Source organism: Haemaphysalis longicornis, unplaced genomic scaffold (genome assembly GCF_048455015.1).
Source record: "Haemaphysalis longicornis isolate Haplotype H1 unplaced genomic scaffold, Haemaphysalis longicornis Haplotype H1 scaffold_2, whole genome shotgun sequence".
In the NCBI taxonomy this organism is placed as follows: domain Eukaryota; kingdom Metazoa; phylum Arthropoda; class Arachnida; order Ixodida; family Ixodidae; genus Haemaphysalis; species Haemaphysalis longicornis.
The window spans coordinates 270,123,090-270,176,633 of NW_027526295.1; the positions used below are offsets into that span (position 1 = coordinate 270,123,090).

The 53,544-nt window shown below is 49.4% G+C and overlaps 1 protein-coding gene across 1 annotated transcript; it reads left to right on the forward strand.

The window, feature by feature from the left end:
* The first annotated feature begins 4,338 nt into the window (after window positions 1–4,338).
* LOC144170700 (organic anion transporter 3-like) lies at window positions 4,339–51,874 on the forward strand. Its single transcript, XM_077700647.1, has 11 exons — window positions 4,339–4,477; window positions 8,546–8,922; window positions 13,222–13,325; window positions 14,409–14,563; window positions 15,191–15,359; window positions 16,018–16,165; window positions 29,913–29,998; window positions 45,204–45,418; window positions 46,860–47,041; window positions 47,948–48,087; window positions 48,939–51,874. Exons 2-11 carry the CDS (start codon window positions 8,560–8,562, stop codon window positions 49,000–49,002), a joined length of 1,626 nt encoding a protein of 541 aa, XP_077556773.1. The 5' UTR covers window positions 4,339–4,477; window positions 8,546–8,559; the 3' UTR covers window positions 49,003–51,874.
* Window positions 51,875–53,544: the final 1,670 nt, after the last annotated feature.

A 53,544-nucleotide genomic window follows, 5' to 3' on the forward strand; every position in this document is an offset into this window, starting at 1 on the left:
GGAGAACTCCACTACGGCATGCCTCATTGCGGAGGTGTAGCTTTGGAGCGTTAAACCGCATAATCTGAAATCTGTGCTATGGTCTGATTGTATGAAACGCGCAGATTTCATAACACAAGGCATCTTCAACTATAAAAAGGAAGTTCGAAAAGATCTCCAGACCGCCAAAGTAAGGACCACCTCGAGTTGGGAGAAGCGTACTTTATACCCTCTGACCAGGACAGTGTCTCAATGGTCTTTGGTCGCTCCGTAGAATTACACGATGTATGGGCGTGCTTCGTACACAATAATGTATGGACGTGCTTCACCGTTCCCGTTTTTTTCCTGTGTGACTAACAAAAAAAAAAAAAAAGCCAGATTAGCTGCAGCCCAAAGCGCACCGGTTGCATAATTTTTTTCATTAGTGAACACATGCGATCGGTACGTGTATGGAATATCGAATGCAAGTAAAACACGGATGCGAAAGCACTTCTCCTCTGGTTATCGGAGTGGAGCTGGCTGCCACCCCTAAACGCAGAATACAATTACAAGCACAGACTAAATACTTCAGAAAATGAAGGGGAATGCGGAATCGGATGCATTAATAATATAGCTGGTACTTTAAGCTGAATTTTCGTTGCGGCAATTATTACGGTGGCGGACGATACTCTACGGGCAAATTAACCAGAACGAAGGTTGCAGGGCGTCAGGTGGACATGAACCACTGGGGCCTGGCGGCAGCAGCGATCACGCGACGTTTTCTGGCTATCGTATAATGTAGGTCACTCAACCGTAGCTCAACTACAACAACTGAAGCTCAACAACCGTAGCTCAACTACAATACCGTACATTCACCTGGTATTTGTAACCGGGTTAACGAAGAAGGCAATGAAAAGCTTTCATGTACCAAGAAACACGCAAATAAATTTGAGTGCTGTATAAATGCTGTCTATGAAGTCCATTTTTCCTGTAAACGATGTTATGTAGGACAAACAGGGCGATGTATTTACGATTGCCTGCGGAAACAGGCGAACACGCTAAAAGGCATTCCTAACAGTCATCTGTCTGCTCACAGTAAAAAAAAAAAAAAAAAAAAAAAAAACGTGGATGCAAACCTTTGTTCAAGGAGTGTCAAATAATCAAAACATAAACGTACTCATGAGTTTTGCGAGGCGCACCCCATTTATGGACGCGGTGACAGGGGTGTGAGCGCTCCGTCATTGGTCCTACTATCAAAAGAAATAAGATATCTGTCCGATTCCCTCGCCTTGTAAACTATTCAAGCTTTTGTTTGTTTGTGTTACAACCCCCTTCCCACCCTTTCTTCATGCCTTTATAAACCATTCACGGAAATAAAGCATTTGGTTGTTAGTCACCGCTTCGTCCTGTTGTTCTTCCTTTTACCGTCCTTTGCGCTGTTTGGCTGCCTTTTAATGCACCAAGCAGCCCAAATTTTTATCTTGTTGAAGTATAAGAGGATCACACAGAGGTTGAGATACATTTTCTTGGTGTGGTTACACATTGAACATTGAAGAAGGCTTGTTCTTAATCGATCTTGCCGACATTTTGTAGTTCTACTAATATGGCAAAACAGAAAAACCTTCCTTTTTCATTCTGTCCACGTGTTGCTATAAGCTTTCCAATGATGACGTGCCTTAAGAAAAATCGTTGGAAGCAGCCGCTGGGGGTATTCCGTTTTAAAATATTTCGAGTGATGAGAGCTGTACAGTGAAAAAAAAAGGTAACAACAGAATGCACGACCAGCAAGAAAAGCTGCACCGCCGGGACTTCGAATAACAAAGGAGCCTGCATGCATTCTTGGCTCAAGGCACGTGAGTGTACGGCCTACCCTTATTTTGGATGCCTGTCAAAAAGAGCGACAATGTTTCTTCATTTTTTTCCTTTCACCTTAAGATGTTTCGGGAAGCTAAGTGTACTGCGCTTTCTGTGACGGCGGCTTGCACAGCGCAAGATAAACACTAATCATTGCTGACCGCTCTGTCGTTATCAAAAAGCGTCGCACAGAATTCTCGCTCGTGGACTGGCGTGCTTTCAAAACGGAAACGCCAAGTGTCTACCAGGCAACATCGTCTTTCTTTGCTTGCAAACACGCGAGAAGCGAAACAACAGCAAGGATATTGTTGCAAGGATAGCCGAAGCGGGAACTGTTACGAATCGGCTATTCTGTGCCGGCACTTCACCTGCGCGCGTTGGCTTAGCCGTGCGCCTCCCCAGAGCTGCGTCGCCAGTCTCGTCAACGGACTTCACTGCCGCGTGCAGTCCGCGCCTTTTGACCCAGTGTGGACGTGTACGGCGCCAACTGCATTCTTGGGACGGGTGCAGTATGGCCTTTGGAATACACCTGCAGCTAGCAAGCTAGCATGAGTCAGGACAGCTGGCACGTGCAAAACCGTCTGCATCGTGGTGCCGAGCGAAAAAAAAAAAAAAAACTCAGCTAGGACACGTATCTGACTTAGGCCTAAGTCAGGAATAGTTCGCGTGGCCAAGGTGGGCTGGACCTAGTTCTTGTGCACAAAAAAGACTTTAGAGAGGCGCGTATAACAATTGACGCGGCAAGTCCTTTCACAGTGAGAGTGTCCGTGGCTACGATCCAACAGATCGTCTCCGCCGACAGACTGAGCGTAGACCGACAATTTTTTGTCTACGAATAAAAATAATACAAAAAATTACCCCACCTTCCCGCGAGGGGAACCCTGTGGAGATGCGACGCATCTTGGGGGTTCACTTGGTGTTTCCGTTGGGTTGATTCTCTAATTGCGTGAAACGTGTGAGGAACGCGTATGATGTATTCTTTATTTAACACGCGGCGTAACGTTAACGATGACGGCCTAGTGGTCGCTGAAGTGTACGGGTAGTGGATGGTGAAGTAACGGGACCACCGTGCAATTTGCAGCGAAGATCAACTCTATGCACGTGCCCCGTTTCAACGAGCTCGCTTCAACCGTTTGCGTTCGGTATCACGTTTACGAAATACGGAATCGGCTGCTCGCTTCAATCGTTTGCGTTCAGCATCACGTTCACGCCGCTTCGCAGCCTTGTCTTCAGTGGTAGCATTCCTGTTATCACAGTGATCGGTGCTTGTTACGGTTGCGCGGGCGGTTGCAGAATTGTTAGGCTCCATTCAACGCATCGATGGAAATCGAAACGCCGGTGCTGGAACGACCGCGGCTATGACGCAACACAATTCAACACAATCCACTTTAATCCTATCCAATCCAATCCAATCCAATCCAATCCAAGCCAAGCCAAGCCAAGCCAAGCCAAGCCAAGCCAAGCCAAGCCAATCGAATCCAATCCAATGCCTCTCGCGAGAGAGTGTTCGCTATCGGAGAGGAGGGAGGGTGAGCGGCGGAGAGCGCAGCTCGCGCGGCGAGGAGAATGGGGGAGGGGTGTGGACGGACAACAACAACGCCGTATGGAGGGACAAGGCGAGTGAATGAGATGCAGTCGCATGTAATAAAAAATTGGGCCCATCTCCCCGCGAGGGGGACTCGAGTAAATGCGTCGCATACGGGGTGGGTGTATTGCGTTAACGTTTAGTGTTTGGGGAGTTGGTGGTAGTGAATGCGTTGTATCAGCAGCTTCTTGACGTAGTTTGAATGAGTCAAGGATATAAGGCGCGTTCGTAGCCTTTCATTCTGTGTCGGCTTTGCGGCGCAGTGGGTAGAGCACCATGTACATTGCGTTCCGCCCGCAGGGTCGAGGGATCGAAACCAGGCGCCAGATGGTATTTTGTTTATATAGTGTAGGGGGAGGGGTGCGGACTACGACTACGGACGTCAACGCGGGTGACATCGTGAGTTACTGAAATGCTCTGCATTTAAAAAAGGCTCCTAGGGCCTCCTTATTTTGATGTAAAGCGGTTAATAATGCCCCTGAGGAAAGGCCTTCCCTGAAACGAATCTGTGGTTAGAGATGAAGGCGACCTTAAGGATATCGGTGTAAACTTTGTCTCCTAAGCTGGCTTTCTCAGATTCAATGTTGCACAATGACGCATGGTCATCTACGGATGAAGTATGGTTACAGCCTCACTTCATACTCTTCTCCACTGCTGCCGCCTCTTTCCTGACTCGTGTATACTCCTTGACAAGCTCGGCGTCGCTGTCCCTCCTTTAGTATTTCAATAGTTTCAGTGTTTAAAATGAACAAGAACCTCTTCTTGAAGCTGGTCACCACGAAGGTTCAGGCATGGCATGACCACCAGCTCACTTACTGCGCATGTGCGTTTCAGCAATCCAGACTGACACTACTGTCTCCAGCTGAATGACGTTCAACGAGCACCTGCCTGGATTGGCCGTCTCCGGGCTGTCACTACATCGTTATCGGGAGATGGACACCACTGCGCCGGACTTGACCCGTTGACGGTCGCTGACGAAGGGCTTGTTGGCAGCGTCCATATTGACACTTCGTACGAGAGGTATGCCCCACTACTAGGGGACGATTCACGCACACGAGACCGGAATCCCGCTCACAGAAGGTGTGCAAATTGCAAGTTTTTTTCCGTCCTTTATTTACATAACATGTGCCTCGATGGACCCGTGCAATGTCCCATGAGTCAACGGGTAGCGACGCTGGGGAGAAAGGGACCCCTGAAAATGTTCTCGACAAGTATTTTCCACGGTAAAAAGCTTGGAAGCTCACTTGTTAGCAGCAAAATGTAGGAAATGGGCACTAGCATTACCCGGAAACATGCAACCCTAATGAAACCTGTCAGACCTATGGGTGACTGCTTCGATTCTTCCAAGAAATACCTCGATGAAACGGCGCAAAATTTTACAGGAGTTAAAAGTCTTCTTATGAATGAAAAGTGTGTCTTGCAAAAAAGAGTTGTTAGTCAGGCCGGAACTTGGAGAACTGCAGCAGTACCGCCAGCGGGCTAATCTATATCGCTAATAGGTGATAGGTGCGCCCAAAACCACTGTAAAACCAGAAACCAATATTTTCCGGCTGCCGACAAAAAACTGAAACAAGACTTGTGTGTCGCACTGTGTCCCAACAAAAGGCAAAAGCATAACATTATTGTTATGTTCCCCTAATGCTCCGCCGTTTACAAACTGCTTCCTTCTTCAAAGAGCCTCACTGCTTGGAACGATGCCGATTTACGCTAACGAGCCCTTTTGTCCTGAGCACAGTAACTACTTGTCAAAGCTGTTGCGGCAAAGAAGTGCCACAAATGCGTGTTACCAGAGGCGGCATTGTTATGGTGGAAGCTGAACACTCAAAAGCGATTTGGATAAGCACTTGAGCCGGTCCAGGTCATGTAGCATAAACCTTTCGTCGGCTCATTTACACTGCCCCACCTCATCCTTTTCGCTGTCTATCTCTCTCTTTTTATCATTTTCTCTTTTATTTACAATACACATCAGCGCTGTTAACGACATTGGCGGACTAAGCCAGCCTAAATGAATATTGCACTCTAATATACACAAAGTAATGCTAAGTGTTTTCAGACTGCTTGCACGGCACTGTTTTTCGTACGATATTGTTGTTGTAACAGAAACCTGGCTTGTACAAATTGGCAAAAATACGCATTTGTATTTTTACCCAGGATGCCCAATAGGCGAGGAGGTGGCGTCGGTTTATATATAAGAGCTCTCTAACTTTTGAGCGACGTCATAGGCTGAATGCCTCGCTATTTCTTGACTCTGAATTACTGTTTCTTTAGTTTGACGGCAGTCTTAAGGGTCGTTCCCAGAGGCGTCCCTGACTGAATGCGGATTTTTCTCCGCACACTTCAAAACTGTGCTGAGCACACGGAAACACTAAATGAGGTGTTACACGACGGGACACAAACATTGACCCTCTTGGCAGTTGTAATCAAGAATGTACAGACTTCCATGATTTGTACGGTTTTTGCAATTGTATTTCAGCGCAGACCCCAATAACAGAAGCAAGTGCTACGCGTAAATGATCACACTTTGTGTGTCGCTATATGTAGAACTAATTTTTCCTAAAGCCTCAATGATGCTTTCAATAGCAAATGAGTATTGCCGTGAGCTGACTGAAATCATTAAACCATACACTTGGGGAGCCATGAAAGCACGGTAAAGAAATATTATGCACATTCGATAGTCCCCTGGGCGATGGAGATTGTAGAATAAGTGATCAGAATTTGAGATCATTAGAAATCATAAAAAGAAACAAAACATCGAAGTGCTCCGTACTCTTCTCTGTGTAATAAACACAAAAATAAAGCAGTGGTCATCATGCAAAGACCGAAAGGCAGTTTTGCTGTAGAGTAGGTAACATTTCAGCGCCTTCGGCCCACCACAAAGTTTATTATTTGCCTTTTTTTCTTAGCCAGTCCTACCCATTCACAGTTGCTCAACAGATATCCACACCCTAAGTAAGAAATTATAACTACTACTAGTGCGCAGTCAGCACGAACTTCCTAGACAACATGCAAGTAATGAACGCGTTCACCTACCCCCATGGAATCAGTCAACATTTGCCTTTTCAGGCACAACGATTACGAAGAGGCCGTTACCGTACGACTACTAGACTTTGGAAAGGCTCTGGAACCGATAGAATCGCAGCAACTGTCCTTAAAAAACTGCATATTTTTTTTTGGCCCCGGCTTAATTTAGCCTCGCTGTCTTACCGTAACCACTTCCGTGGGAAAGCGAAACGCTTGACTAACGATAACTTCCCATGGACGTCCGAGGCATCCATCTTCGTTTCTCTGGAAGGCACTGGTTAAACTCTTTTGCTATTCAAAAACTGCTTGTCAGCGGCTGTGCACAGCACGTGACAAAATGTCAGATTCCCGGCAGAGGAGACAAAAACGATGTACCTGTGTTTGCTGAGGATATTACCGCTGAAAGCTGTGCGTAGCTTGGCTGTGACATCGTAGCAAAATTTCTCAGCGTTTGAGGAGGAGATTGTGGAGGTGTGCTGCTTTTGGACCTTATGAGCGGTTGTGTCCCGAAACGAGAAACTTTGAATTTTACTTGTTGGCAGCTGTATCTCTGAACTTGGCGACTCGAGAGCTACGGTAAGTGCTGATGCTTTCCCTGTTGTTGATAAAACTTGGTCGAAGCGCAGTAGTGAACCGAACAGCAAATCCAAAGACCAAAAAGCCACGCCGAAGAAATGGTTGTTGGCTTGTAGTTTATTCGTTGCTAGTCCTGATCGTGCCTTTAGCGGCTTCTACGTCGGGGAGCTGCACTCGATGAGCCCCAACTTCAGGAGACTGAAGTTTGTCCATGACTCTCACAAATTTTGGCGCACACCGTACAACTTCTGCTCTATTTCAGCTTCACCGTCAAGGTTGTTAAACTTTCGCAAAGCTGCCTCAAGCATGTCCCAAGTTTAGACGTTAGCGGCCTTCAGGAATGCCTCAGTCAGATAGTGTTTTGCCGGAAACTTCGAAACAATCAAAGGAATGGCTGAGCCGTTGACAACTACGAAGGTCTGAAACCAAAAAAAAAAACTCCCTCTCGTGGAGCCATGGTACATGCAAAGCAGACAGACAAATATACAGATCCCAATTTTTGCGTTCAGGTCGTCTGAGAAAGAATATCATCCTTAAAAGTGATTTATTGACTTCACCACCTATAGGTGTCCGATTTTTCTCGCAAAGGGTACCACTTAGGTTATTTGCGTGGAAAGACTGCATTATCTTGAAACGAAATTCGTTGCACGGATCTGAATGCGGCCTCCGACGATAAGTAGATGCCCGTTGTCACCAGAAAAAAGCCACCGGTACAGAGAGCAGGTCGGGATGGAGAGGAGGTCGACGTGCGGTCGGCGGAGGGAATCATAAGGTGGCATATGCAGTGGGAAAATGAGTAATGCATCTCTCGAATCGCGTCTTACCCCACATGTCGTGATGAAGCCATGCCACGTGGCCATGTCGAGGTGGCTGCGGCAGGACAGGGGACGGCGGTGAAGGTTGGGATGCCGAGGCACTTCCTCAAAGGGCCGCTCTATGGCGGGGTGATTGTGTAGCAAAGCTTCGCCATTCGGAAAAAGCTACACCTGATAAACGCAAGGCTATTCGTATTGCGAGGGCAGTGGATAGGAGGCGGTGGAACATCAGTCTAGAAAAAAAAAAAAACACTTGCGCCGTGCTCCTTCTAAATTGGAGGCTGCAGCAATGAGGATATCCGGGTACAGTGGAGTATGCCATTCCATCTCTATAATGGTCTCATCAAGATCCAGGGGTTGTTTGCTTCGAAAGAAGTCATTATCTATACCTAAATTCTGAATACCCCTAGTTGCTTAATGTGCGACCAAGGTTTATTTCCCGGTTTGGGGTGGTGAAAAATAACAAAAGAAAGAAAACATCCTGACTAAAGGTCATCAAAATTTACTTCAGGTTGAAAAACAGGTTCACGTCTAAGTTTGTTTCAGTCTGACGTTTCCTTTTTTAATGCATGGAAGTATTTGACTCATCGTAGTGCGCCTTCCCCGTACTTCCCAAAATTATTTGCGAGGAGCAGTGAGAATCAGGGTTGCTGGATCGTTCCACATAATTTATTGCCATAATTTTACATAATTTATGACCATGGCATGTTCTTCTTGGCATTTCTTTCTTTCACAGCTAGCTGCTAGGAGATGGCTCCGGCTACGGTGGATGTTGTGCTAGACAAGCTGTGTCGCAGCCACTTAATCCTTTTCGTGTTCGCCTTTACCCGTGGCTTGCCCGCGACATGGAACATGATGATGCCAGTGTTCATGGCTCCGTCGAACATCGGGTTCCACTGCACCGATGATGTGGAGGTGGCAGCCAACACAACTGCGGGAAGAGCCATTAACGCTTGGACGAATACCACCGCCATTATTGACCACAATGACACTGCAGTGTGCTACCGTTGGAATGGTGCCCGAGGTGCAGCCGAGGACGCCAGTGGGGATCTTGAACTATGCACATCCTGGGTCTACGATCGGAGCGTGTACGGCAAGACAGTCAACGAGGAGGTGAGTGACGTGTGCGTTGGTCGTCAGAGGCAAGAGAACGAATTTAGCTTGAGCATTCGTAGACTACGTCAGTTGGCACTCGATATAGCTGTTTAATGCAGGCTATTGTAATAGACAGGCGAATTTATAACTGAGGCTGTTAATGAAATAGTAAATTCAAATATTTTTTTACATATCAGGCCTGCTTCGGAAATGGGTATCTCAGGCGCTGATATTAAAATTACTAAGATTGAATATGACTCAATGAGGAAATGTATTTCATTATCATGAGCAGCAGCCTATTTAGGTCCACTGCAGGATGAAAGCCTCTCCCATTTACCTCCGCCCGCTTCTGTTCTGCGCTGGTCAAGCCCATTTGCCCTGTGTTTTCTTATTTGTTCTCTCCATCAAGTTAATGGCCTTCTCATTCTTCTAGTCCCATCTCTCGGCGTCCATTCCGTTGCTTTCTTGGTCCATCTGCTGTCAGTTCATCGTACTACATGGTCAGCCCAAGTGTGTTTCTTTTTTTTTAAGTGCGAATGCACTTCTTAAGCGAGCCTGAATCGTCCGCCGCCGTCGCCCGCATACCAACAGCTGCGGGTGCGCGCGCTCCTGGTCTTCCTCCTCGTCTTCCCTAGCAACGGGGGGAGATGGGCGCGCGCTACTCTCCTCCTCCTCTCTCCGCTCAGTGACTGCGGGTGTTGGGCGCCTCCTCTCCACTCCAAGATCACGATATCCACCGTAATCGCGCAATCAACAACCGTGCATTCGCACTTACACACTCTCCCCTTCGGGGAAGTGCGAGGGAATTTTTTTAATTTGAACAATGATGTCTTTTACTGGAGTTTGCTCCTTAATCCAGGTTGCTAGTTTCCTGTCCCTAAGCATTACCCCTATCATTATTCGGTCTATGGCAAGTTGAGCGGATTTAGATTTGCTTTCGAATTGTTTAGTAAGGCGCCAAGTTTCCGCTCCATATGTCATCACCAGTACGATGCATTGATTGAATACCGTTCTATTAGGTGCGGAGTACCTTAGGACTGGACAATGTCCGTCCGCGTCCGTGCGCATAGAATTTACAATCGGAAAAAATCACACTGACACCGGCAGGATTTGAGCCTATGTCTGGTAGACCAGACAGAGTTAGTGTCAGTCGTCTTACCGATTGGGCTGCGACCGTGAGTTAGTACCCGAGAGTCAAACGGCTTACTCCCTCGCCTGTAACGGTGCGGAATACCTTAGGACCTCCCAGGTCCATCCGCGTCCATCCATGCGCACACCACCGTCGAGCGAAAATCAAGCGAAATTCTGAGTCGCAGTCACAGATCAGCTCCTCTGATCAGCTGACCTGATTAGTTGCCACCCTGGACAGGTGCTCTACAGCAGCTGGGAACTGAGGGCCGAGATTTGGGTTGGTCAGTCATAAGAGGTGTGGGCATGGAGCTACTACAGCAGGGTTACCAGATCCTTCTCCGGTGAGGGAACGCTGTTTGTGTCCCTAAGGGCTTCCTGGAGTGAAATGTATTTACAGTTTTAAAATATTCGTAGTCCACTACCACCAGGGTGCCTAAAGTTTAAAGTGTTTTTACTGCAAAGCAGTATATGTCTTTGCATATACTGTCTTTAACCCCCCAAGTTTACATTCCGGTATCATCGATTTACTCGGCCTCTCCGGGGCTCCTCCTCGCCACCGCTGACACCTCTTTCACAACTATTTTCCCCCTCGCCTCCACCGATGCCCCTTTGGAGAGTTGCGCAGTGGTTTTATGGGTTATTTAGGTTTTTAGGTACGCAGACAATTTTTTGATCCTTTACGGGCGCCAAGATGGTGTGACTTCGGTGCAAGATGTTGACATCTGCGGCATTTCCGAGCTGACCTTGTGTGGCTTGGTTTTAACAAGAGAAATACCGATGAACTCCGAACTTCGATTGTTGGATTTGATGCTGCACTTTCACGCGCATCACGTCCCCCGTTCTCAGGAAAACCTGCTGCCATTTTCATTGGCTCACTCAAAAGTGGTTAAGCGAGGAATCGCCCAAGCGCCTTGCGGAATGCCCTACACCGAAGTTGCCACCAGCTTGTATCAGAGAGCTTCAAAGCACAAGACTCGCGACTCGAAGAGGTGGGCTTCCCCGATAAGTTGGTCAAAAGTCTTGCAGGAGTCTTTCAGCAGGAAATCCGGGAAGGAAGGCCTGAGAAAATGCGTAACAAAGGAAAAGAAAGAGTCACCGTTATCCCATACTTGCACCGGGTATCACACAAGCTTATGAAAAGGGGAAGGAAGGCTGGCGCCAGAGTGGTTTTTTCGGCCCCCAATAAGCTTTCCAAACTACAAAAAGGTCAACAATGATGACCGTAGCTTCGGACGCTGCAACATCAAGCATAAATGCCCCTACACGGAATGCAGTCTCTCTGTGGTGTACAATGTTCCACTGTCTTGCGGGAAGTCCTACGTAGGACAGACGGGGTGATGCGTCAACGATCGTCTACGTGAGCATGCTAATTCGCTCAAGACGTTCCAGGGGAGCAACCTCGCTACACATTGCGGAAAACATGGCTACTCGCCTAAGCTTGACCACGCCTCGATTGTGACCAGATACCCGGACCAACGCGCACGTGAATTTTCGGAGGCGTTTACTATCTATTAAATGCAGAACTCATGTGTAAGCATGCATGCCGTCAATCTCGCTGCACGCAAAAGAGTTAAGTTATGTGGGCGCGTGGCTACGGAGGGTGACCCCTCTGTTTAATAATGTTATTGTAACCTTTGTGACCCCTCTGTTTAATGATATTATTGTAACCTTTGTTTGCCTTTCTTGTTTTTCTTGTGGTCTTGCTTTTTCATATATATTTCGTTCTTTCTTTCAATAAAATTTTGTCGACAGTCAGCGCTCGTCCTTGTCAGCTTTTCTCGTCCGGTCTCTTGCGCTGTTTTAATCATGGATCCTTACCGACTCGCCCAGCTTCGCACTCCTGTTCAATATGGGCTCAAGCCCGAGTTCCAACTGGGGAACTTTCTCTTCTACTGGGAAGAATTCGCAGCTGCTTGGCGGAGTGAATTTGAGTGGAAACAGGGGCGGCAGGTTTCACTCGTTTTAGGGGGCAGCCCTTTGGAAGCCATTAACTGGGCTTCGGGGGAGTGGCGTCTGCTTATATCCGCGTAACCGAGTGTGCGAACGCGGACGAAAAACAGAAAATGGAGAGGAGCGTATAGCGAAGGGTGAAGTGGAGTACGACACGTGCGGCTACGGCGTCATCTCTCTTACTGCATTTCCCTCATTCATGTTTTATGTCTCCACCAACGACCGCCCTCCCCCTGACAATTTCACCACACGCTGTTCCCTTCTCCGCTAATCCAAACCACGTGACGTTTGCGAGGTAGGTTCAAACACGATATGGAACAACATGCTCGCTGCTTCCTTGTGCGCGGCTAATACGAACCACGTGATATTTGCGCGGGAAGTTCAAACACGATTTGTAACATGCCGACCGGTGGCGGCGGCGCACTGCGAGGTAGCAGCAGAGTAGCGCACGCCGCCGTACGTTCGCTGATCACGCGAACACTTCCTGAGCCACCGCAGATATGCGCTGTGACTGAGAAGACTGCAGCTCGCGCTGTGCACAAATTTCATATTAGGGAGTGTATTAATCGTCAGTGGAGTTTTTACGCCCATCCGTTTATCTGCAAGAACAAAGCTTGGATGCGGATCTAACCTCTGACGGCCGCGGCCGTCAGAGGTTCATTCAGCTAATTGGCTAGTAAATATGCTCCATCACAAATTACGATAAACTTGTTTTGTTTCGTGCACTCCGAGGGCTGCGTCAAGCTTTGCAGGTCACCCTTCTTCACAGAGTGGAAGAGCACTGATTTTTGTGAAAGGTAGTATGCGGGACAGTAATTGAAGGGGCTTGCCGGCGCTTCTCCAACGGGTGATAAAAGATAAAAGCCGTGGTGGGAACGAGGGTGCAGGAAAAAGGCTATCGAAGACTACTGGCTGGTGTTATTATGGCGAAAGCCTCAAACGCCCCATCGTGCCAAGAAACCGTCGCTGTTGCTGTTATTGCTGCTCGGTGCAGAACAGGACCACTGCTGTAAAGAGTAAACTGAAAATATGTTTCCGTTCACACAAGGCTTCTACGTCGGTCTCCACCTGTCTCGCATTTAGGTACTTTCCTGGTGTTTCTGTACAGAGAAGCTCCATTTGACACCTTTTGGGTGCTGAATTTGGCCAGTTTTGCTCCCAATATGTTTCAGTGTCTCTTTCCCGAATTTTCTTTAACGAACCTTTTGAATGAATTTCCCTCGCCGCCTCCCACAGTGGGACATGGTATGCGGCCACAGGTGGATGGTTTCCTTCGTCCAGAGTGTCTTCCTCGGCGGCATGGTCGTAGGAGCCGTGGTTACGTCACACATCGCCGACTGGTAAGACGTCGACGCTGTTTACGATTTCGTGTCACGCTCATGTCCAGCACCTTCGTGCCTTCATCACATTTATGATGCACTAGCTGGTGAATTTTAAACTGCACGCACACATAACCAAGTTGAATGAAAAGGTGAAATAGCACAAAAAGATTGTGCTATCAGGCGACAAGGCCCGTGTTAGGATAATTCAAATTTAAGCTGTACAAGTTTAAATACATAACATAAAACTGAAAAAGGGAGATACCTATATCTACAGAACTCTTAACTGAGGCAGAACTTTTTACCTAATGTGTTTTATCCGCTATTAGTCTGTAGGCATATGTGAAGAATTGCGTTTTTCCCGACCATAGACTATGCCAGTCTTCAAACTAAAGTCAGACTGGTACAGTATTTTCACAATTAAAAACAGCAATAATATTGAGGCTGGGAAACAAGCGTAGTCTTTTTTATTCGAATGGTAGACATGACATTAGAGGAAATGAAGTTTGTCCTACCGAATGAGTAGAAGTAAGCAACGTATACTTTTGATAACGACTGCTGTGGGGCTACTATACGAATTTAAGCAGTATTACAGGAATTCCTAATGCAAGCCGGCATCTTTTCACTGAAATGGTAAAACTACTGTTTTATTACTAGCTGCATGTTTGTGTTTAAAATAGTAATGTTCAGTGGGGTGTACGACTGCAGAAATTAGTCGGAGCAGGCTACTAAAAAAAGCAAAAGAAAACATTTCGAATCATCGCAATGTGCCCCCTCAGCATTCAACCTCCACGCTTTTGAGCAGGTATAAAGTTCTAAAAGTTGTGGGCGCAAATAAAAACTACCAGTAGGAGTAACGCGACTACGCCTATTCAAAATAAGCGTAGGAGCTAAATGCTTTATCGAGATGCCTCTTTGGATCGTGGTATGGGATAGCACAGTGTTCTTGTATGGTGGCAAAATTAAATTGATTGATTTATTATTTGACTGGCTGATCGACTGATTGATTGATGTAAGCACTTCAGGACTCTTTCAACGTGGGCGCTCCACAGGAATACCCGTGTTTAGATTCCCCCGCAAACGCCAGCGTTTCGATTTTTGCAGGTTTGGCCGCAAGAAAACCATACTGGGTGGACTGTTTCTCTCAGCTGGGGCGTGTTTCATGGCCGCCTTTTCCACTACACCCACCATGTACTACATCTCACGTTTTCTCACGGCAATCGGGGTCTCCGCGTACTCGGCAGTCACCTACACACTCAGTAAGACTTGCGATAATATTGATTGAAATTTAAATAAGACTCCTAGTGATATTAGTGCCCTGATTGCTCTGTTTACATCTACGTAGATATAAGGACAATAGCTAGTAAGGCAGGAAAATTTGGGAGAGGGTAAATGAGCGCTTTGTGTGCATCTGACATCAACACGCTACCTTCAGAATTTCTTGCGCCCATGACTGCTTTCTGGTTGCGCAGATAATCAATTAGTTACTCAGCAAACTGTGTCACGCGTTCAGGTGAACGCACAATTGAGCGGACAAGACATATTTAGGGAGTAACTAACATAACAAATCTTAGAACGCCTAAAAGAAATCAACATAAGAACGTAAAAACTTTGAACTGACTTAGAAACCTAACACCGGATGGTTCTTTTCTCCGCACGTTCTCCGCACTTAAGTCTGCTTTGCCTGCATGCGAGTACATGCAGGCCGTTGTTAAGGACACACACAAGGTCCCCTTAGCCAGAGTGACGAAGCTGTTGAAAGGTTGGATGTCTAGATGCATAAATGACACTAGAATTGCCGGTTTGCCTTAGTGCTTCAACGATTGCTTCGTTTTCCGTAAAAATGCTACGTTTGTGTTTCTTTATTATTTCACACGCACCTCAAGTCGTGGAGACTGTGTCACCGCGCTACCGCTACATGCCAGCGATGATGATGGGCAGCGGCTGGACGACCGGCATGGTGCTGGTGCCGTGGCTCGCGTACCTGGCCAAAGACTGGCGGCGCACGCAGCTCTACGCGGCGGTGCCGCTAGCACCGCTGCTGGTACTCTCCTGGTAAGAAAACATAAATAGTACCGGTGTTACCAGAGAGGGCTGTAGTGAGCCACGTCATGTAAGCAACTATAACCTCCTATTGTCACTTGGATATATCTGAGCAACGCGGCGATGTTTGCAATTGCCTACAGTTGTTGTTGTAGTGAGAAGAGAAGAACAACAATTAAAAGTTATAGGCACATATTTCTAGAATGAAATAAAATAGATATAAACTATTGTATAAAAGAAAAAAGCCGATTAAAAGAAACGCCGTATATTGTTCTGTTTTTTTAATGTGGTCTAAACAAGTAGGCGACTGGATGCGTACCTCATATGGTTCTTGGGGTTCATAAAGCGTCATCAGGGCTGTGAGTACAACTTGTGTTGGCATATATTGTGTTAGCAATTACTTTGACGCGTGAGGAAGATACAACGTTGCTTCCATAGCATGCTATATACCGTGCATTTGCCTCCATGCTTGCTTCCATGCTGTATTGCAATGACTTGTGTATGGGGGGATGGGGTGAGCAGGGGGCATGGCAGGTTCAGCTTGAACACAGAAGTATATTGAGGCAGATAACAATAATTGAAAGCAACAGGTCTCGGCCTTCACGACTAATGCATAACAGGTTTTCAGCTTCAACACAGCGGGAATGCTGTTGTAACACACTATTGCTAGTTTTTTGGCAGAATCTCCCAGATGGCTGATGGCCACGGGCCGGTTTCCAGCAGCCAAGAAAGTGGTTGCAGAGTTCGCTAAGCACGGAAGCATGCCCCCACACATGGTCGACGAAATTATTGGCGAGGCCAAGCGCAACAAGGCAGCCGTGAGTGATTCTTTTGGAAACGCTAAAATATTGCTACTAGGGGGTGGCTTTGTCAGTAGCGTGCAGGCTGAATTTGTGGCATTTTTGTGGCTGAATTTGTGGCTGAATTATGCGCTGACTAGTTGCATGTATGAAACCGGGTTGGAATTGAAATATGTGAGCAATGCGGGTAAATACAGCATCCGGGCTTTGTCGGTTGTAATTAATCGAAGCCCTTTTAATTCAGCGAAAATGGGTTTTCGCCACCAGGTGGCCGAGCCGTGTTGACGCGCTGTGCATGGGCTCCCGTTTTACACTCGCCAATCTTCGGTCAAATCCGCCATCCGGTGGATTACTTGGCACTGCGCGATTCCTCTCTACACGCGGCATCTAACAAGCCTACACTCAAGTCGGTGAGTGGACCACGAAGAATTTTACGACGACTTAAAATTCTGAAGCGAGGCCTCTCATGAAAGTATAGAACTCACGAGCGAGCATAGCAGCCACTTGCGCGTGCACCGGAGCCCGCCGTGGCCGAACGCCACGTGCACGTGCTCGGCCTCGGGTGGAATGTCGTCGACAGACCTTCCCGACATGGACACTACGCCGGCTCAAGACCCGCAGCCCGTTTTGGACCGCAGCTCGGGCCGGATGGCAATTTCCGTCCCCGGAACCTCGTTCGACGAGACTTCAGAGAGCGTCGCCGGCTGGGTGGTGGCTACCCAGCGCGGCAAGAAGCGTACGACCATCGCCGGCGCTCCGCAGCAAGCGCCGACGACCAAGCCCGGTAAGAAGGCAACCCAGCCAACTCGGGCACAAGTGATTAAGAAAGTTAACGCACAGTTTGCTCGGGCAGCGCGCATGCCGAGCGTGCCACGTGGCGAATGCACCGTTGTGGTTAGACCTCGCGGGGGTCTGATCGTGGGCAAAACGATGATGCCGGTAATGGCACAGGCGATCGCAAATGCGGCGGGAATCGGTCCCGAGGTGATGCACGAGGACACGATTTGCCCTAACGTGGCTCAGAATATTATCGTGATCAGCACCCCGAGCGGGGATCGGGTGAGTCGCTACGCGGCCATCCGCAGTCTCCGAATCGGAGATCAGGACTACGAAGTGTTCGCGTACGCCGCGGCACCCGAAAATACTGTGAAAGGAGTGATCGGCGGCATTCCGCTGAGAGAATCGCCGGAGATGATCCGGACGAAAATCGTCAACATATACAACGGCACGGCGCTCGAAGCGCACCGAATTGGGAATTCATTCTCGGTGATCGTACTGTTCAAGGGGGACAAAGTCCCGCCTTACGTGAAGTATTGCGGTGCAATGATCAAGTGCAGGATTTACCGCCAGCACAAAGAGGTCTGTAAAACGTGCGGTCAGTTGGGGCACCGGAAAGACGTATGCCCGAGACCGTACGTGGCGGTATGCTTTGCGTGCGGCAAGGCGAACCCGGGTACAGAGCACGAGCAGGAGTGCAAACCCCGATGCAAACTGTGCGGAGGCCCGCATCCCACGGGCACGGGAAACTGCCCCAACAAATTCAAGACCCCCTACCAAGTCAGGAAGAAGGAGCACGAGCGCAAGATGGCGGCGAGGAAGCCGGCGGCGAACGAGGGTAAAGTCAGGTTCTCCAGGAAAGACGAATTCCCGGAACTACCGACGCGAAAACAATTCCCCGAAGAGAAGGAAAGGGGGCGTTCCGCGAGTCGCGGCCGCTCCTCTTCGAGGGAAGAGCGTTCCGCCAGTCGCGGGCGCTCGGGAAGCCGGAAGGGGCGGCGCGAAGGCGCGCGCAGCTCATCACGTGACAACAAAGTGGCCTGGTCCGAGGTTGCCAAGGGGCGGAAACGCTCGGCGACGCTGGCCAGGAAAGCGAGCAAGACGCCCGCGGAAACGAGAATGGAGCTGCTGGAGAGCACGATAAGGCAGCTGCAAGCAACGATCGAACAACAACAGAAGCTGATCGCAAGACTCAGCACGCAGCAGAGGCCGGAGGAATGGCGACTTGGATCGACGCCAAGACCGGCCACGCTGACGCCAGCGGCGGTGGCTGCGACGAGCGCGACCCAAGGAGAGGAGGACGCGAGCCGCCAGAAGAAGGCGAGGAAAATCTCCGAGGTGGCACCCGAGAATGGAGAAGAGGAGACCATGAACGAAGGAGGCGAGGAGGAAACGGCATCGGTGGTGTCGGTTACCGCACCGGCCTCGCAAGGTGAACTGAACTGCGGTGCGAGATTCCGCAAGATCGAGAAGCGACTAAACAAGCAAGATCAGAGAATAGAGGAGCTGTCCAACCGGGTCGATAGGCTGGGCGCCACAACCAAGGCCCGCATCGGCAGGCTGGAGCAGGAGATGAAAGAGGAATTTGCGAGATTCGAAGAGCGCATGGAAACGCGATTCGAGGAAATGAAGGATTTCATTGTCCAGTTCCTGAGAGAGGAACTAAGGGCTTTCAGCCAAGGCAACCGCAGATCAACGAGATCTATGGTCAACGATCATGGACAAGAATAACACCAAGTTGAAGATATGGCACTGGAACGCCAACGGTTTCCGGTGTCGGAAAGCGGTACTGCAACAACACATCCGTTCAATGGCAACGCCACCGGACGTTATCATGATTCAGGAAACGCATATGGAACAAACTCCGAAGTTGCAGGGCTACAACGTGCAAGCCGTGCCACCCAGCGCCCGGAGCAGCACCAAGGGAGCAGCTCAGGGGGTGTGCACCTTCGTTCGCAGGGGCATAACCCTCGTCGAGCTGGACAAGTTCCTGGACTGCGACACGGCGCTGGAGCTGTGTGCGACCGAAGTGGTGATCGGCAGGAGGAAACAAGAATCCATCTTTCTGGTGAACGCTTACAGTAACCCACAACACCGAAACCAGAGGTTCCGAAGCCTCTTTCAAAAGACGCGTAAGAAGATCGGAAGCAAGCTGGCGCTGGTCGCGGGCGACTTCAATTCGGCACACAAGGAGCTGGGCTACCCCCGCACGACAGCCAAGGGACGGAACCTGCTCGAAGAGGCAGAGGCGGCGGAATTCGAGCTGATCTCGGACCCGCAGCAGCCGTCGCGAATCGGCACCTCTACGGCCAGGGACACCACGCCGGACCTCGCCTTCGTCCATCTCCCGGAGGCGAGGGACGTCCGCTGGAGAAACACGGGGTTGAACCTGGGAAGCGACCACCAGATCATAGAAGTGGAGATCCCCCTGCGGGTCAACGCGGGTGAAGAACCGAAGCGAAAGCACAAGATCACCGACTGGGAGGCTTTCCGGCGGCAGGAAACTCCGGCGGTCATCGATGACATAGGAAAGTGGACCGAAGGGCTAGCGAGCGCGGTCGAGCGTGTGAGCACCGAGATCGAGATCGACGAGTCGATACCCAACATGGACTCCCGACTCGCGCATCTGATGGAGGCGAGGCAATCTCTGCAGCGCAGGTGGAAACAGAGAAGGCACAGCAGGGCGCTACGAAAGAAAATCGCGCAGCTGGGCAGGGAAATCGAGCGCCACAGCCGGAAGCTTTGCGAGCAGCAGTGGCACGCCGTGTGTAACGAAGCGGACGGCCAGCTGCACGCGGGCAAGACGTGGAAACTGCTTCGGCGCCTGCGGGACGAAACGGCGAGTAAGTCTTACCAGCAGCACAGACTCGCGCAGATCCTGCACGTGGCCATCAAGAATCACGGGGAGGATGAGGTAAAGAAACGCCTCAACGACCAATACCTACCCGAAGGCGAGCAAGCACGGCACCCCGAGTACGGCGGACCCGACAACCCCGCGCTCGACGCCGACATAGAAGAGTGGGAAGTACGCCGAGCGGTACAGGAGCTGAACTGCAGGTCGGCCGCCGGCCCCGACGGGATCGGCAACAAAGCCCTGAGAAACTTGAGTGACGGAGCCATCACGGCCCTGACCGGCTACTATAACGAGTGCTGGCGGAGAGGCGAGCTACCCAAACAATGGAAGCACGCCAAAACGATACTTATACCCAAGCCCAACAAAGCTCCGGGACTCGAGAACTTACGCCCGATCTCCCTAACGTCGTGCGTGGGGAAAGTACTGGAGCACGTGTTGAACAACAGATGGCAACCGCACATGGAGAGAAGCGGCGCGTACCCACCGTCCATGCTGGGCTTCCGGGCCCGGCTGAGCACGCAAGACGCGATGCTGCTCCTCCAACACGATCTGCTCGAGACCCCCCACAAGACCGATGCGAGGGCGGTTCTGGGCTTGGATCTAAAGAGTGCCTTCGACAATGTGAAGCACTCGGCGATACTGCAACAGATCGAGAAACTCGGGCTGGGAAAGCGCTCGTACGATTACATCAGAGCCTTTCTGTCGGGCCGGACGGCTAACCTGCAGATCGGGCACCTGACCCTAGACGAACGCAAGCTGGGCAGCGTCGGAACCCCGCAAGGAGCGGTAATCTCCCCGTTCCTGTTCAACGCAGTGATGATCCCCGTGGCGGAGAGACTGTCGCAAATGCAGCAGATCCGTCACACGATATATGCGGACGACATCACGATATGGACGACGGGGGGAACCGTCGGGCACATGGAGGACTCGTTACAAGAGGCAATCGCCACGGTCGAAGACTGCCTCCGGGGCACGGGACTGCGCTGCTCGCCTCAAAAGTCCGAGCTCCTGATCCTGCCACCGACCGGATACTGGAGAAAATCCGTCGGAGGGGAGGCCGATAAAATCGTGCTTCGAACAACAGACGGTACAGAAGTCCCGCACGTTAAGGGCCTCAGAGTCTTGGGTATGCACCTAGACTCTGGGGGGCGACAATCACACGGCCCTGGAACGGCTCCTGACGAAGATTGGGGTGGCCACCCGTCTCGTCAAACAGGTATCCACGAAGCACAGCGGCATGCGGGAGGCAAACCTCCTACGCCTCCTGCAGTCGTTTGTGCTGAGCCACGTCGCGTACGTAGGAGCCTTCCACGCGTGGCGGAGACACGAAAGAGACAAGATCAATGCGGCGATCAGGAGCTCCTACAAGGCGGCGCTGGGACTGCTGCAATGTACCAGTAACGCGGCCCTGGAAAAGTTGGGCATACATAACTCCCTGGAGGAAATCGGGGAGGCCCAACGGGCGGCGCAGATTGCCCGCCTCGGAACGACCGCGACGGGAAGAATGATACTGCAGAGCGTCGGGGCGAGTCCAACGACGACCGGGGAAGATCGCGAGGACCTGCCCGCAGAGCTAGCAAGATCACTGAGGGTGCCGCCGCTCCCGCGGAACGTGCATCCGGAACGAAACGAAGAGAGAAGACTCGCGAGGGCGAGAGCCCTGGCGGAGGCGCACAAGGAAGACCAGCGGGCGGCCTACGTCGACGCGGCGGCGTACGGCGGTAAGCCGGGACGCTACGCAATCGTGGCGGTCAGGGCGTCCGACGGGGAGATGGTGGCAGCCGGCAGCGTCCGGGCGGCCACGAGCGAACAGGCAGAAGAGGCAGCCATAGCGCTGGCGCTAAGAAACTGCCCAGAGATGACTACAATACTCAGCGACTCCCGAGCCGCCGTGGCAGGCTACAGCCGCGGTCGCGTCGGAAGACCGGCTGCGAGAATCCTCCCGAGAGGAAAGGAGACCGTAACAACGCTGAGGTGGTTCCCGGCCCACGTCGGAGCCCTCCCCGGCGGTACGCCCAACCGCAACGAGGGCGCGGACGCCGTCGCGCGAGAAATCGTGCACCGCGCGACGCCCCCCCGTGCCCAAGCCCTGCGGACGGAAGACAACATGGAGCCCCTAGCCGGCTACAGTGAGATACTGGCGTGGTACAAGGAGGGACGCCGCGAGCTTCCCGGCCCTCATCGGGGGCTGGGGAGGCACGAGGGCGTGCTCTTCAGACAGCTACAAGTCGGGACAGTGTTGACGCCGGCACTGGCCCGGCACATGTGCTCGGACATTCCCGGCGACGGTGTGTGCTGTGTGTGCGGGGTGGAACTGGCCACCCTGGCCCACATACTTTGGAACTGTGACGAACCTGTGCGGGGTGTGCGGGGCCCCGGCCCGCTACCACCGGACATCGAGAAGTGCATCCGCTCGACGGATGAGGGCGACCAACTATACGCGATCCAGCGGCTCGAGGAAGCCCTGGGCCGGCAGAAGCGAACGGGAGACCCTCCTGCTGGGGGAGCGCTCCCTAGTAGCCGAAGCCAAGGCCTGGGTACCCCTTGAGGCCCAGGGTAGGCGGGGGCGGTGAAGCCCTGCGGGGTGAATCCCGCCCCCTCGCAGGATTTATTAATAAAGGTCTTTTTCTCTCTCTCTCAGCGAAAATTGCTGAAGTACGCTGGGCAAGCTTACCGAACAGCTGCGGTTGAGTTTTTCAGACTTTTAAAAGGCATGTGCTTTTTAATATTTCTTTCTTTCTCTAGGACTCTTTCGGTACCAAAGGCATTGCATTAATGAGTGGTACAGGTTTTGATAGTTACAGAAAAGCGGCATGGTATCAAGTGGTGCCATTATGTACGGCTATCTTGAAGCTAGCAAAATCCGGGATGTCGGCGTAATCTCGGCCGCTAGGGAAGTGGTTACAGTCGTAGCTACGTGTATGACTAAAAAATTAAAGATACATGCCAATACAGGGTTGTCGGACTTTATATCTGTGTTCAGAGCAACACAATACGTCGGAGGGAATGGGAAAACTGTTTAAGAACATGGCGTGAAATTAATTTTATTAGATAAGCAAACGATATGAGTATCTTTCACTTAAGAATTATTTTCCACCACTGGGCTGGAATGTCAAGAATGATTGTATTGGGTAAAATTGGCTTATCGATTCTAAGTTCCCTTTGGGGCGACAGCGATTGCCCATGGAGAAAAGACCCATGCAACGTATTCGTACTCGAGCTTTGACCGAAGGTTTGTTTTTAGAGACGATTCATGTGGGCTATGCCCAGAGAGGAAGTTGCAATACTGATAAGGAAGCATGCGATTGGCATTATTAGCAACGCAGTCAATGTTCACATTCCTCGTTAGGTTGCTTGAATATGATGACCGAGGTGTTTCTACAAGAATAAACGGGCAATTCAGAAGAGTCGTCAACAAATACAGGCGAGGGTCTGTTTTTTAGTGCTTGGAAATATTATCACTGCTTATCGCTTGTTAGAGTGTAGAGGAATAGGCGGAATAAACGTCCCTATGGAGCAGTTAGCCTTGGGGAAGATTCCTTATTCCTGCACCCCTTGAGACCGTCCGGCTTCTTGTGCTCTTTTCCCCAGCAAAGTTGATCGTCAGGGTCATGGCTGGACTGTGCTCTCTCCCAGTTCTCAGGGGAGGGAAAGGGCAGGGGGGGTAGGCTGGGGTTCTTTTCACAGCTCCAAATATTATGGTAGAGGGTGCCCGGAGTCCCGCAGAAGTGGCATTGCGAGGAGTACCGGGTGTGGGCGAGACTGTGGACTCCAGTTGGGTGTGGAAAGGTGTTGGTTTGGATGCCTCGAAGATGGCGTTCTTGTTTTTTGTGAGGTTTTTGTGTGGAGGGGGATATATTGTTCGCTCCAAGTGGTCGTGCTGCGGATTGTCTTTGAAGGTCAAGAGGGTACAGACATGCCACTGTTGGCCGAACTGCTGGCTAGCCCGGTGCGTCAGATCTCGGCAATGTTGGTGGGAAGCTTCATTTCCTGCACGTCGATATGGGCTGGAGAGCGAATAACGCTAACGCGGTGTTGTGGAGGATGCTGCAGTAGAATCTGTGTGGTGGGCTGTGTGACGAAACCACTCGAGAAAGTTCTGCACGCTTGTTGGCAGTCTTTAATAATGATATCTGCAGGGGTTTGGGCAACACCTAGAGCGATGGCCACTTCTGCCTGTAGTGCATGAATGGTAGGAATTTATGCACTTGTGAGGAGGGCTTGAGTTATAGCCACAAAAGCGGTCATGGCTCTACTTCTGTGGTAGGAGGCTGCGTCTCTGTACACTGTGGTGGAGTTGTGGCCGTACTGTTTAAAGATTTCCTTGGCTCTGGCGTCCCTGCGATCCTGGTGGTATGTGGGCCGCATGGTCCGGGGAAGTGCAGCCACATCAGTCTATTGGCGAATCTCACGAGAAAGCTGGGTCGCATCGGCCTGGGGATGTTGAAGCGGTGAGCGCACGCGCAGCTGGGTTAAAATTGTCCTTCGGTGGACTGCACCGGCGGCAGTCCACTGAGCTGCATGGAACACGCATTTTCCCGGGCGAGGTGGAACATCCTCTTCTCTGGACCTGCTGTCATCCCGCTCTACGCTTGGCGATTCCACACCGCAGGATAGACTGCCGTACAGCTGAGAGGATAAAGTTGAGCCCTGGTTTACATGCGTACACAGACGGCTCTTTTACCACGACATCTGCCGGTGCAGCGTTCGTTGTGCTCAGCTCGTCTGATGAGGTTTTGGTGACGCAAAGGTTTCGAATTTTGCCACCGACCAGCTCTTATGGCGCAGAAGCTATTGCCTTACACCGTTTGTTCCTCTACCTCAACAACAACAAGCCCTCCTGTCCCGTTTTCATTTATTCTGACTGTCTGTCTTTGCTTTTGGCTTTAGGAGATCCTTTCAACCCCTCGGAAACTGTTCATGAAATTCAAGTAAACTATCAATCACTGGCTTCTTCCGTTCCAGTCTCCCTCTTCCACGTTCCCAGCCACTCCGGTGTGTGGGGCAACGAGCTCGCCGATCTCGTCGCTACAAGTGCGGTAACTAGGGGTGCAGAAGTGGAGGGGCGTACTTCGAAGCGAATTGTAAGAGCACGGCTCTTGAAGGTAGGTCGGCTGGAGTGGCAACGTAGGTGGAGCTCCGACAACACAGACACTGAGTTGTTTCGATGGGTACCAAGTGTTCTGGCCATACCGCCATTCTTTCCTCCGCCCCGAAGACTCGCCCAACTTCTAACCGGACATGGACGGTTTCCCCATTATTTCCACCGGGTGGATCTGCTGCATAACAACACGTGCTTCTGCGGACTCAGTGCTCCTTCCATCAGCCACTATCTCCTGGATTGTGCAAAAACAGTTCCCTTTGTGTCCTGATTAAGTCGCCTCGTTCGCCTCCCACTGGAACCTCCTTATTTGCGTCAGGCACTGCACAACGCTGAAGCGGTGAAAATTTTAATAGGACTGGTGGAGTTTGTCGGTAACAGCATGCCGGACATTTCGCGACAGTGAATTTGGCATCTAGTAGCCGATACCTGTTGGCTCTGCACGTGAAATCTGCCTTCCCCTACGACCTTTTGGGCGACGCCTGAAGGTAGAGACATGTGAAGAAGACGGAACTCAAGTTCTACAGCTTCTGGAACTTTCATGGTGTCAACTGTGTCTGTACAGTCATCCGCTGCGTAATTCTTCCGGACGCTACTCCTTTGTGCTGTGCTCCTGCTGCCGTGTGTTCAAACAGTGCGTGCCGTTCGCGATTAGACAGTGGTGTTCCCGTGCATTCGGATGGGCACGGCAGGATTGGTGACCCGCTCGTGTCCTAGTGCAATGTCTTAAGATGTCTTAAGGTTTTAGGGTGGTGTACGCTCACGTTTTGTACGCGTGTGGACGGGCCAGTGGACATGCGTGGCCGTGCGGGTACGAACTGGCCGAACCGCTATGAACTGGCCGAAAGTGTACCAATATGGGGGTGTATTTAATTTTGCATTCTACAAATTGGCTTTTACTACAAAAAGTATGTTTGGGTTATAACCCCTGTTCATTTATTTTTGATTGGCTGCAAACCTGCCACAGCGTTGCTGGAGCGGGTGTTGTTCCCCAGGTTATTCTTATTATTTTCGGGAGGGGGGGAACATGGAAAAAGAATTGGAAGAATTGGGTCGCATCGGCCTGGGGATGTTGAAGCGGTCAGCGCACGCGCAGCTGGGTTAAAATTGTCCTTCGGTGGAGGTAGCGCTGAGGTGTAATAACTGGTTGATATGATCAGCTTCGAGGAGTTACTTCAAGGTATTATAAACTCCAAAATGTGAGATTTTCTGCATCGAGGGACCGACAGGTGTCCAAAAGCCAGCTTATATGCCTTGCGTATGGTAGCTTCGATCTTGTACTTTGCAGCATTCGAGAGCACAGCATAGGGAAGGGCGTAAATACTCTTAGAGATGACAAAGGCATCAACGAGTCCAATAACGTCCGCATCTCGTATCCTTTCGTTTTTGTGCGGATCTTTTGAAATATGTGGGAGATTTGCTCCATGATGGGCTTAATACTGTCCAGTGGTTTGGTGTTGGAGTGATCCACTTGTAGAAGCATGCCCGAGACTCACCTGCTGAGTTGGAACAATAGGATGGCCATCCACTTGTAGGGAGGTGGTTGGTGACCCGGGGGTTTTTTACGTGGTGAGACGATCAGCAGATCATATTTTTGTGGTGCATACGCTATGCCACAGTGCCGTGCGTATTGACTGACAATGTCGGCCGCCTGTTGTAGGTTGCTCTCTATGTCCCCTAATGACCGATGAGTGGCAGGTATGGTAATGCCATCCTCATTCAATCCATGGCTTATGCCTGGCAAGTCATCCAGGAGGGGAGGGAGGTTTATGAGAGCTATATTAGCCAGCAAGGGGTACAGGTGTGCTCTTATTGCCGATAGAAACTGCATTTGACTCCCACCTTCAGAATGGCTTTTCCGCCATCGAGGAGGTTTCGAATGTATGTTTATGTGCGTTCCCCGCAGTTAAGGCCATTTAGTTGTCTAAGTATGGCCGTGTGACTGACATTGTCAAACGCCGCTTTTAAATCCAGGTCCAAGATGGCTTTCGGGTAATCCCCCGGGGCTTTCAGCATAACCTCTTCCTTCAGATAAGTAAGGATGTCCTACGTTGAGAGGCGATTGCGAAATCCCCATATGCTCTGCGGGAAATATTAATAACAGTAAAGCTGTTTAGCAGATCGTAGGAGTTTGGTATCTGCAGTTAAAACTACCCAGAAAATGCCGAGCACACGTGAGCGCGTGCCTCGCGGCGACCGCCCAGCATCCCCTGGCGCACGTTTGTCAAGCCAAGCATATCCACTTAGGGAGATTGGTGAAAATTGCCCCCCCCCCAAAAAAAAAAAAAAAAAAAACGTCCGGCGTTCGCCGTAATCGTGGCAACACTTGTTCGGCGCAAAGAAAGACTCCAGCGTTCACCGTACACCGTAATCGTGGCAACACTTGCCCGGAACGTGAAAGACATGTCATAGTGTATGCCCCTCCAATGTTATGTCCGATGCTATGACTTCCAAAAAAAGTTGGAAGCTCACACTTATAACAACAATGATGGAGTAAAAGTCGTTGCGGCAGCGAAGAAGAAGAAATCGGCTGCAATCGTAGACTTAAACTATCGTTATGTTCGTGAATGTTGCCGACAGCTTCGCTTCCTCCAAGCCTTACGCGTTACTGTGAGCTTCCTTCATTTTTTTGTTCGAGGGATCACTGTAGCCAGTCACTTCTTATGGTAGCACGTTACCGGTAGGAAGTAACAATGTTGCAGTTACAGTTACCAAATCCAAAAAAGTAACACTGTTACAGTTACAGTTACAGAATTTTTAAAAGTAACTTAGTTACATTTACAGTTCCGGTGAAAAAGTGACGTCGTTACTTTTATGTGACTGTATAAAGCTAATCACAAACCAAATAATAGAGTTTGTTTAGTATTAACGTATGAAGGCGTGCGGGAAATCAAAATTGAACGTGGTAAAACGGTAGACGTAGGGAACCTAAAAGGGGGTGCACACAAGCCCAATGCCAACAACCATTCTATACGCCTCATATTGTTGCATGAATGTTTTTGTGGATGCACCCTTGAAGTCCGGGAATTTATTTGCACAACTTATTGGAGCTTACAGTGAGTTGTTTTTAAATGCTGGCATGCGAGAGCTTCCCTCTTGTTTCTCCTTTTTTGTATCTGCTCGCTTAAGACGAAGGAATAGTTTTATACATCCCCTCTAAGGCCGACCTCTCCGACCTCGGTCTTCTGCAAAAAAGATAATCTTCTTTTTGCGACCTCCTTTCCTAAACTGTACGGAGCCGTGTGGTGGAAAGGTCAGAGATGGAGAGTAAGAAGGCCGAGAAAGTAGAAAGCGCGAACTGTATGTCAGCCTTTAACGAGTGTTGCTATTGAATAGTTTTCTATGAAAAATAGAAGTAACTAAAACCAATTTTTGGTTACAGTTACTCTGTAAAAAGTAACAGTGTTACAGTTACAATTTCTTCTGACTTAAAATTAACTAGTTACAGTTAAAGTTACAGAAATAGGTAACTAGTTACCGGTAACGCGTTGCTATTAACTAGGTACTGTTTAAGACTGACTGTAGCCTTTTGTGAATAACGTGCTCTAGAAGCTCTCCGAAACACGATGTCTGTGATATAAGACGCAGGTTGTTTGTGCTCGGTGGTCTTCCAGGCTTCGGAATAAGACACAACTCTGCCGTATTTCATTCTTCCGGAACTCCATACCGTGTTGAGATGGGCGGTAAGCTCAATAATGAAGTCATCATCCAAGTTCGCTAGAAGCTTGTTGGTTATGCCGTCCACCCCTGGGGCTGTGTTGCGTCTGATGGTTGGCAGTGCCGCTTTTACTTCATAAATGTAGATGGCTTCATCCAGTTTGAGGTATGGTTGTCCCGAGTACAGGGGTAGTGGCTTGTTATTTTGAACGGGGAGGTATTTGTCGAGGAGGAATTGCGTATAGATTCATCATCTATTTGTCACAGTAGTTGGACGGGTTATGAAGGTCTTCTCAAAGCCCGAACGAATTTGAATAGGGAGACGCTAATCTATAATAACCTTAATTGAACATGATGTCAGGAAGTAGGGCATGGAGTATCTTGATCAGCTTTATACTCATGCCGGAACAGTTTATTGTACTCTGCCTAATACACAGGTGGCAAAGCAATTAATAGCGAGAAATCCTCCTTAAGTGTATTTCAAAGCCGTAGCGTATTGTCTAGTCATCTGTATTTTAACTAACCACTTGGTGACAGGGATAGAACATTGTATTTTAAAATTATTTATTTATTTATATTACTAAACCGCATTACAAACCTACATTCGGAGAGACAAAGCCGGACTCAGTATGGGTAAGCGACTTTCTTAAAGAAGCCATGCATACAAAATACAACTTGTTTTATTTGAAAGCAGTTCCTTTTGGTGAGTCTCAGAGCTCTATCCCAGCAGCGAACGACGTGTTTGAAGAAAAAAGGATAAAAAGAACTGAAAACTGCAAATTTCGCGGTACACGATGTCCGCGGTGCGAATTATAGGGAAAAATTTGGACAGAGTTATCTCGGTGTGAACTGCGTGCCAGCATTTAAGTTGTACGATCAAACGGTACCTGCGGCACGACTGCACTTGCACATTCATGTTTCTTGGACGGGGCTTTAGTCAGCGACTGCTAATCGCGTAAATAATTTTGTGTTTGTATACATAGGAACCGGGCTAGAAAGTTTCGGGTTGGGCGCCACTGCTTTACGGTTTCGCTTAGTATCTGATTAATTGTTCAAATTTCGCGAAAATATTGGCAGCATTTATCGGGTCAATGCAGTTTCTTGAGTAAACCAAACTTCTATTTTGTTTTCATGGCCCTTTTAAATGATTATGAAGAGCATTGTGAGGCTACAATGCATGTTCACTTATAGTAAAATACATACCACGACGTCGTTAATTTATGTGCACGAAGTTCTTTCGGTTGCCTAACTGTGCTCAGTACCTCAATGCTATAGAAGGAGTCGGTGTGTTACTGCGCGATTTTGTGGGGTTTCATACAAGGTGCGCGCGCAAGCGATATACCGGCTGTCATAACATTCCTTTCTCCTCTTTTCAGTCACGTGATGTCAACAGAGCGACGATTGCTGACCTGTTCTCAACAAACGCCTGGGCGACAATAACCGCGCTGCTCAGCTTGCAGATGTAAGTTCAAGTGTCCGTACAGAAAAGAAGCACCACATAACACATTTCAATATTCTACTTGTATTATAGGACATTTTGTTAGTGCCGTTCGCTGTGAACGGAAACGTTTTGAATAATCTGTCTTTAACGCCGTATGTTACTATAGCAGGTGTCCTGCCTGTTATACATTGTTGCGATCGGTCACGAACCACCCCTGGCGCCGACTCATAAGGGTCGTGGTCCCCTGCATCCTGCTGCCTCATCGCCTTGCCACTCGTGTTCGGTCCAGCAAGTAGGTCGAGCACGCCGGCAAGAATGGCGGCGGCAGCGCGTTGCCGCTGCGCTGATGCTCCGCACGTGGTGCCAGCGGAACATTCAATGCAGCTACATCGATACGTCGAGCGTCCCTTTACCGCCGCGTCGCGAGCGCTGCCATGGTAACGACGTGAAAATGTACAATCACAAGTCAGTTCTCCGATACCGCCGTCAAGCGCGGTTAATAGGCCGTCCGAGTCTACAAGCCCAGAACAAGATGCAACGCAGGACGAGTGAAAACGATCACGCCTGTCGCCTATGTGAATAACAGCTCGATGTCACCTGAGGCCTGATGGTATTAAGGTTGTCATCAAACCCCGAACCAACTTCGACATGTCCACAGTACCTAATCGGTTAATTCAAGCGGCAGTGGTACGTATCTCAGCGTCGCAGGCTTTCTTGATTTTGCCGAGCCCGAACCCATCAATACCAACTTGGAATGGGGGCCCTCTTCGGATCAAGCCACCATGCTCCAGGCATTAAACCGCATATAGGTATCGTAGTCCGACTATATACAGGCTCAAGCATACTTGGCAGCTGGAATGGACCTAGGACGTTATGTGGTGCCTGGCTTAGACTCCGGTGAGGAAGCTGTACAGCTTCTCAAGGAGCTCTGATGCCGTACTCACGAAGTAGTCGCCGTCCGATACATGGGTAGAGGCCGCACCTGTCTCGGGACCTTGCGGGGCCCGCCTGCTCGTTCGGACCGTATCCTCTGCTATGGTTGCATCTTGCGCCCTTTTGTGTACTGCTACGCTTTTTAGAGACAAAGACACGTGAAGTACTCCTGCCCTTACCGCCGAAGGAAGACCATATAAGCCCTGGCTACGCAGACTTTCCGACGCGGCTTGTATACGCCTCGAGCGCTGCCTGTAAGCGCGCCACTGAAATCCCCCTAGTGGCCCGTTTCTAAAGCAGTTGCGGGAGTTTCCGGCCCGGTCGCCGCTATCACCGTTGCTTTTGCGGCGCATTAGCGACTGATATTTTCCTTTTGTATGCGTTGGAAATACAGTCGAACACGGATATATCGAACACGGGTATATCGAATTATTGTCTATATCGAACTCATAAATTATCCCCTTGAAAATTCTGTGTAAAAGTATAGGAATTCGTACGTTTATATCGAACCGTATTTTTCCCGACATTGCCTATATCGAACGCCGCGCGAGCTGGAAGGTCCTCTTCGGCGGTCGCTGCACCCCCGATTGAGGTTGAGGAGGATGTGGAGGAATGCGCGGGCATGGCGAAGACTGGCTAGCGGAACTAATCCCCCTACCGGAACGAATTTGCGCTTTCCCAGTCGGGACCCGCTACCGGCCGCCGTGGCGTTAGCGGACGGAGCCCGGTATGCTAAATGTCTCTAGGCATACAAGCCCGAACGCTCGGAAAATGTGACAGTGCGATGTAGGGATACCCCGAGTGCACACGTCCTTTTTTTGCGGCTGCGTACGTTCCCCGGCTTGCCGAAAAAGAGTTTTTTTCTCCCTCTCTGGGTCTGTCTTCCCCCGATGTCGTCTCGGGAAAGGGAAGAGGGAACGAAGGTGCTGGCGGCCTCCTCCTTCTTTTGCATTTTACTGCTGTTGCTGCTGTTTGGCGAGTTGTCCCGCACCTTTCGGAGATCACTGTTTCTCTCGGAGATGACCATCGCGAGCGCTTTGTTGGAGTCCGTTCAGGGAGCCTTGGAATTCTTACCTTCAAAGTTATTGTGGTACGTGCGCGCTGTTCTTCTTTTGCGTGCGTATTGTGCATGGTGTGCGAAGGCGCGGCGTACTGCTGGAATTTTCTAGTTGTGCAGCCTCGAGAAGATCGAGACCAGCGTCTTTAATATCATTTCCAGGACGAAGAAGCAGGCCAAGATCAGCGATTTTTTTTTTCACGGAAATAAAGCGTCCTGTTGCGTCGTGAGTGCGGAATTAGTTGTCATTCTTGCATGCGACGATCGGTAAGTGATCGTCCGCCATAGGTGAGGTCTCAGAGCCCATATTTTTTATATCGAATTTTTCATATATCGAACTATTTCGCGATCCCCTTGGAGTTCGATATATCCGTGTTCGACTGTACATACTTATGTGGAGCAGTCACTTTTTTTCGCAAATGTTGTGTATTTACGAGAGTGTAAATGCTTCTGACGCGATGTTAGTGTGGTACATTCGGTCAGCATAACCGCCAGGTGTGTGTCACAGGCCGGCCTCGCGAAACCGGCATATGCATGGAGCCTTGGAGCTGATTGTAATTCCACGGCTCTAAAATCTACTAACAGTACCTTCATAAGCAGCATTTGTTCATATACTCCTGCTACGGCTATACTTTACGATGTAAATCGGTTTCCTGTGCTTACATAATCTATCGGAGCATGGCTCGCCAGTTATTTATTTACTTATTTATTTATCACGATACCCACAGCGCCAATGTTGGCATTACAGAGGGGGGGGGGGGACATACAATCAAAGAAAACACTGAGTATAGGTTTGTACGCTTCATATTTCAAATATTGATCCCTACCCTGAACAAGCCAATGTTACATAAATTTCAAGCACATTATGCGAAATAAGTACGAGGATAATACAAAATTATATGCGGGAATCAGCACATGACAAAGAATTTACTGCTTGGTCGTCTTGTCGAGATGTGAGCACTCGCAAACATTCATCTGCTACCGCTTATATTTCTGCGTCCGCCACTAAACGTTAGTTTCCCTTCAAGATCAGGTCACTTCTATCAGGGATGAGCTTCGTCAGTTCATGGGAAAAGTGGGGGAAGCACTTGAAACTCTCCAGACCTCAACGATCCCTTCCAATGAAACGAAACGAAAGAAAAAAATTAGCCGTCCAGTGTTGCCCCCAGCTCTACCGCCGAACAGAAGCATACTACAGTGGAATTGCCGTAGTTTTTCACAAACCGGTCCGCTCCTCAAGTCCCAAGTGAAAACGCTCCGTCCAATGGCGTTACTGCTTCAGGAAACACGTGGTCCTTGCAAAATGTTAGATTACACCACCTTTTCAGATCCCTCCATTTCAAGCCAAACCCGCTCCTCCCACGGCCCGACTCCAGGGTTAGCAGTGGTACTAGTCCACAAATCCTGCCACGCTGTCCAGCATCGTTGGGACCAAGCATGCAATGATGACAGAGAAGTGATTATGGTCCTCGTTACGCCGCCAGGAGGCAAATCGGTGATGCTTGTGTCTGTATACTACAAGCCAAGATCCGGTGCCGTCCCCCCATCACTTTATGACTGGATACCCTATCTTTTTTCGCTACGATTCACCTGTCCCATTATTATCGGGGGAGACTTCAACGCTCGCAATACCCTTTGGGGCTACTCGTCCACAAACCGTCGAGGCCGGCTTCTGGAACAAACACTGGAGTACAGCCCCCTTCAACTAAGAAACGAATATGGCGTCGCAACCCGCATTGGCCTTTACTACGCTCAAAGCGATACAACACCGGACCTCACCCTAACTACCCCTGGGGCGGTGAAGACCTGGCGCACGTTAGACAGCACCTGGGGTAGTGACCATTATCCCATCATGCTTCAAATCAATAGCAAGAAATTCCGCAATAGACGTACTTACCGTGAGATAAACTGGTACTCGTATCGCTCCCAATTCAACATCTCCTCTCAACCTACTGTTGGGACTTCCTCGCTGCTTGCAGACGACACTGATCATCATCATTCATGCTGCTTTTCACGAGCTGTCGCATGCTCGCGTGGCTGCGCCGGCTCGCGCTCTTCTTCTTCTGTTTCCATTAAAGCCTCATCGAATCACGACGTGTCGCTCCGCTTTCTGAGAATCGCGCCGCAGCTGGAGAACCCAGAGGTCCAACACATGGTGCCGAGAACCCGGGACTTCTAGCCGACGCCAAGCACATCGACGCACGGAACCGCGAAAGCAGAGGAAACGACGCGGCGCCTGCGATCTTGGCGAGCGTTCCCAGCTGCGTGCGACAAAATGGAGCGGCAACTTCGACGACGCCTCAGACTACGGGCGCAACTGGATGGCCTTCTAGCGGAAGCGGAAGGCCACTTAAGAGGAAATCTAGAGGTGACACCATCTGCAGTAAGTGTACTGCTCGACCGAATCAGCGCATTTTATGCACAGATTGAGAAAGTGGATGACGCGATTTTTGAGGAGACACCAGACGACTTGCTAGAAAGTGAGACGTTAGACGCCGGAAAGTACCGCGACAAGGTTGTCACCTTGACGGCTAGTCTGCGTTTCAAGATTCAGGAATGCCGGTCTTCGACGCTACGCCCGGCGACCGTTCATTCACAAACACAGGGCAAGTGCACATCCTCACAAAGAGACCATCCACTACAGGACTTGGACGCATGGAAATTACCTCGGGTACCCTTTGGAGATAGTTCGAGTCCTGTCATTTTAACGGCTACTTTGAACCACCAGCTTGAATCCGTGGAAAAGTGGCACACAACGACAGCCCCACTACCACAAGACTCCACTGTGAACTATCCCCTCGTTGAAGCGGAGTCCACTACTGAAGAAGCCATCGAGATGCTCAATAATGAGATGATCTTCCGAGAAGCTTCAATGACTACATGTATATTGGCCAGCAACGACCCTGTTGTATCTAACGCCTCAGAAGAAGTACTGACTTCACCGGAAAAATCAATTTGGTCGCCTTCTGGAACCTCAAAAGCGGTAGGATTTCATTGCAACAAAGAGTCGGACATCTTTCCCTTCACGCCCCAGATAATCCAGTACTACCGGGAACAGGCCTCAAAGGATACAGGACACCTTCTTCAGCCAACGTCTGTAAAGCAGACCGAGTCAAAAGAACACGAGCGCCTAAACAAGGCACGAGCCAGAAGACGCCATTCCGAGCCAAAAGTGAGGCATCAAGCGAAAATTGTGGCGCTGCAGACACGGAACAAAACAGAAGAACAAAACAGAACAAAAACAGAAGCGCCAAGACGTCCGCGGAGGAAAGCACAGAGAAAAGGCAGCAAAAGCACGCCCTCCCCGAAGGTCCGACACCTGCAAGAGAAGTTTTCCGTTTGCAGCAAGTTTCCCTTGTTTAGGTTTAGAAAACTTTCCTGCTCCTACCTTCATGAATCGACTCTGGCTTCCAAAACACTGTGGACAAATTGCAAGAAGCGACAGGTTAGGCAGTGGAAACACCGATGGCGGAGGAAGCGCTCTCTTGACGGCGGACGACTGATGCACGGGAATCTCAAATCCAGCCAAGAAAAAGACACTTATGGAAGGACAGAGTCATTCTACTCGGCGAAAAACGTCATAGAAAACTGTGGACCTTGACGCAGCGATTAGAAGAGTCGATCGATTGACGGGACGAAGTATCAGGACTTGCTCTCTACGCTTGCCCAGCAGCACTTCAGTCCAGCATGCCGTACTCCACCCTTCGGAAGCCATGGACCTAGCGTCATCTGTCGGCGGGGGAGACTGTTGGGACTTCCTCGCTGCTTGCAGACGACACTGATCATCATCATTCATGCTGCCTTTCACGAGCTGTGGCATGCTCGCGTGGCTGCGCCGGCTCGCGCTCTTCTTCTTCTGTTTCCATTAAAGCCTCATCGAATCACGACGTGTCGCTCCGCTTTCTGAGAATCGCGCCGCAGCTGGAGGACCCAGAGGTCCAACACCTACCCTTGAGGAATTCATCTCGTCATTAACGCAAGCACGTTTGCTCTCAAGCGAAGAAGTAACCAGTACGGCAGATGTGGATTGCCCTGATTCACACATGTTCGGACTTCTCCGCAAGTCAGAACGGCTAACCAATCGATACCGTACGCAAGGAAAACGCCATAATCGCCTAATGCAGCTAAAACGTCACTACCGCATTATTCGCGAATATCAGGTCACGTTACAGAGAGAGAAATGGCACGATTTTTGTCAAGATCTCGGGCATGAATCGGGCCTGTCTCGTCTTTGGGGAGTTTTCCGTACCATGAACGGCCGTGCGAAGGTGCGCGTCCCGATCTTGGATGAGATGTGCCTTCAAATGGACTACTCGCAAGTGGAAGATACCATCATTCACACGTTATTTCCACACGCCGTTACAGACCCTTCAACCCTCCCACCTTTACCAATTATAAGCATTGACCAACCGGTGCCGGAGCTCGATTCTCCCTTCTCTTTAGGGGAACTGCAAGTAGCCATCTCTCAAGGCAACCCCAAATCTACTCCTGGCCATGACCAAGTAAAATTGCAGGACCTCCGAAACCTTCCGCCGCACGGCCTCGATGCGCTGCTACATTTGGCCAACCACTCTTGGGACTCAGGCGAGATACCTGACGCCCTGAGGGTAACGATCATTCATCCGATACCCAAGCCCGGTAAAGATCCTCGGAATCCCCAGAATCTTCGGCCCATAGCTCTAACCCCCGTAATATGCAAACTTATCGAGCGTATGATGAACAATCGATTCGTCCACCACTTGGAAAGTACAAATTGGTTTCACCCCGCTCTCACTGGTTTCCGCCCCCATCTTGCTACCCACGATTACCTATGGCTGCTCCGGAGAGTTATTAATCGAACCTCGCGCAAGGCTTTGCCGGACTACGTCCTCACCTTAGACATGCACAAGGCATTTGACAACGTCAGCCAGTCAGGTATCCTTCAAGAGCTTTCCCTCGCCTTCCCCAGCCAAAAGGCCCAGGCCTGGGTACGCAGCTTTCTACAGCATAGGCCGATCCGTCTTAACCCTCAAGGACATCAGCCCACAACGTTCTACCTCGATAGAGGAGTCCCACAGGGGTCCATTTTGGCTCCTCTCCTTTTTAATCTCGCAATGAACCGTGTGGCCCGAACTCTCGAGCAGGACACTGCCACCCGATTCGCGCTTTATGCGGACGATATTGTGGCATGGACAGAAGCCCAGGATTACAACTCCAAAGAAACTATGCAAACAGAGTTGCAGGCAGCAGTCCTAAGTTTGGAACATACGCTGTCCAAGTTCCGGCTAAAGCTATTCCCAACCAAGACAGAACTGCTCAGCGTGGATGGTAAACGTGGCACAAATAAGGAACAAATTATCTCCCTTCAAGTGGGAGATACGCTGCTCGAATCCCACAATGGTACCATTCGACTGCTGGGTGTTCCCGTCAGCAGCTGTAATAGCCCAAAACAGTGGATAGCCTCACTTAGGAAAACCTGGCGTTCCACCTTACACCTAGTTACCCGGATATCGAACAAGTATGGTGGGGCGCACCAAACAGCTTGCACCATGCTCGCCCGTGCTGTGGCGCATGGGCCCTTCACGTACGGCTTCCCGGTTTACGAATTACGTCATTCACATGTAAACGCCCTCCACCAAATGAATCGGCACCTTCTCCGTGCGATCAGTGGCCTCCCCGCCTTCACAAGGGTAAACACTCTACACGATGCAGTTCCCCTTCCGCCTCTCGGTAACCTCATCGAAGAGACAAAACTACGCTTCAAATATCATCTGGACCATTCGCCACAAGGAAAAAGACTCCAAAAATGGGACCACTTAAATAGTCAGTCTGAGAGCACCGATTTGCCGACAGCATTCCCTCCGTGGGAACGCCCATCCATCGGAATTCTGCGTCGACGCCCGATCCGCCGGGATAAAAGAAAAGTACGCGAACAATACGTTCGCACTCTCGCAAATGACAAGGAATGCGACGAAGCTGACATCTACACCGACGCGGCTCTGAATGGAACGACGGCGGCCATTGCCTGGACATCTGCGGACCTGCCGAAATTGAATGGATCCAGGCACATTTCTAACACATTCGGCCTCGTAGAAGAGGTAGAACTTCTAGGAATTCTGGGAGCGACGCAGCAAATTTATAACCATTCCGGCCATCTATCCACGAAGAAATTTCGCATCATCACGGATTCCTATGTTGCTGTCCGAGAGTTAAATCGTCCGTTTTCACCGAACAATACGGCAACAAACATTCTCACATTGATAAGAGACCTACAAATTGAAGGCTTCAAAGTTCGAATTGTTTGGACTCCAGGACACACTACAGGCGCAGAAGGCAACCGTATGGCACACGACGCTGCCAGGGAGAGGGTACAATCACCTCCCACGGTGCCCGCCACGCCCGTCCCCCCTCTCCAGGCAGACTGGCAACTCCAGCTTCGTCACCTCAAAAAGGAAAGCTGCAAGCGCTTACAGGCAGAAACTCCTGTTGGCATCCTTGCCCCTCTCAAGCGCTTCTCGCGTCCCGGGGAAGTATTCGCCAATGAAGTGTATGCGAATGCAGCGTACACCCCCCACATTATTTATAAATGGACAGCTCCAGCAGGATCCGAATTGCGCCGATGCCCCCACTGTAGTCGTGAAGGCACACCAAATCTTTATCACTTAATTTGGCTTTGTCCATCATTCGACCGTAATCGCCACCAGCTTTTAACTCTAGGTCCCGCCCCTGTGACTGAACAGGAACATGTTAGTCGGGTCCGCGACGATCCCACCACACTAGAAGCAATCACCGAGTACGCCCTTGAAAACGGACTGTACAAATTAGTGTAACGGCCTGGTAGACTTCCCCGCTCTACCTACAATGTGAACTGACTGCAGCGTGCACTGTTTTCAGTGTGAACCGCGTTGTCTACATTGTGAATTGTACATTTAAGTGTGAGCTGTGCATTTTAGTGCCACTGACTGACTTTTATGTGTTCATTTTGTGATTAGGACGCCAAGACTGCAACTGTGTTCATTGTGAGAGTTGTTACCTTCCCCTTTTCCCCTCATCCTTACCCCCCCAGGGCCCCATGGCCTCTCGTCTAAACACGTTTTTCACTCACTCACTTTTTCGAAACATCGTCATATATGACATGAAATATGTATCATATGACATAGGTAGCCTGCGAAATCTGACAAAAACGTGAAATCAGAGGGCCTTATCAGATACCACACTCTTCCAACGACACCTTTTATCGCTTGTGACTACGTATATACTTACTGTATACTTCGAAAAATCCGTGCGCCAAGTGATCAGCTGTTCGTCAAAGTAGAAAAACTAAATAAAAGTTAACGCACAGCTTGCGTATGTGTGATGACTAAAATGTCCATTCCTTGATTTCACTCTGCATTTGAACGCAGCGATCATTAAGAGTCCCCTTCCTGTACCCCCCTACCCCCCTCCATGTCTTGCGAAACAGCAGTGCATTTCTCATCTAGTTGTCTGGTAAGTTATACCTGGCGTAACTTTATACGAACTTCTTTAGCATTTCCGAAGCTACACTAAGTTTTTTTTATTCCCGTACGAGCTCTTTTGCTTCACCTAGAGTTTCAGACCATTTATTTTCTGTGGTTTCATTAACCCACCTTGCTTCTTGCTATAAGGCGTTAATGGGCTCCTATTTCACGACACAGAACCTTGTAATATACTTAACATTTTCACGGGGCCCCTATTTCCATAAAAGGCACAAGTTTTTGGAAGGTATTAGGTAATCACATCCTCGAATCATAGTTTTCTACGACGTATATATTCGAAACAAAGACGCATTCATTTTCCGCGCTGCAAAACGAAACCAACCTCTCACGGTGCCAGTACCAGGTCTAAACGAGGCGACAAAAGAATTCACTTCCACCTGACGTATTCGGAGGTGACAGCGGTGATATGCCACTGCCGTCGCCGTCGCCCGTAAGAGCGGCGAAGAAGCGCCCACTACCGCGTACCCGGATAGCTTTTGTTGGCGTTCGAGCGCATTGTCAGGACGCATCTGTTTTTTGAAGTGTCCTAAACGCATTATTTGCTTACAGACGTTACCATAACAAGTTGTTTAGGGCACCGAAAGGCAAAAGGAAGCGAAAGAGAACCAAAATACTGCATCAGCCGCTACCAGATGCACAGCGGCCATCCCGTAAGCGCAGCGGAGAAGCGGCGACGGGCGGCGCAGTGATCACGAAGCTCGAGGTGTATAAGTCAGATGACCATGAAATTACTTGCTAGGAGTTCCCTACGAAGTTGCAGGCAAACAAGAAAGTTCGCGAGCACCGTTTAAAGCGAAGTGGAATTCACCGTGAATCGACACTGTCTGATGAGGTGCCAGCCTCTAATTGATACGCTATTTTGGCGTCCTAAGATGAAGACGTGTCCGAAGCTCAATCGCCAGCGTCCGAGACGATAGCGTCTAGTGTGGCGATTAAACCTCCCCGTGCTGACCGCCGCTCTTCAGCACCCGTACAAGAACAATGACCTGCTTATGATATGGAGAAGACTGCGAAATTGAGGACACGCTGGCTACGTTACAAAAAGAAATTCAGCGTTTAAGCAACGCCGTGCAATCCTTCAGGGCCACCGTGTCAACAACCACTCCACTGACACCCGATCCGCGACCCGGCCTGTGCCTCCAGTTATGTAAGGTTCCACGTCGACAACCAGGTACCCAGAGGAACTCTTGCGTTTCTTCGCAAAACAGCTCCAGACTCTCACCTCGGCATTGTTGGGTAATGTCCACCTGTGATGGTGCCTGTGTCTGTGGGCTCGTTGCAAGGCGTTCTGCAATGGAACTGCCGGGGTATATCCGGCAATGTTGGAGAGCTTCGACAACGCATTTTGTGCTAGAAGATACATGTATGGTCACTATTACTCCGTGAAACAAATGGACTGCCTTCCCTTACCGCATTTGTGGCTTATTCATCTCCATTCATTCTGTATCGTCGAACCACTATGCCTGATGTCCCTCCAGAAAAGGTAGCCGTATATGCTCTGCCAATTTTGCTCAAACCCGCATAGACTTGGCGTGATGGCTCTATGGCAGAAAGTCGGCATTGTGACCATTCGCTTCCCGTGTGCGGACTTCATCACAATATCATTCTTTGCTCGCCCCTACAGCGGCTGCACAGCCAAACTATGCCTCGGCTGGTTTTCCAATCTATGTCCACAGCACCCCGGCTGTCCAATTTTGGTGGTGGGGGTTGTCAACGCTTCCTACACTACATCGGGATACGTCACCTCCAGTGCACGTGGTATTTGTGGGTACGACACGCTTACAGACACACACTTTGTCCCTCTAAATAACGTGTCAGCGACTACACGCCACCGCGAACATCCAAGTGTTCCTCAACGCGCGCCTGACTTACCTTGGTGGTTAGGAAGCGTTTGAGTGTCCTGGATGCGTGAGCCGGACTGCTGGGATAGCGACCACCATCCGATTTATCTCAACTTTCGTCCCGGCCGGGCGAATCGTCTTCGAAGACCGTGTCGGGGTGTATACTGAGGCCTCTATCGATCGACATCAGTCACGATTGCCTCTAGCACCTTCCGTGACTCGTGCCCAAGTCTCTGCGTGGCTTTGGAAGCAGCGACTCGCACGACGTAGGTCGAGGAATCGCGGCCCGCCCCTGACCTACACTTTGTAGTTTTTGGGCTGGCCACCATGAAGCTGAACTAGCTTCAATGTAGAATCGCGAATAAGTCGACGCTCGTTTGAACCGTCACCGCTTCACAGTAGCAGCTCGCCGACGTGAACGACGACTGCCACGAGGCCGCTGGCTAGACTGGTGCGCCTCACTTGGCCCTTCGTCGTCTAATGCTGCGGTTTGGCAAACACTCCAAACAATGGAATGTGGTCAACGTCTTCCAGATCTAGATGCTAGTGCGCTACTAGCGTCTGGCCAGACACCATTTGCTTATGCCTCTCTCCCTGCAACTACCTTCTTTCCCGCCTTTGACACTCCACCAGCTGTCTTTACGATTCCAAAGTGCCTACCGGCATCCATCGGTTCATTGCCCTCATGCAGCGACATTGAAGGGATTGAGACCCTCTCCACAGTGGCGGAACTCTGGGAAGCTATCGACCATACCAAGCCGCGCTATGCACGGAGATCTGATGGCCTCCCTTATAAGCTATTTAAGAACAGAGAAGGCAGCACACTTGACGCTATACTTGAAGCCATAAACACGGCACGGACTTCAGCAGTGATTCCTGGCTCAAGGCGTCACGCGGAAATCAGTGCTATCCCGAAGCCCATTAAAACACCGAGGCCACATTTTTCACCTTCGGCCAACAGATATCACACCAACGATTTGTAAGGTGATGGAGCGCATGGTAGCTACACGGCTTACTTGGTGGCTTGAGCGATATTACTGGTATCATCCTGCCCAAATATGATTCTGACCACACCTGGTTGGGGAAGACGACTGCAGCACCTACATGGTGTGATTCTGATCGGAGGATGTTCTCACCGGATTCGAACTGTCCTTGAAATGGATATTAATAAGGCCTACAACAATGTCAACCGCGAAGCCATTGTTAGGATCCTCGAGTGGATTAAACTCCCCAGCCGCGTCTGCACATTTGTGAATACCTTTCTTCGGGACCGCACCTTCTCCTTTCGTTTGGTCTGGAAAGCTACTGGACATTTTACATCACATCGTGATGTTCCACAGGGCTGTGTGTTGCTGTTGGTACTGTTCAATATCGGCTTGCTTCCAATAGCTTGGCGGTTGGCAGAGATACCTCACGCATATTGCATCATGTATGCGGACGACATTCCCATCTGGTATCTCTGTCGTCCCTTCTAAGCTCGGCCAAGAATAAAACGTTTTTCTTTATTTCTCTCGCTCTCTCCAAGGAAACGCGCTACAAAAGGCGTTAAACAGGAGTGATTTCTGGTGCCCCCACTAGGGCTAGAACTATCGGAAGAAAAAACGTCATACATGTCAGTTGTTAACAAGTATGGGTGACGCCCACTTGAGAACCAGCCTGTCCGGTTGTCTATCCATCAACAACCTCTACAGAAAGTCCCAGATATTCGTGTGCTGGGTCTTGAAGTTGCCTCGTCTGGGTCCGCGGCTTCATGGGGGAAGAGTGCAAAGGATTGTGCCGCACGGACAATACACCTGATACGTCGAACAGTTACAAAGCCTGGCGGGTCGCGCACGAGCGTTGCTCGTCTCCTTGTGCGGTCATATTGCCACCCCGGCTCGTGTACCAGGCTCAGTTCCACCATCTCACGACTAGGGACTGGGATCGCTTCGAAGCCATCAATCGTAACGCCACGCGGTCCATTACTGGACTACCCCGAATGACCCCGATACCAACTGTGCGGGATGAGGTCCAACTCTACACAATTGATGAGCTGGCGCACCAAATCTGCTCTGTTCGTGCCTGTAAAGTCTTGATGATTGCTGCAGCCACTGCGATATCATGGTACATGGAGTATGCTGTACAAAGTACCACTGTGAAAGGTTCAAACATTTCTCCGTGGCAGCGAGTACAGTTAACAGACAACAAACTAATCGGTCGCCTCCATCACCCGGTACTTCGCCAGGTCATGGCCCAAATCTCTTGCCTGCATAGCCCAGACACGGAAACGGCAATTGCATATGTAGATGCCAGCGTCAACAACGGCATGGTGCACACCGCCCTCATCTGCCCGCAGGAACCGGAGGTGGACCAAACTTGTTCTTACGAGGCTAATCCGTTGCCACCACCGTATCTGGCGTAACTAGCAACAATACACGACTGGATGGCCGCAATACTGTTTATTGTCCAGGCAGGGCCACACTCTCGACAGACCTTTGGAATTGACTCTACGCAAGTCATCCATGGCATCCACCGCTTGGCACAAGCCACATATTTCGCAGTTGTCATTCACCACTTAGCACGAAGTACTCTTTTGCAGATCCGTATAAAATGGGTACCCCGTTCAGCTGTACCCGGCAGTAGGGAGGCAGGCATGGCTTGTCCCCCGTATATCCTGGCGCGACCACTACCACCTTTTCCCGAAGATCTTTGTGGAAACCTGACACAACAGAAGGAAACTTTCCGGCGCAGCACGAGACCCCTCATACTCCCTGTCGTTCAAACCTCCCTGTTGATCTGACTCACCGAGAGGTGGTTGCGCTGCGGAGACTGCGCGTTGGGATGGCCCTCACGTCATCCGTGACTGCTTCTTGGCGCAGTCCTAACAGCCTATACGATTACACCTATCAATTCTGCGACAATGCCGTACAGAATGTGAATGTGCAGCATCTGCTCAGGAATGAGTGAACGAATGAGTGAATAAATGAATGAATGAATTCTTTATTTCCACTTATATACATCTATATATATATATACAGATATTTTCGTATAAAGTGCTGGGGCCAAGGAAAAAAGCTGTACTACTGTACTAAACAGCTTGACTAGCCTTTTGCCCCGTCAGGTACAATGCTAAGACAAGCTGGTCAGCACATCAGCCAACAAGTAAACGAGGCAAAAAAATTAACAAGAAATAAAAAGAGGCCGTAATACCACACAACCAAGAAACTTCATAAGTCCTGAGTCAACTTCTCAGCAAACTAATAATATCTTGTAGATTGGAATGCATGGTATCCACGTTAGATTTACACAACCGGTTTAGCAATGAGCGTAGAATAAAAGAGAACACCTGGCTGGACCTGGCTGAGATCCGCTTACATGAGATCCGACTACGGCACCTTCGTGCAACCGGCCTTCACCCTGGTCGCCCTCTAGAGCTGCAGCGCTGGGTTGTTGGGCCATTTCATCGACAACTTCTGGACTTTATAAACGAAGCTCACTTGTTCGTGTACCTGTGAACTCGTGTACTGTTGCGCTACAGGGCAAACTTCGCAATTAAAAAAAACAATTTAAATAAATTGAAACAAATAATAATGTATAATGGGTAACACAAGTCGCTCCTTTCTATAGACGCGCGTTCTTGTTTGGAATGATGCTGTCGATTATTTCGCGGCATTCAGAGAGCAGCTGTAAACACCTGCTATCAAATTTAGAAGCCATCCTCCTGCCCGCGTTCGCTGTTTACTGCCATTGTTACTCATTGTACGGCAAGACCTTAACGCAAAAGCTTTACACGTCTCCAGTACCTGTCCACTGGAGCGCGCCCGCTGTCACAAGGCCATATATGCTCGGAAGTTCTCATCGCATGCAGAGTGACAGATCGCAAACTGAAAGCCTATTTGTATACTGATTTCTTTTCGCAGGGTGGTATGCAGCCTTATGTGGTACCGCATGACGGTGTCTACGGTGAGCGTGGGTGGCAACCCATACCTCAACTTCACCATCGCTGCCTTGTCTGAGTATCCAGTGAGGTTTATCAACGCGTTAATCATCAATTACTGCCGCCGGCGGCACATCATCTGCGTCACCATGGTCTTGTCGGCTGTGGTCATGGTCGCCCTATGTCTCCTGCCACTCGGTGAGGGAACTCAAATGATTGTAGGGAACTCAAAGGGAACTTAAAGGATTTCTCATTATGAAGCTGATTACTACTCCGGCAGGCAGAAAGGCGCGAATTTATCTAGCGTGTGACCATATGTAAGTGTGTTTCCTTGTGATTGCGTTCATTTATGGTGAAGCCTGAACGATTGAGAAGTCATGCGCCTTCCGACCTTGCAAATATTGATGTCTAGCGAAGCCGTCGCAAAACCAACACACCATAACGTGGTATGATTTATTTCTTTAGAGTAGTGGTAATGACAATAGCTTTGTGGCAAGACCAAACGTAAACATGATCTTCGCCATGTGGTTGGACGATGGTGGTCGTGTCGCATCTCAGGCAAAAGTTGTCGAAGACAACAATCAGACAGCAGTTCTTCTTGCGGTGTTTCACAATGTCAACAGCGAAGACGCCGACGATGCTCATTGGTGTGTTTCCTTCTTGTGTCGATGTCGGCCTTGAATTTTTCAGGGATGATGTAGACTGTGAGGATTAGCATTACATCAGCAGGGTTTACACCACAGACATCCACGCAGTCCGTGGCATTGATTCATGGCTTCACCAGCAGCAAGAATATGTACCAAGGGCAAGCTTGGTCAAATTTATAGATGTTTTGATACTTACCCGTAACTCAAAATCCCAAGGACACCACTGACCGATACACCACTGGGGTATGTGCTGCCCTTAGTGTGTGCAACACTGCGAGTATTGGGAATCACATGAAATGAAAAAAAAAGACCTCAGGTGTAAGCGTTGGCCTATACAACTCGGGAACACATGGCATACTCTGTGGTTACTCTGTACGAGCACGAGCACTCTCGCACGAGGGTAAAAATCTGAAGTGATTGCGTACTAGTACACCTCCGCGTGTATGTGCTCTGGCCTTTGTTACGCTTAAGGATGGCTAACCCTAATGTTGTGCCTAATGATGGACCGAGCATCTTCTTTGTCATTGTTCGCCAAGCATCATTACAACTCAAAGCGTAACGTTAGGACTAACGTCAATAAGATCCCGGTAAACGAGGTACGGTCGTCCTGCTCCCGGTGTCTACGTTACGTACTGGAGAAGACAGAGAAAAAGGTTTCGCTAATATATACGCCCTTTCTCACTGTTCATCCCAGCCACCTTTGAGGAAGATGAATGACTGTGTTGCTCATAGTTCTTGCTCCCAGCTTTTATTTACCGTAAAAGAGGGCATTGAATGTGGAACCCAGAAAAGCGGGCGGTATAGAAACAAGTCGTCCAGCCGAAAACCATTTGTGGGACCGAACGACAAACAAAAAATAACGCGCCGGAATTCAGCTCTCAGCTTGGCAGCTGTAGTACCTAAATAACGCTTCCAGCAGAGGCCAAAATGCCGCGCAACAAAGGAATGACGCCCGATGGCAGTGATGGCAGTGTGCACACACGCATGCGCAGAGTACCCTTGGGTGCGTCTGGGCCTGCTGATGGCTGGCAAGGTTGGCTCCTCGGTGAACGGCGCCGTTGTTGACGTGCTTCTGAGCGAGACGTACCCGACAGTTGTGCGCTCTGTCGCCATGGGCTTCTGCATCACCCTGGGAAACGTTGGCTCCGCGCTGGCGCCCTTCTTGGACGACCTGGTGAGCATTCACACACTTGCAGACACGTGCCTGGTGTCAAAGCAACACACACGGAACGGGAATAGGACGCATGCATGGGCACTCAGACGCATGCACATGCACGCACGCACCTGTGTGATTCTGGCAGACAAAAAGTGTTGCGTTTTTTATGAACAACCACGATCGCGTCTTTTGTAGATGTGTGATAAAAGTTTAACGACAATAAATCTACAATAGAACCGTTCTCACCAACACAATACAACTATAAAGTTTGAGAGAGGCACTTGGGGCTCCTTACATGTATTGTTGATTGATTGATTGAAAATGATATTTGACGCACCGACGCTACATAGGCGATGAGGGGTGCCGTAGCAGAGCCCTCAGGATTAATTTTGATCACTTGGACATCTTCAACGTGCGCTGAAATCTCGAACACAATGGCGTTTTGGCGTTTTGCCTCCAACTGAAAAGCGGCCGCCGCGGCCTGGAATTGAACCCGCGTCCTCGGGATCCTTACGTGTATTGTGTGTATTGGGAGCTATACGTGTGGGTAGTTACGTTGACTTCGCAGTTCAGTGGGCATCGGTAAAACTGCCGTGAACTTGTGACGGCAGCCATCATTGCCATTGACCAGTCCACTTGAGTGTGTGTGTTGTTAGGCCTATGTTGAGCATTCGTCGATCCTCACAACGCGCCAAGCGATGCCAATTTTATTCTTCGTCAAGCTGCGGTGACCGGTTGACGACTAGCTCTGACAGCTGCGCTGGCTATCAGTTTCACGAGGGAAGGAAATTTTACGTTGCGGTAGTTGTGGCCCGTACGGCAGCCAATACATGCATGGGATGGGTGAGACGACTAGCCCTCATTAAGGAGCTTGGTCGTCAATGTGTGGGCCTTACGCAACATGTGTTACTCGCTGTCCCACAGGGCCACGCGACGCAGGCATGGGTGCCAAATGTGGTGGCCGGCGTACTCTGCGCGGCGGCAGCGGGCGGTGCTTTGCTTCTTCCAGAGAGTTTCCAGACGGCTCTGGAGGACAACTTTGCCAAGCAGGACGGTTCGGCCAAGTGAGTGGCTACTATGGAACTGCACACGGCCGTGGCGCATTCCTGAACGCCACGAGGAATCATTACTTGTTAGGCAATCTAGAATACCGCAATGGGAGAGGCAGTTTCGTTCATCCCTATTGGTTGCGTCACATCTATATGGGCAAACAGGCCGTGACTAACATACTCACGGGCCGTGCTGTTCAATTTTACAGCGTTATTTCTTCATCTGATGGCTGTGATGGTATCAATGTCATGGTTTTAACCGTGTACATGTATCGAATAGGATGAATCCAATCATAGGCTACCCAGAAAGAGAGACAAAGGCAATGCATTTGTAGGGCATTCGGTTGGAATCAAACTGAAGAGTCGACAATGAATGCTTATGGCCAAGCCTGACATCACACCGAAAATCAAAGCTGATTTCACGAAACGCAAAATGCGCCGACAGTTACTATTGGAAACTAATGACGAGTGACGCTCACTATTACGAAGGTTCTGGTTATCAGTGGTGACAAGGAACGAATTGCAGCGATCTTCCTGCGGTTGGTGTTGAGCTAATTTTCAGGTTTCTGCTCGGAATAGCACCGCCAACCCATTTGTCATACCTGGCCTATCGTGCCTTATGCTAAACTACACAGTCTATATCATAGAAGTTCGCACCCTTTTGCGGCTAGCGAAGCAGGTTTATTCAAAAGGAACACGAGTTTCTTGATTTGTAATCTTTTGAAAAGCAAAAAAAAATTTATCCGATTTAGTTGTGTTTACGCACAGCGTATTTTGTCACAAGCATGATTTAAATAAAAACGCCTAGGAATCAGGTATACGACCGTGGTTGAGTTCTCACCATTCACTTTCGATTTATTGTGCAGGGACGCCGCCACAGCGAGCCGCAATCACCAACAAGTCTACGTTGTGGAAGTAACTCAGCTCTAGCTTCTTTTCCAATACAAGCTTTCCATTGCATAAAAGACGCTTCAAAGAGAGTTTGCGTGAGCTCCTAAGGACTTGACCAGTGGAAGGAAACGGGTTACCCGAAGAATGCAGGAGAAAAGGCTTAAAAGTAATGTTCTGTGTACGTGAAAGAGATGAGTGGCTCTCACCTGCATTCGTAGATGTATTTGCTTTGTCTTACCACCATTATTGCCGCTGTCGGATGAGTTGTCTCAGGCTATTGGCGGTGGGCGCGACCACGGGCGGTGCTGCGACGCGCGCCTCTGTGACGTCGGCTTAGGGATACTCGCATTTGTCGTCTGCTTCATTCGGGCTCGGTCTCCCTGCTGTTTCTTTGCGGTCGGTTGACGTCTGATGCGTGTCCGCACCAGATTTGGCATGTGCGCAACTTATCACAATAATAGACATAAAATCGCATACACTAGGACAAGGCGTGAGTTAAAGTGCAGTTTTGGATACCGCTACGGCAGAAACATTGCCGGCGTCGCACCATTCCTTGCGAAGCCGGTCCGGTGCGGAGCGCGAAGAGTCGGAGCTAGGGGCCAGCTTCTGTATTAAGAAATTTTGGAACATCCAGCTGCTAATAACCGACAAGGGCGAAATTGCAAGACCCAAACAAATACCAGGCCTTCGGGGATGTCGGCTTTGGCAGGAGGAATTACGATTACTGGTAATCGTATGTAAAGTAAAAGTTTTTGCAACCTTGCCGAATTCTCGAAAGTATTGTATTGATCACTTTACGTTGTTATGGCATGAAAGTATGCCGACATGCATTATGGGGCTGCAAGAACGGTAGTTAGAGTTCCGAATAACCTACTGTGTATATAGGCTCGTGCCGGCTTTATTCCACGCTCCTAACCAGGATGGAGGTTTATTGAGGAAAACGAGTCATGTCTACGGTAAAGATACAGTAACACTATGTTTGTTCAGACCTGGAGGGATATTTCGGTACATTTCTCACAGCCATGTCTTCTCAGTATTAAGATTTGCGTTATAGAAAAACTGCACCCACGAGGAGGAGGAGGAGAGTAGCGGGAGGAGGAGAAAACTATAACAGTAAAATCGAGCTGATTACTGGTCTGGGTCCTCAGTCCAGGACAAATGAGTAAGAGTAATTTCTTCCAATTAATAGATTGCCATCCCGGGTTTGTTCGTTACGCATGGAAGAGTTGAAAAGAGTTGGAGAGCGCCCTAAAAATATTCATCGGTTTCGATTCTTGCAATATATGCACGTATACTATTTATTGCGCTCGTTAGCGAGTATGTCAAGCCTTAAACACCGTAAACATGCCATGATTGTCCGGATTGATTCGTTATTATAACAATGATTACGATATAAAATCCGAGCATAAAAGCCACCTTCGAGTACTCTGGACAACGTTGCCTGGGGCGCGATCACGGTGGCGTAGCAAAAACCTTCACATTGTATTTGCAAGTGAATAAACAACGCACGCTGCGGATATGCACTTTCTTGCAAGTAGCCATAACGGAAGCCAATTTGTGAAGAAGGAAATGTATGGAGTGCATACAGCCTGAAGAAAGTATCCTCACGATCTTTGTGAGGCTCGCAAACATCCCCAAACCTACTAATAGGACGTTTGTGACGGTTATTAATTAATTAATAATATTAAGATTAATGCGTTGGGCACAGAAAAAAACATTCATCTGATGCAAGTCAACAACGAAAAAAATAGAAGACAGCCACTTTATTTCCTGCTGTGCGATGCGCGTGTACGTAGCACTAGACTGTTGAGTCATCATAAGAGCATCTCAAAAGTACTGTGAGGAAGGCAACGCATTCTGTATACTTATCTGTGCACTGAACCTCACGAATAAGCTAGAAAGGATGGGTTGAACACGAGCTTCTGACCGGTCAGAAGGTTTCTTCAAGATGAAAGTTGTTCTTTCTCTCCTCGTGTGTGGAAAACTTGTGGGGGATACAGCCTGAAATTATTCAGATGTGTCAGAATAAGCTGGCAAAAATAACTGAATTACTAAATATACACACTAAAGCATCAAAGAGGTCGTTTTCGAGCACAGGCACTACTGCACCTCACAAGCAGAGTGTTGCAGACGACAGCGGCGCGAGTCCCTAAGCCGACGTCAGAGCCAGGGGGCGCCACTCAAACATCTCCCCGCCAACAGTAACCATGGTGCACGCCGCAGCAGGACTGTGAGGTATGTTGACGGCAACTGCTCCAACTCAAAAACGCTATTTCTCAAATAAGGATATTAACATATAATCCTCCAAGGAAAACCGGTGTCTACCGGTGTCAAGGAATAGGCGTCTACCTCCCGACGGTTTAGTCAGAGCAATGCTATAACTCACGGATATTTTTGTGAGCTAGAGTTTTTATGTCCCCAGCGTGAACATGAGGTCAGTATAAAAAATATTGAGGGCGGTCACACAGGTACGCTGTGAAAGTCAGTGTATGGTCAAGTTATACTTGATCAAAATTATTGTTCGAATAAAGCTGGATAATTTTTTAGTCGATTGAAAGTGTTGACTGCCTTTATTTGATTAGCCATCATAATCATTATCATCATCATCATCCCATCCAGTGCAGGACGAACGCCTTTCCCAAAGGTTTGCAGCTGCTTTTTATCATGAGTTTGTGAAGTCCATTCTTTGCCACGAATTGTCTTAGCTCCACTCGTCAACGGCTCTTGGGTCTTCTCTTCGTTTACCATCACTTGGTAGCCAATCTTTTAAACGAATAGTCCAAGTGTTAATTGTCTTTCATCCGCATTACACGACCAGCCTCACCCCACTTCTTTCGCTCAGTTTGAACTAGCTTGTCTTTTACATGAGTTTCCTCCCTAATCCGCGCTGCTGCTTCCTTATCCCGCAATGTTAACGCTAGCATTTTCTGTTACATAGCGGGTTAGGCCTATCTAAGCGTCATCCTTTTCGGTAACCACGCTCATTTTTACATACCGACATCACGTTATTCACTACGTGGTGCAAACCCCTCCGGTGAAGGATGTCAGGAAGGTGAAAGCGGGCGGCGCGTTGTGTAGAGCTTTTTTAAATCAAGGTTAACATCAGTTTGCAAGCGTTACTCTCCAGTACGAGATATGGTAGTCCAGGTGCAGTATTTTTCCGTAACAAGAAGAGCAAAGATGTGGTACTTTGGGAGCCATAACCACTTGGTTTATGCATTTATTTGGCTGACATTAGCACTTTTTTGGTTAGCGGTTTCATCAAGCTCTGGACAATCCGCATCTGTACGTGTGTGTTACTCTGTGCATGTACTTGCGGGCAGCGACACATTTCTAACTGGGCCTCCCAGCATCTTTACGTGTACACACACCACAAAAGGATCGATTCCGGACTTTGCAACTGGACCTAAAATAAAAGCACTGCATCAAAAAAACGTTTTAGCCAGGGGGTATGTGTTTTCTTTAAATTAAGACTTCAAGTTAGACGCTTTTAACCATTGAAGAAATGTGCATCAGAACAATGGCACTCTAAGGCAATTCATGGTTCAGCTTTACCACAATGCATTTGAGTGAGCAGTCTAGGTTGGTGACAGCTACTTCGGCAAATGACAGCATTGTTGATATTATTTCAGTCAAAACTGCGACATGCACTCTGGCACTGCGCAGTTCCGAACGTCATGCTTGCGTCGCGTAATGTCACAGCGCAGACAGATCATATGCTCGGCTGCACAGATTTCTCAATCGAGTGTGTTGTGGTGATGATGAACCACGGGACTGCTTTTGGGTGTACAGCATTGACAAACATTTGGGGCAGGCTGTAAACTGCAAAAAAAAAAAGCTCCAAGTGGCTTAACTGCCCTCAGCTCTAGGCACATACACAATGCCTAAATGCATGTTTTGGGGTAACTCCAACACATGGTCGATGACCTCATGAACATAGCGGGAGGCGGTTTGTACGCATCACGAAACGTGGGCGCCGGAGGGGGGGTAGGGAACGCCGTAAAGTGATTGCATACAATTCGACCGCAGCTCTGTGTTGACCATCCACAGGTATTTCCGTAAGTGGGCTATCGCCGGCCCTGGCCGGATCTTCTGCTGTTTATTCCTTTACGATCCACAGCTTATACCTTAGCGAAGGGACAGCTGGAGTTTCAGCGCTTGTTGTACGGATATAACCTTCTTACGGACATCACCTTCCACCGGCTGGCTTGAAAGACCAGGTTAGCGGCACGTTTGTTTGCACTTTGCGATTGAGCATGCTTCCTAGTTAGTAGCTGGATGAAACTTGGAAGAAAGAGAGATTTACTCTAGCGCACAAGCACAGGTCTGGCTGTTTTCCTCCCGTAGAAGGTCATGTATTGACAGCAGGTGAGGATGCTACATTATTTACAACTTCACTTTGAACTACGGTAATAGAAAAAGTAAAAGTCTGCGAAGTGCTAGAGTCGTCGTAGCGGTTTATTGCCATGTGATTTGTTTCGGGATAGTTTAGGTAAAACAAGAGTGAAAGCCGTTATCTCTAACGTACTCTCTCCGTAGACGGACATGTATTGGCAGCAGGCGGGAATTCAACGTTTACAA

What these genes read in the sequence shown, in the direction of transcription:
- LOC144170700 (XM_077700647.1), top strand. Translation starts at nt 8,560, where the DNA reads ATGGCTCCGGCTACGGTGGATGTTGTGCTAGACAAGCTGTGTCGCAGC. An exon ending in GCAAGACAGTCAACGAGGAG is followed by an intron (nt 8,923 to 13,221) that starts GTGAGTGACGTG and finishes CGCCTCCCACAG; the next exon opens with TGGGACATGGTATGCGGCCA. An exon ending in CGCCCTTCTTGGACGACCTG is followed by an intron (nt 47,042 to 47,947) that starts GTGAGCATTCAC and finishes GCTGTCCCACAG; the next exon opens with GGCCACGCGACGCAGGCATG.